This window comes from Pinus tabuliformis, chromosome J (assembly GCF_031772625.1).
Source record: "Pinus tabuliformis cultivar Carrire ecotype Pingquan chromosome J, CPIR1, whole genome shotgun sequence".
Lineage (NCBI taxonomy): Eukaryota > Viridiplantae > Streptophyta > Pinopsida > Pinales > Pinaceae > Pinus > Pinus tabuliformis.
Genome location: NC_142295.1, coordinates 1341760603 through 1341832691, shown reverse-complemented (window position 1 = coordinate 1341832691; position 72089 = coordinate 1341760603). Strand labels below are relative to the sequence as shown.

The window sequence follows — 72089 nt, the reverse complement described above, 5'->3', positions numbered from 1 at the left end:
TTATATGCCCTGGCTAATAATCATCGTCGAGTCTAGGTGATAGTGGTGTGCCTTATATATAGGCCTCGGACCCTCCTAATAGTGATAAGCAATGGGGCTTCAAACCCGAAACATATATATCGTGGTTAATAAAACCATCGAGTCTGGTAAATATTGGCACGCTATATATATATATATATATATATATATATATATATATATATATAGCCCTCGACCTCCTGATAGCGATGAGCGATTTAGCTCCGGACCCGACGTATATATGTAATATGGTTGATAATTCTATCAGGTCCGGAAGACAGTGGAGCGCCTTATATAAAAGCCCGGGACCCCACCAATAGCGATATGTGATGGGGTTTCGGAACCAAAATATATGAATTTTGGTTAATAAAACCGTTGGGTCCGGAAGCCATGTATGTGTTTCGTTTTAATGTCGATTGTAGTAAACGAAAAGGGGTGATTTATCCATATTGATGAAGGATTTTCATTATAAAGAGTTATAATGGGAATGAGGTGTGACATAAGTTTTTTGGAGGGTTAGGAAGGGTTACGGTGGAGGAAATGAATGGAGGGTTCAACCATTAGGAATTGAATGTTTGACTTGGTAACGTGTTAAAGTCCCTAGACTAAAATAGGTCATTCGGAGAGGTGAGAGATCAACTTTTAGGGGACCCATTCAAAATTGTTGCCAAGGCAAGTTTTGATAGGGTGGTGGTTGTGGCCACAACAAATGGTGAACTGTTGGGCGAACCAGTGATCTCTATTTCCAAATAAACCTTGGATCAATAAAACATCAGGGTGTTGAGATAAACTTGAAATGCGAACTGTATAGATGGACAGGCATGGTTTCCACTTCAACATTGATTGCTTCAAGTGGGATAGAGACAAATAGCTTCTACTTACTGATAGGGTTTTGACAGGAATTCTCCAATGGTAGTGTTATGGAATTTATTGACCTTCCTTTACCTGTTTCCCACTTTCAAAAATCCTTTTGGGGCCATCACTGGTCTGTCAATACCTATTTAGGTGTGTACCTCAATGCTTTATTGCTCATCAAACTTGATGTAGATATGTTTATCTTCACTTTATATAAGAATTTCAGTGCTATATTTTCACATGATTGAATGGGGCGCAGTCATGGATCTTGCCATATTTTTAAACCGCTTAAGCAAGGTTGGGCTTGCTGTGTCAACTAGTACTCTGAGCCCAGCAATAGTCCCTACTCTAACCGACTTCCCAAACAACCTGTCCTTCCAGATTGGCACAAGGACTTGACATTTCATTTTCTTTTAAATAAGTCCTTCCAGTTTTAGGCACAAGGACTAGAGCACAATTTGATTTTCCACAGGGTATATGACAGTGAACTTAGCCCATGAAAGGAGGTTTACTTGTAGACAACAAGTATTGGACAATTTAGTGTGGTGGATGGGACCAATGGAGAATGACCTTAAACCTTATAGGCAAGTATAGGCTAGGTCTAAGTGGGATTTATTTAAAATGTAGCATTCCTCCATGCCAATCCAGTTGTAGTTACCCAATTTTTTGTTTTATAAAGATGCCCCCACATGCTCAGATATCCAATTTATCAACAAATCTCACCTAGTTCCCCAGCTTCAGTTTGAATTCCACCACTGATTTACAAGTTCTCATGCACTCATTGAAAATTTGTTTGATTTACAAGGTAGTGATGGATTTAGAATCAACAAACCCACTAGCAGGTTAATGAGGAAAGTAAAGGCTAATGGTGGTGAATGAGTGCAGACTGAAAAGGTAAAAGCGAGACTGGAGGACCAAAATTAGTTGGATGAAAAGGACTACAATTCAAAATAGAAGGAAAATGAACTTTGCAGAAAAACGAGAAAGGAAAAGGTGGAAATGTGACTAAACTAACAACAAAATAAAATAAATCCTAACCTACTGAGGAGGTAACCACCATGTGGTGGCTACTAGAAGTATCTTTTGAGATGTTGGCCATTAACAGGGAGTTTTTTAGTTTCTCCCTGTAAAGTTTTCAATTTGTAAGTTCCTTGACCAATTTTTTCCACAACTTGGAATGGGCCCAGCCATAAGTGTTGGAATTTCGTGTGTTTACCTTTTGGCTCACTCAACTTGTCCCATTTTAGGACTAGCTCCCCTACTTGGAAATATTTATCTCCTGCCAGATGATGATCAAACCATCATTTCACAATCATTTGGTGATTTCTAAATTTATTTCTGGATTTATCTCTCAATTCCTCCAACCTCATCAGTTGGTTGATCCTCTCTTGAAGCAAGGCTAAAGGGGTTCCTCTTGAAGCTTGGGAGAGCTGTAGAGAGGGGAGGGTAACATTGGGAGGTAGGATGGCTTCCTATCCATAGACAAGGAAGTATGGGGAGTTTCCTAAGGCCACTTTTTGGGTGACCCTATCGACTCGAAGGGAATTTTTTAGAGCGTTGTGCCAGTTCCTCTGGTTGTCAGTGACGGACTTACGGATTATGCGTATGAGGTTCTTATTTGAGGACTCTGCAACTCCATTTCCTTGGAAGTAATAGTTTGATGCATATCGTATGTAAATTGATCTATCAATAGTAAATTCGATCAGTTTCAGTGATGAAAAGTAAGAAGCATTATTAAATATGAGAGTGTTAGGGATGCCATACCTGTGGATAATGAATTTCTCATTAAATGATATTACCTTGTCTTCATTTACCTTCTGAAGTGGGGTGGCTTTGGTCCATCTGGTGAAGCAATCGGTCGTTGTGAGTATATACTTATGCTGCTACGAAGAATTTGGCGTGACCTCACCTATGACATCTAGGCCCCATTGCTGGAATGGGAGACAAATCATAACTGGCCTGAGGGGAACAACAGGCTTTCTTTCTCGTCCTGTGGCAGTTTGACACACCTTGCATTTGCGAGCATAGGCATGTGAGTCTCTAAACAATGTGGGCCAATAATATCTGGCTCTTAATATTTTGTGAGGAGTGGTCTCTCTGCCATAGTGACCACCTACTGGGCTATTGTGCAGTTCTTTCAAGACATGATCATCATCACCCTTCTCCAAACACCTTAGCTAGATTCTATCATAGTTTTTTCCATATAATGTGTTATTAGCCAAATGATACTGATTAGATTTCAATCTGAGCGCTCTCTGTTGTGATGCATCCATGTGTTCGGGATATGACCCCCGTGTAAGATAGAAGTGCATGTCATAATACCACGACTTAGGATCCAAAAGGGCCTTCGACGTTTCGCGCTCACACATATCAGCACTTCATTAATCCATAGGGGCTCCTCCCTGAATTCCACTTGTGCATTTTGTAAGTTCCATGCTTCTGGTTCTTCAGACACCCCTACTTTCTCCGCCAAGGCTTCTGCAGCTAGCCTACACAATCCCTGCCCTCGAACTATCTTTGTCGGCTTAATCTCGAGGTTGAATTCTTGATGTTGCACAAAATATTGTCACCATGACTTTCTACAATCAGTGTGAGTCTATCACCACTCATACTATCCTCCTTTGCAAGTCTTAAACCTCAGCTCTTCATGTTAAGCCTTAAAAATGAGAGAAAGTCCTTGAAAACCTCTAAAACTCTGGTTCTGCACTTTCTCTTAGCATTACCTGCGGTCCCGCACCCCCTGGTCATGTCCCCTGTGGACCTGCCTGCTCTGTCTCTAAAGGAAAGGGTACGAAGCCCTGTAAAAGTAAAAAAGGCACAAGTTTATTATTAAAAACTCACTTTGGGTTAATTCTGGATGCTTCTAGAAGGAATCTTGAGGTGGCAAGTTCTCTCCTAGGTGGTTCATGCATCCCATAACTAAAGGAGCTAACCCCTTGATGAGAGGAGCTTATCCGTTTGAAGAGGACTCTATCCCTTTGAAGGTGGACCTGGTAACTTCCTTCCTTTGCACTATAAAATGAGGCATTGGGTTGATTGCTAGGGAGGTTGAAAGCTGAATATTTTTTAGGGTAAATGCTGTTGGAATTTAGACTTCCTAATTGAGATTGAGAGGAGAGATTACATACCTTTTGATCTCATTGGGAAGAGTGTGAATCTTGTCAAAGTAGAGGAGATTCTTGCTGGACCCTGGGACGAGCTTGTACAATATCAAGGCACCAAGGTTGTAAAGTTCTTCTTTGTTTAAAGTTAATACAATCAAGTTCATTTTTCTTAATAAGCTATCTTCTATGGTTTATTTCATGAATTCCTTGATCATCATGATAAATATGGTTTATTATATTGGCTATGCAGGTGTTATTTGATGTGTGCTTGTTTGTGTTTGCAGGTTCTTTAAAAGGAAACTTATTTGGACGGTCAGAGCGTGGCTGCCACAAACTAGCATTGGACTTGAGGTAGGGTCTAAAACATCTCGTGGCTTTTATTTATAAATCGCAATATTTAGAGAAAGATAGAATTTTCTTGTCGTGTTTGTCGCTAGATATCTGTAGATACTATGGAGATCGATCTTGTCCGCAAGAACGATTTATCTGGCTGACACTTTAAGTGCGGTTATCCATTTTCCTCTTCATTCACCCATTTCTTTCTACATGAACGGGGCTCTTACAGCAGGATGGGGGACAATCACTTTAGTCCTGGCCTTCAATAAATAAGAGCGGAAATGTTTTATGGCCTTAAAAACCGCAAAGCCTTGTTTCTCCACGTCTGGGTAGTTCAGTTATGTTCCTTGGTTATTATAACTCATATAAGAAATAGGGACTTCATTGCCATCATCATTTTTTTGAGTGAGAATTGCAGCATATGAAAGATCAAAAGGAAAAGTGTGCACGAAGAATTCCTTGCCGAAATTGGAGCTGACCAATGCAGGAGCTTCTACGATGGCTTCCTTGATTCACTGAAATGATTTCTTAGCTTCATCGTTCCACTTATACACAATGTCCTTTTTCGTCATTCGCTGCATAGGATGCACTATTTCTGTGAATCCTGAAACAAATTTCTTGACGAAATTAATTTTCCCAAAGAAGGATTGCATTGCCTTTTTATTTGCAGGGGGTTGTATTCTCATGATAGTCTCTATTCTTTTAGGATCAATAACAATCCCTTCTTTAGAGAGGATATGACCCAGTAGTTTCCCTTTTATGACTACAAAGACGCTCTTCTTGGGATTCAACGATATTCCATACCTTTAGCATCTTTCAAAAATCCATTTCAAGTGATAAATATGATCCCTTTTGTGATATGAATACATAGTGATGTCATCCATGTAAACCACCACTGATCTGTTAATCAACCCTCGAAAAGCTATGTCCATGGCTCTCTGGAATGTGGCACCCGCATTAATAAGTCCAAAAGGCATTTTTCGATATGCGTAAGTGCCCTATTTAGTGTTGAAGATTGTCTTTAGCTAATCCCCATTAGATACCAACACTTGATTATAACATGAAAACCAATCTAACAAGGACAACATTTTAGACCCAGAAACACACTGAAGAATGTGTTCCATAGAAGGGACAGGGTAGTTATCCTTTTGCGATGCTTTGTTCAGGTTTCTGAAATTAATACACAGCCTGATGTCTCCATTTTTCTTTCTCACTGGTACGAGATTGGCTACCCAGCAGGTGCCTAACAAGGAAAATGATTTTGGCATCCAGCATTTTGTTCAACTCTTTCTTCACCAATGGTTCCAGGCTTGGATTCATCTTGCGAAGCATTTGTTGGTAGGGCTTAACCTCCTTTTCCAAAGGAATCACATGCTACATAACGCTGGTATCAAAGGTTTTTAGGTCTCCATATGTCCATGCAAAGACATCCTTGTATTCTTTAAATAGCTTGACAAATGCAGCCTTTTCTTGTGGAGAGCACCCCAAGCCCAAATTAACAGTTTTTGGGTCTTCTTGGGTTCCAAGGTTGACTGATTCATACTTCATGGATGAGCTATACGTTTTGCAGTTCGTTGGCTTTTTGAATTTATCATACAGGTCATACAAGTGCTCCATCTTGACAACTGACTTGGGAATTGTATTGAATTGATCCTTATCCTCATCTTCCTTCTCGTTCATAAGCCTATCATGCTCTTTTTCATCGATGACTGGATTCTTGAACGTCTTCTCGCAGTGCAAGAACTCCAGGATTTTCTCGTCATCTTCGAACACCTGCCAGTTTGAGATTTTATCAGGCATGGATGGTCTGAAAATGAATTCAACATAACATTTATTCTTCTTTAATCTAAAATCAGGCAGAAGTTTTGCAGCCATACCAGCCATCAAAGCAGCATCTTGGTTCTGTTCTCGAGATATGTATGTGATATTAAAAGAATCAAAACTATCAATTAAGTTCCATACCTCATGTTGGTATCTTTCCAGGTGTGACGAATTGTAGTGTATCCTCTTCCTTACTTGGTCCACAATTATTTGTGAGTCACCAAAATCTTTAAGATTTTTTACCTTCATATCAATGGCTTTCTTCAGGCCCTATAGCAAGCCTTCATATTCTACCATGTTGTTGGTGCATGTGAATTCCAACCGGCTGACCATCAGATGTTGGTTCCCTTGTGGATCAACGAGAATGCTTCTAGCACCTGCACCTTCAAGGCAGTTAGAGCCATCAAAATAGAGTGTCCAAAATATAGAGTCTAGTGTTACATCAATTGAGTTGCTTCCTACGAAACTAGTTCTATCATCTACTATATTACAAGGTGGTTCATTAGTTAGATTATAGGGAAGAGCTTCCAAATGTGTGTTTATTGCAGTTCCTTCACTTGTTTCTGCATGTAATTCTCCAAAACAGGTTTCCGTGGCACAAACATTGAAACTAATTCCCAAGGATAGAGTGGGTAAAAATTATAGGTTCAGTGGGACTGTTTAGCTCTGTCACCACATACTTCATGTATCTTTCACGATCAACTCTCAGTATATCACCTTTCCCCTTCTGAGGCAGCAAGAGATGGGACCAATCAGTTGAGAAGTATCCATTCAATTTTGCTGACCAGTCCCTACTAAGCAGCATTCCATAAGCCTCAGGTATGTCGACTACAACTATATCAATGACTTGTGTGTACTGTGGTTTAGTAGTCATCCAAATCAATACATCTTCCAATTCCCCAATTACTTTCACATTTGTCCTGTTTAATTGCACGATTCGAGTTCCAGTTTTCTTAAGTATCGCATAAAGTCTTTTAGCAACAGCGTAAGGCATCATAGTGGATGAGGCACCTGAGTCTGCCAAGAAATTGTGTACATTCATGTTGAAGATTTCAAATGTGATTAGGAAAGGGGGAATCATGGATTTTGATTTCCTTCCTATCATGGTTGCACTAACATCTTGGGGGTTTCAATTCATTTTTGATAGGGTGGCTTCCATGGTTGCTAGCTTTTGGGCTATGCTGGGAGTACTAATAGTTCTGGAGACCGACTTCTGGGTTTGGATGCTCGGGATGGTGGGAGTTTTGCAATTCCTCTCATTCATAGATTTCAAGAGCAAATCTCTTTGTTGTGTTAATTTCAGCAAATCAAAGTATGTGATATTAGCCCTAGATTTCTTAAGATCATCCACAATATTGTAATCAGTTTTATAAATAGGCAGGATAGGGCAGATTAAACATACCTGTTTTGCCATTCTTAGGTGGGACTTTACCATTGTGAGTCACCTTCATTTCATTTGGAGATGCATTTTCTTTCTCTGGATGGTTTGCAACTGGGGTATTCTTGGACTCACCACTAGATCTACCCTTCTCAACAGGAACTTTGGGAGTGGGTGCCTTCACAGGGTGAACATCCTTCTTTGTCTGGTCTACAGGCTTCATCACACCCGCAAGTGGCCCTTTACTTCATGTATGTATTTCATTAGTGTGGATTTCTACCACACTGTCTCCTTGGTCATCATTGTTCTCGTTTGTATAGAAATCCCACAGTACATTGATTTGAGATTCTTCTTCTAAGGGCTCTTCTACTGGGTATTCTTCCTCATCTTCTTGTTCTGGCTCTAGCTCCACTATAGGTTCTTCTTGGTTAAGGAGTGATCCGATAAAATAAAACTCTTCTTTATTTAAATTCCCTTCATTGGGTGGAGCAGGCAGTGTAAGTGTACCATGACCACCTTCTGTCTTCTTATGATAGAAAGGTTTGAAAGGTAATCTGTTGTTATACTCTCCTCCACTCCCACTTGTACTCTCTCTAGAGTTCCTTTTCATATTGATGATTGTGTTTGTCAATTTCTTAATGATCCTATGCGAACCTTCCACATCTATGGTATCCTTTTCTTTGGTTTCAACCCCTTTGTTATCACTCCCATTATTCTTCTTGGATGCTTGAGAGACTTTCCTTTCTGCAGTTGTATGATGGCATGCTGTGAGACTGAGCATTTCATTCTCAACTTCTACTACTCCATTGATAGCACCCTGTAAGGTTTGTACGTTACTCCTTTTGACCCACATCGCAGTAGAGACAGGGAGAGCAGTGATGTAGAATTCAATAAGCACCTCCTCAGTAGGTCTAGTGTTATCTGGGATTCTGTTAAACAGGGTGTTGAACCGGATGTTAAAATCCTCGACCTTTTCTTTGGTTTCCATTTTCAAACATGATAGTTTTAGAACTAAGGCTGTAGTGGCTTTGTCATCGCCATATTTGTCTAAAAAGGCTTGTTGAAAGGCAGCCCATGAGGTGATTGATCCTGTTCTCAAGCTAAAGTACCATGTGGAAGCTGCACCAATCAGGTAAAAGGGAATAGGCGACATACTATATCTTCATCAACTACCCCCACCATGCACATGGCTAGGAAGAAAGAGTGAATATGGTTCTCAGTGGTGTCTCCCCACTCAGGGTCAAATTTAGGTAGTACTCTTTCTACATTATAGAGTAAGGGATTTTGTTGCCCAGGTACCGCTATGGCATCCTGAGCAAGCTACGGAGGAAGTTCTCCCGGAGGAGGTGGGAGTTGGCTCCCACTGGGTTGAGGAATATTATCCATATCGCAGATAGGGATGTTCTGGTTGAAGGTTTCTTCAAGGATTTCTTTATTAAGACTTCCCAAATCAGGCCAGGGATTACCTTCAGAGAGTGGATCTTCAGGAATTTCTTCCCAGGGGGTGTCAATACTTTGCAAGGATTCAAGCACAATAACTTCAAGAGATGGGGCTGCAAACATCTCTTCATTTATGGCACAAATTTTTGGCTTTCTTTTAGTTGTCAGAGGTAAAGACTGAAATATGGGGAGTTGAGAGAGGGAACGAGTGTAAGCCCAAGTAAGTATTCTGACTGGTTGTTCCTGAGTGACAAGATCCTCCCACAGTGTCTCTTCTTCGAAATGAGGCTTTTCGGAATGAGAGGAAGGGTCGTTTCGACCTTCACGATCCATGCATTAATCTTTTCGAGTCCATGCCCGACATTTATAGATGAAATCATAAAAATTTGTGGATGGCGGTTTAGGCCCTCCTTCTAGTGCCAATTTGTTTATTGGCGAATTTTCGCTATACCAACAAGGGGAACTAACCCGATCAGAGACCCCAATTAAGCCTACTTTCGTTTGCAATGGTTAGTTCCAATGGGTATTAAGGGACCCTGTAAACTATTAAATGCGTTGAAATATTGCTTCTGGGAAGAAGACTTCAATTAAATCAACAAAATAAAACAACTAACCTCTATGTATTGAATCCTTTCTTTACTTCTTCTAACTACTCTAGTCTATGTCCTAACTATCCCAATCTATCCTACAAGAGCATGACAAAAGAGAGGTTAAAAATCATATATGAATTCCAATTCTAAATGAATCAATTACTGGTTCACATAAGAACAAGGCTACATCAATTCTTAATCGCAATCCAATCGTTCATACAGGAATATACATTCCTTTTATAGAAGTAAAGCTTGCAACTGATGTCTAACATGTTTTCAAATTAGGGACTACTTATGAATTAACTATGATGAAGAATTACATTCAAACAACCAAGGCTAATTATAAGTTGTATCGTTATCAATATGCACAAAAACAAAACACATTTGTATTTATGCTAGCAACAACACCCTATCTCAAAACACATAAAAGCAAAGGATCTTAAATCTGAAACAAAAGGCTCCTCATTGAACCAAATAGTCTCCTTTATTCATAATAAATCAAAGTTGTTTTTCTCCAAACAAAAAGCCCTCATCCCCTATCCAGAGGTAATATTTATACACATGGAAATAACTCTTTGTCTTCCCTTCATCCTTTCACCTTCCCCTTATTCTCTGGAATATACAGATTAGAACACACAAATGCAGAACAATTGATGTCATTGCTGACATGTAGAGGGAATTTCCTATCACACTAGCGCTTTGTTTCCTAAGGGATGAATAGATGTTGATTGAAAGAGAATGACTCCGTGTCATATCTTCACACCTATATATAGCGGGCGTTATCCCTTATTATTTCCTGAAGGAAATTGAAAACACTTCACTCATCATCCCACATCTGGCATGATTGAATGTGTGTTTGGAAGTAATGGCATCTTGATTGAATGTGTGTTACACTAAGATTTGTCTCCATGACTATTTACAGTTAGTATGGCTCCATCAACTGTCATACTATCCTCCTTGGCAAGTCTTATACCTCTGCTCCTCATGTCAAACTCCAAGAAAGAGAGAAAGTCTTTAAAAATCTATATAACTCTGGGTACGCAGTTTCTCTTAGCTTTACCTGCGTGTACGCACCTCAAGTTCACATTCCCTGCGTACTGGTACGCTCTGTGTGTAAAGGGGTGGGTGCGTACCCCTGTAAAGGTCAAAAGGCACGAGTTTTACTTCAAAAAAGTTACTTGTGGTCGATTCTAGAGCATTCTAGAGGTTTGTTTGACGTGTATTGAGCGCCTCCAGATGGTTCATGTATCCCTATGAAAGAGGAACTTATCCCATCAAGAGGGGAGCTATCCCATTCAAAGAGGGGCTTATCCCATTGATGGTGGACCTGATTAACTTCCTCTAAAGCACTATAAATACAGGCATTGGGCCAGAGGGAGGGGAGGTTGAAAGCTGAACATTCCTAAGGGTAGATGCTGCTAGAATTAGGACTCCCTTATAGAGCTTGAGAGGAGAGATTCCCATCCTTTCTTAGCTTCATTTGGAAGTGGGTGAGCTGATCAAAGTAAAGGAGAACTCTTGCTGGACCCTGGGAGGGACCTGCACAACACCAAGGCAATGGTTGTAATGGTTTCTTTTGTTTCCACTTAATACAATTAAGCTCATTTTTCTCAACAAGTTGTTATACATAATTTGTTTCATATACTCCTTGGTCTTTATGATGAATATGTTTTATTTTATGAGTTATTCAGGTGCTATGTAATCATTTTCTTGTTAGTGAATGTAGGTTTCGAAGAGAAGGAGGAGCTCATCTGGATCGACGAGGCTGGACTGCTACAAAGCGTTGAACTAAAGGTATGTTATAAACACCTGATTGCTTGTATTCTAAATGCATATTTAGGGAAGATAGTGTTTAATTGTCTTGTTTGTCACTAGAAAGCCTTAGCTTCTAGGGAGGTCAGTTTTGTCCGCAAAATTGACTCTTTCCGCATGACAAAATGGCGACTCCACTGGGGAATCCATGGATTTGATTGATTTCTCTTTTGATTGATACTTTGATTTGAGAAAAGTCGTTTTCTTTCTGGTTTTTGACTGATTGACTGTGAATTTGGGTGGAATAGCTTAGGGTTAAGTTAGATTTTACTTTTCTTGGTTTTGCTAGAAGTACGCAGCCTCTGCGTTAAGCACAGTGCGTACTTGTACGCACTGCAGCTTTGTACACAGAGCGTACACGCACCTGTGCAAACAGGCTGCCTGCGTACCCTGTCAAAAGTTGAGAAAATTTCAATTTTTTCCTTTTTGCCTCTTAGATTTTGTTTATAAGTTGTTTTTGCTGCCCAGATCCACTGGTTACCTGTCAAAAGTCTTCATCTAAGCCTCTTTCATTAGTATCAAGGGTTTTAGTGAAATTCATAGAAGTTCTAGCCCTAGGGTTTGATTTTTGCATTGGTCATGTAGTGACTTTGGCTTTAGAAGTTGTAAAACCTTGGATCTCCCTGGTCTTTTTAGTCTTCTTAGAAGTCGGACCTTTCATAAAATCCACCTATGTGAGAAATCTACCTTTGTGTTGTCTCTTTGCGAAATTTCGACAAAGCTTGTTTGTTAAAGCTATGAATTTCATTCTTAAGAAAAAGAACAAAAGATTTTGATTTTTGTTTTTGATTGGTTTATGATTCTGCATGAACGAGTCCTTGGTTGAATTGTAACTGAGTAAAACATCCTGGAATTATACTTGGTAGGCTTTTGCCTCATTAGATTTGCTTTTAGGTGAATTTCTCTTAGATTTCCTTTTAGGAAAAATTGATTTGATTGTCATAGATTTTTTAAATTTGATTTTTGTTAAAGTAGTTTTACATGCTTTGTTAATGTAGGAAAAAATACAAAAATCTCTTTTGAAGAAAAGTTTGTTTTAGTAGCATTTGAAGTCTTTGAAAAGAGAAAGGAATTTTCGTGAAATAATTAGTTGTCATGTGTTGTATGCTTTGGAAAAGATAAAGAGGTTGTTTCTTTGATTTTCATTGTCAAGAAAGTTGTCTTTATATCAATTTTGCATTCTCCAACTCTCTTAGCTAGGGAATTCATTGAAAAAGGAAACTAGTTTAAATCATCCTAGGTGCATCTTTTTAGTGGATTTGAGTCGAGTCTACACACCATCAGTGTCATCTCCACTACCTTCTGTCCTAAAGAAAAGCCATAAAAGTTAACGCTTAAAGTAAAATTTACTTAGTAACTTTTTATTTACTAGGGCTCTAAAACACCAATATAGATCAGGCTAGTGTCTTGGAGTAGGAGAGTAATTAACTCTCCAAGACAGTGAAACCAAACAAGTAGCTCATCTTGTGGTAGGATAAATCCAACTGTTACATTTATGCTCTGGGAAAGCTCCTCTTAAAGGAGAAGCACGAGATCGTGTCCGAACCGGTGAGGGGAACAATCCTCCTTCATTGGGAACGACACTAGATACGCACATACTACAAACGGTAAACCTCGGATTATTGTCGAGGAGCCTGGGGTCACTTGTCGGTAAACCTTGGATTATTGTCAAGGAGCCGCCAAGGGGATTGAGCTTGATACTCTGCCCTTGCGTGCTATCGGATCGTAGACTGTTCCCCTAGGTGTATTTGTTGCTGTTGGTGACCTTAGTGACCATTATCTTTAGGGTTCTACCCAAGGTGACGGTGGAGGGAAGATCCCACTGTACCTGGAGCAGACGTCGGCTAGACTCACTTGGATTTTCCGGGGGGTTCACTTCACTCGAGACGGTTAAAGTGGAGGAACTTGTGTCGGTCTATTCATTAAGCAGGTTGCCGGGGTAACTGTTCCACCTGCCACTTCTGTACTGAATTCGACGATGTTGGGTTTCATCACCAACTAGTGTTTTTGGTCCGAAAGGCTACTGTTTGTGTATGGTTTGACGCCCTAGATTCTTTAGGCGTGTGATTCGAATTTGTTTGGTTCTTTAGAGACTTTAGGCGGTTTGCTTTGAGATTTTACTTTGTTTATGTGTGCAGTAGTTAAAAGTTTTTAACTGTGGCTGAATTACCGAGACAGTCCCGTAGACTTCGGGGCCAGTCACCTGAGATTGTAACCGTGGCCGATTTGTTGAGGAAGTCCCGTAGACTTCGGGGCCAACCTCCTGAAGACGTCCCGAGTCATTACGAAGGTTTGAAAGTCCTTGTAACTCCTAGTGGCAGTAAAGTAGGTTCACCTGAAGAAGGAGAGTCGTCGTTGGTAGTTCATCCAGATTACCAAAGTCTAGAAACAGGTTATAATCCCGAAGCTATTGCAGTTTCCAAGCTTGCTGGTAGTTTTTCATCTACTAGTGATATAGGTGAAGAACCTGAGATATCTGAACCTGTTACTCCGACTTCTAGTGCTCCTGATTCACCTAGGGTAGAAAGATTCATCACCGAAAATCTTCCTTCTGGTTTGATAGCTATTGAAGAACTTGCTCCAGAAGAAGAAATAGGCGTCCCTATCCCTAAAGATCAACCTACTATTGATCTAAGGGAGCGCGAATCCATTTTTTACAGTCCACCTAGAAGTACTACTTGGTATCTTTCGTTAAATAATTATTTGGACAACTCAGGGTCAAGTTTTTCTCCACCTCGTACTCCTTATCCACCTGGAGGTATTTATACTCCTGTAAATATGTCTGGTCAGTCGTCTATGTTTACTCAATCGCCTAAATCTTTTTTGTACGGCGGTCCTTCTGTTCCCTCTGGGTATCAGTCATTTTTGGTACTTTTGCGGAAGCATCTCCTCAACCCATTGAACATCGGTTATTAACTGGAAACAATGGTAATAAACCGTTGGGTGTAGGAGACATTTACATGATGCCAAGTTCAGTTCCCAGTTCTCAACCTCAAGGTAGCGAGTTACCGCCTGGGGGGCAACCTCAATTAACGCTTGGGGGGCAACCTCAAGGTACACAAATTGCATCTGGGGGGCAACCTCAAGGACAGTGTGTACCCGTGGTGCAATACATTCCTCAAGGTCAACCTCAGCCTCAATATGTACCCCAAGATCAACCTCAGTATCAATTTATACCTCAAGGTCAACCCCAGTATCAGTACTTACCTCAAGGGTATCTACCCCAAGGTCAGTACTCGAGTCAAGGTTATCAACCACCCCAAGGTCAATCTTATGTTCAAGGTACGGGAAATGTACCTTTCAATTATCAATCCTACCCTCAATCCGGTTATGGATCTCAATATCCTCAACCTGTCATGGGTCAATACCCCGGAATGAACATAGTGTGGGATCCATCGCAAGTTCAACAGGTATTGCAGCCAAGTGTACAGTTGTCATCTCAAATTGGACAACCCTTAGTTTCTGGTTCACCCCAGCAACCAGTCCAGTCTAATGTTCAAACTTCTTTACCTTCGGTAGTTTCTCAGTCTGGGCCTATTTCCCCTATTACTCCATCTCAAACGACTGCTGCAACTACCGCAAAATCTGTTCAGTCTACCACACTTACTTCTGGAGTATCGACAGCTCCGGTTTCTACTGTCTCTATAACTACTCCTCAGACATCTTTACCTTTGTCTGGATCCACGATTCAAACTACGGTTCAGATGCCTGTAGGCCAACCTGGTTTAAGTACAGTTGTCACTAGTCAACCTCAATTCACTTATCAACCGTACCAGGGACAGTACCAATACGGGCTTGCTGTCAGTTTACCAGTATCAACCGTATCCTGGGTACACTTATCAACAACCCCAGTACGGTCCGATTAATCCTGGTTTTCCGGGAGGATACAATATCCCGAATGCGATTCCTATTCCAAGTTATCCCGGATATCCTCCTCCTGGGACTGGTCTTGTGACCCAGAGTTTTAGGGATCCTAATCGGCAATTACCGTTTATCGCAAATTTGGATTTACCAGACTTGTCGCGCCTAACAAACGATCCAATAAATTATCTTCCGTTTTGGCCGCCAATGCCAAATAAGTTGCCCAGTGACATACCCAAGTTCGAAGGTAAGTCTGGAGAGGACCCGTCGAATCATGTGATGACTTACCACCTCTGGTGTGCCTCTAATTCCATCTCGGATGATTCGATCTGCTTACGTCTTTTCCAGCGTACTCTCATTGGTCTCGCGGCCAAGTGGTACATTGAGTTACCACGGGCCTCTTTTTATAATTTTAGCCAGTTAGCTACCTCGTTCTTAACTCATTTTCAGTTGTCGGTCAGATATGATAATAGCAGGGAGTTACTAACTTCATTAAAACAATCGACGTCCACTTATATTTCCGATCATATTCATGAATGGAGACGTCGAAGGCGATTAGTGAAAGTTTTTATCCCGGACCAAATCTTAGCTGAATGGTTTGTTAAATCATTATTACCGAAGATTACTGAAGACGTAGCTAAGGCCGGAGTAGTTACTGAGGAGCAAGTGATTGCTCAAGCGCAGTACCTTGACTTAGTTTATACTCAGTCAGGTACGTTACATGAAAAGATCCCAGATCTTCCTAAGTCAAATCAAATCGCTGCTACTCCTTCGGGGTCTCATGCCGCCGATGGCATGATTGGTACAGTGAATACTAAAAGCAAGAAGAAATCCTCAAAGAATTCTTTGCCTATTATAACCTTACCAGACTCCCCGACAGGAGAATCTTCTGCTGAAGTTTCCGCTGATATTCACGTTGTAGAGTCATCTACGGTTAAATCAAAATCCGGTGGGAAGAAGAAAGGTAAGAAGAAGAATAAAGCAAACAAAACTCCAAAGGAGAAAACAGAAAATTCGGAAACCAATGACGAAAAGCGCAAACCTCGATATCCTTGTCTTATTTGTGAAGAAGATCATTTTACAAGAGATTGCCCTCATCGGGCTGAGGTTGTGAAAATCGTCAAAGGTTCCCCAACTCTTGTAGTTTTGAAAGATCCATTTCCAAAGCAGGAAAGTAAGATGATAGGTTCTTCCTCGAGTGCCAGTGAAGAACCCATATTAATGATGTCTCATGTAAGTATTGCGACTCGATCGCAAGATTATGGTAGTAAAAGTCCTGTTGATGGCAAAGAAGCAGAATCTTCTCATTCTAATCCATCAACCTCAGCTCCCGGTTCCGATCCACTACAGATCGAGAAGCCTAACCTGGACTTAGTAATTAAACCGCCCTCCAAGGGTGTACTTCGAAGGTTTGCTTTCAATCCACATGCGAGAGCGGCCCAGAATTACAACATTGTTGAGGATTTAGCTGTTTCACCCTCAGCAATGTCGGCTTTGGAAGTGCTGCAATCATGCCCAGCACAACATAAATTACTTTTGTCGGCTATAGGATTTGTTGATGTTCAGGACCCGAACCTAATAATCTTTGATCTAGAAAATAGTACACCGTGTTTACCTCATCAAATGGCTTTCCAGATCCCAGTGATAGTCAAAAACAGGCCTATTCATCGGACTGTAATTGATGAGGGAGCTTCCACGTGTATTATGTCGATACAGTGCTGGAGATCGCTTGGTTCTCCTTCACTAAATCAATCCCCGACCATTCTTAAGGCCTTTGATGGCCGTGGGTTCCATCCATTTGGCATTCTACAGGATTTTCCTATAGGGGTTGAAGGAAAAACCGTTAGTCTGGATGTGGAGGTGGTTGATGCCCCTCTAGACTACAACCTTCTCTTGGGTCGAAGTTGGTCTTACGCTATGACAGCGGTCATTTCATCGATCTTCTGAGTAATAAAGTTTCCATATAATGGAAAGATCGTAACCATAGACCAGCTGGCTTACTTTTCATCCGACCCAGCCTCTTCGGAGAGTATCCAGCATGTCGGTAAAACGACTATCCCTTATAAGGATGTTGGAGTAGGATTAGTTAAAGATGTCGGTTTACTGGGAACTTTTCCTTTTCCTCCAATCAACGCCTTGTCTTCATTTGCATCTATTCATATGATTACTTCAGACCCCATTGTTTATGACGATCCTTGGATCGTTCCTTCTGAATCTGAGATAGACTCATTTGGTGATGCAATGCCTTTGAGTCCATATGAAATTGCCTATGAAGTCGTGCAGTCTTTTACCGACCCGATTTCAACCAAAATCGACCAAATGAATGTGGTTCGTGAGGAATCACTTTTCACCTCAACCTCGGATTTACTAACGTTTCCCGAAGTTGTGTCATCTGATGAACAACTTTGTGAAGTCCTGTGTGTAGACGATTTACCATGGGAAGATCTCCATCATAGATCTTCGTTTTTACCTGAGGATGATCGTTTTGAAAACGATTTCTCATCAATCTTTACAGCTGAATATGTCAAAGAAGCTCAGAGTCCAATGAAACATCCTGATTCAGAGCTGAATTTGGGAAACATTTCTCGCACTATTCCCATTGACATTTCAGTCAAGCCCGGAATTCTTGAGCACATTCATATAGGTGCCTCGTGTTCAGATGACGAAATTCAGACATACAAGGCCCTATTTCAAGAATTTCGTGACGTGTTTGCCTGGTCCTATGAGGAAATGCCAGGAATTGATCCCGCGATTGTTGTCCATGAGATCAAGACTTACCCGGACGCTAAACCCGTCCGGCAACGTTTGCATCAGATTCACCCACGAAAAGCGGCTGCAATTAAAGCAGAAGTTGAGAAGCTGTTGAAAGCATGTTTCATTTATCCGATCCCATTAACGGATTGGGTATCGAATATTGTTTCGGTTAACAAAAAACAGGGAAAAATAAGGATATGTATTGACTATAGGGATATTAATCGTGCTTGTCCCAAGGACAACTACCCAACACCCTATATCGATCAAATAATTGATGATTGTGCCGGAAGTGAAATATTTTCCTTTATGGACGGTTTTTCCGGTTACAACAAAATCAATATTCTACCTGCCGATCAACCAAAAACGGCTTTCATTTGTCCATGGGGGACATTTGCTTATTGCAAGTTACCTTTTGGACTTAAGAATGCCGGAGCCACTTTTCAAAGGGCGATGTCTTATGCGTTTCATGACATCAAACACATTGTGCAACCGTATCTCGATGATTTGCCCGCTCACTCCTTACATCGAGCTGATCACCTTGTCCATTTACGAGCAATCTTCATGAGGTGTAGGCATTATCGGATTCGGTTGAACCCACACAAATGTGTCTTCTGTATAGAAGTGGGACGATTGCTGGGATTTGTAGTTTCAAAAGCCAGCATCCGCGTCGATCCCTCGAAGGTAGAAGCTATCATCAAATTGCCTCCTCCTTCGAGTCTTCGCCAACTCCAAAGTTTGCAGGGGAAAGCAAACTTTTTACGCCGATTCATTCCTAACTACGCCGAGATTACAAAGGGTTTTACCTGGTTGTTGAAATAGAACGCTCAATTCTCTTGGGATGAGATAGCTCAGAAATCTTTTGATGCACTCAAGCACGCGTTGACCCATGCACCGTTGCTGCATCCGCCCAACTACAACCAGGATTACTTTTTGTACCTCACCGCCGCTCATTCCACCATTGGAATGGTCTTAGTTCAGGAAGACGAATTCGGAATGGAACACGTGATATATTACCTTAGTCGGACCTTAAATCCAACTGAGCTCAAATATTCACATGTGGAGAAATTGACATTGGCAGCCGTTCAAGCTATCCAACGTTTTCGTCACTACATTCTACTCCGTAAAACTACAGTTATTTCGGATTGCAACCCTATGATCTACATTTTGACTAAACAATTGCTAGGGGGCAAGTACTCTAAATGGATCGTTATCCTGCAAGAGTTCGACTTGGAGTTTGAAAAGTCTAAGTCTAAGAAATCTTTAGTTTTTGCCGAGTTAATGTGTGACTTCCCGCATGCTGACACAGAAACTGTGGCAGAGGAACCCATTGCGGACGAATCTTTGTTTCTCATCAGCACTTTAGATCCGTGGTATGGGGATATAATCGTCTATCTCCAGACCCAATCCTTTCGGCCCGAAGTTTCAAAGTCGGAACGTCGGAAAATTCGATTCCAGTCCCAAAAGTACAAAATTATTGGAGATACTCTTTATCGCCGTGGGGCAGACTTGGTTTTTCGCCGTTGCTTAACTCATGAGGAAGCTGAAAGGGTTCTGAATGACTGTCACTCTGGAGCGTGTGGCGGTCATATGTCTGGGTATGCCACAGCCCAAAAGATATTGCGCGCTAGCTACTTCTGGCCGTCCTTGTTTAAAGACTATATTATTGCGGTCCGGAAATGCCACAACTGTCAAGTGTTTGATCGCAAGATGCGCACTCCACCTGCTCCTCTCCACCCTATAATTACCGTTGGTACTTTTGCCAAATGGGGTATCGATTTTATTACATGTAACCCTCACTCGGCCGGGGGGCATGCGTATATCATCCTCGCGGTTGATTATTTTACTAAGTGGGCCGAGGCGATGCCTACATTCGAGGCAGACGGCAAGACAGCTGCAATTTTCGTATTCAATCACATTATTGCTAGGTTTGGTGTCCCACAAGCGATAATCACTAACCATGGGCGCCATTTTCGAAACGTTATGATGACAGAACTTACAGGCCATCTTGGTTTGCGTCACGATAGCTCAACTCCTTATTATCCACAAGCAAATGGTCTGGTTGAGTCCATCAACAAAGTTTTAGTTATCATGATCCGACGAATCATTGGTATTCATCGGTCGAATTGGCACAACATGTTATTTTCCGCGCTTTGGGCATACCGAACCTCAGTGAAAACATCAACAGGGTTCACTCCTTTCCAACTAGTTTATGGTTTGGAAGCTGTGCTGCCCATTGAATGCGAAATCCCGTCACTTCAAATGGTTGTCGAATTACTTCCAGCTACTTCCGAAGAGGAGAAGTGTTTATTATACTTAGCTCAATTAGATGAGACTCGACGTGATGTTGCATTAGCAATCGAGACTCATGCAAAACGTATGAAATCTCAGTATGATCGAAATGTGACCCCTCGAAATTTTTCGGAAGGAGACCTAGTTCTATTATATGATCAAGCTAACGATAAATTAGGTGCTGGAAAATTCGTTCCTATGTGGCATGGGCCCTACATTGTCAAGCGAAAGCTAGCGAAAGGGGCCTATGAGCTGGTAGATTTTGACGGGGACTCTTTGGGTAAACCCAGAAATGGACTTTACCTAAAGAGGTATTATGCTTAAATGATGGGTATGGAGATTTTAGTTAGGTTAGGTTTTTCTTTCTAGCTGGTGTGTTTGTTAGTTTAGACAGTGTGCTTAGCTTAGAAAGTGTGTTTTTCGTCGTTATTCTGCTTATCTTGGTTTTACGCTTGATGTTTGCAGATGTCGATGCCTCTCCAAACATACATTGGATTTGCTGATGGTGCTTGTCGTAGTACACGGAATATCTCTTCCGCAGCTTGGGTTATTTATTCGCCCTCTGACGAGTTAGTTTCTATGCATGGGGTGAGCCTCAGTCAAACAACAAACAACATTGCAGAATACAGTGCAGTGATTGAATTATTGTCTGAATCTATTTCATTTGGGATTCGGAGTTTGATAGTGAGGTTAGATTCTGAACTCGTTGTATTACAGCTTAATAGAGTGTATGCCATTAGAAATCCAGTGTTATTAAGGTTATTTTTGAGAGTGCGTCTCTTGGAACGTGAATTTGATTACATTGAATATCAGCATATTCCAAGGTCTTTAAATACATTAGCAGATGCAATTGCTTCTCGAATGTTAGACAGACATTTGCGATAATCATACATGTAAATTTAAAAACATTTAATCATACATGTAAATTTAAAAACATTTAATCACACATGTTTAACAAGATAAGCCGGTAATAATGATATATATAGATAGGAGTGTGTTAAAAAATACATCGTCTTCGATCATAGGTTGAAAAACACCTTATGATCGGCAAAAATGATAAGTACAAAAACCAAAATGTCACATGTGTCTACAAAAACGACCATCCAATCACTGGTGATGCTCTCTATACGACACCACTGTACGTGCCACCCTACACAAGAACCTCCTAAAAGGTCCTGGGACTGCGACTACATAGCGCTGAAGTCTGATAGGAATATCGTCTATAGTAGTCTCTGGTATATCTGCCGTAAGACGCTCTAGGTCTTGTTCCAACTCAACTAGGGTCTCTGTGGCCTCGTCCCGTGGGGCCGGTGCCGCTGCAACTGGTAGTCTCCTCTCGAAAGGCCGGAGATTGGCTGGACGGCGTGGACCTACATCTGCATTTTGAAAATTGTTACTGTCAGTTTTGAGACGATATAAAAAACAAAAAAATAGATAATTTAAAAACCTGTGAAAAATGGAGTACCTGTGTCATCCCATTGTTCTCCCGGTGGAAGAACCATGTCCGGATCTCCACGAAAATCAACTCCAGCATAAGGAAAATCCTATATAGAGAAGATCTGGTCCTCCAACCAGTGAAAATACTCCGGTCTAAATCGGACAACCTCCGTGCCCTCGTCAGGATGACGGGCCATAACCGCAACCCATCGCGTCAATTTGGGCTCTCGGGGAATCCCAGCCTCAACAGTGAGATGCTGTGGGATCAGCATTGGAACCCTTTCTAAAGCAAAACTCACAACTAAAGCCCCATAACCAAAGGTCTTCAGCTGTCCGTTTTTGGTTTTAGTCAGTTGGCTTTTTACGTTAGCCAACACAGCATCACACCAGTTGAAAATGGTGCCCCGATAGCAATCAATCGCCATCCGCATCTGGGATCCAGTGGCAATATGTAAAGCAGCAGCCCCGCAAAGTCTGGTAACCGTGAAAGCAATAACCATAAGTTCAGGGCGGGATATAGTTTTGATCTCTATCCCCTCCTCCTGGTTCTGCGTGTTGCACCACTCTAGTCGGAGACTAGCAATGGACTGGCCACCCGGCCTAGTCCCCGACAGAGTCAAGTGTTCGCCCCTCTTGGGCAAACCAGTGAGAAAGTAAATATCTGAGAGCTCTATCTCGAGCTGGTGCCCTCCAATGTAAAAGCACTGGTCCTGGACTTTCCATCTCTCTACCAGCCACTCTAGAAAGCGCACCTGGGCCCTCATGCCAGGTATGGCCCAGTATTTGTAAAGGCCACATGCCTTCAAAGCATCAACGAAAGGTTGATGATTAATGGCGGCCAAATCGACATCTTCGTGCTCTCTCTCGCGCCAATCAAGCATGGTGGGCAATCTACACACCAAAAAACATCTGTTAGAGTCAGTGAAATCAAAAATTTTTGGTCCATTTTGAAGAAATTGGGGTTTAAAAATTCGTTTTGCGGGGTACGCACCCCGCCTTTAGGAACAGGGCGTCCGTACGTAGGTTCCCTTAAGGCAAGGTGCGTACGCCCGGCATTTTCCCAACTGAGAAAATGTCGGGGTACGCGGGTCACCAGTGGAGCACCTGCGTACCCCGAAAAGCGGACCTTGAAACCCCAAACCTCCAAAAAATAAAACTAGGACCTAAAAACAAATTCTAAATGGATGGAAATGAAGAGGAGGATGTTGTAGAATACCTGATGAGACGGCGTTCGATTTCGACGGTCGGATTCTCCGCAATGTCCACGGGAAGTTTCTTGCCAAAAGCCCTTTTTCTCTCCTCAACAGTAAAATGGTAAAAATGAAATGGTAAAAGCCCTTTTTATAGGTTTTTTGGGTAAATAAATGCTAAATTTGTTTATTTTTCACCATGAAAAGATATTTTTCAAAGAATTTTTATCTATCTTTAAACAGGTATGAGTAATGTGTTGGTTTTTGTGCAGGATAAAAGGATTTTCAGGGAAAATTGTCATTTTTTACAAACAAAAACATCAGAGTCATCTTTTAAGCCCTTTTCTGACTCCTAAAAAATGAAAAGATTGTCGAGCGTTTCTTTTACACTCGTTAAAACGAAATTAAAAGACGGTCCCCTTATAGCCCTTTTCTGACCATAAAAACAGGAAAAGATTGCCGGATTTTTGTCGTTTCAAATTCGATACTGGAAATAAAACGACGTGTCCTTGATCGCTTTTTACTTTTCAGGTCAAAGACACTAACTATGAAAGTACTCCTTGGTCGTAAAAGATCAAGCGGTTCTCTCAAGTATTATTTTATACTTTTTCGGGCTTGGGAGACACAAATTTACGAAAAAGTTCAACCCTGGAGTCTTCTTAAGTTTTTCAGACTCTCTAAAATTGAAAAACGCCGAGTTTCTCCTATACTGGACTCGTTAAAATTTCACAGTAAAGGACCTGTTCGATTACAAACAGGAACAGACCACTCCTTCTTAGGGTTCGAATCTAAAACTAAGTTGGACTCATCCGAAGGATGAGCTTATAATCAAGCATATGTTATCCTCCTCAAGCTTGTAAAAATAAAGAGGTACTTGCCAGAAATGGTGGGGGAAAAGAGAGAAAAATGAGCCTATTTGTTATCCTTTGTCTCAGAAGAAACCTTATCACCACTCTTGAACACGACACTTTTCATTCACCTGGGTTGGGAAATCCTTTGCCTAACGGTTGATCAAACCACTTTGAAAATCTTCAGCCGGTTCCGGGTATTAACTTTGGGTCAATTGTCACCAAGCCATCTGTCGTGTCGTTATGTGTTCAAGAGGTCACTGCAAATAAACCATTCATCTGCAAAATACCTGTCATCCATCTCGACCATCCCTGAGTCAGTCCTTACAGCTACATTTCTTCAACTTGATTTATGATTTCGTGTTGTGGGCTTGCCTGCAACGGGTCGCTTTCTATCGACATCAGCACATTATCTAGAAAGATGACCTAGAAATCGTCAGTACCTTGAAATCTGCATGCATCAATGGCAGGTTTCTCGCCTTTGACGACGGTTTACATCATTGACTTTCGATCGAAGGATTCCGTGAAATGTTCGACATCAACTCATTCATTCACATCTCATGGATCGTACTGGGTACTTTGAGAACCATTGACATCACTGGTGGTCTCTCTCACACTTGTTAACAGTTTACATCATTGACTGGTAATCAAGTGGTTTCTACCATGTTCGACATCAACTCATTTATTCGCATGGATAGAATCGTACCTTTTCGGGAAGTAGAAATGAAAACCCTGGATCTAGTTTCCACCATCCAGGCTGTGAGGAGTTTTGTATTCATTGTACAGTAGACTAATCATAAACAGATGGCTGCGTCCATACTGTGTCTACAAGAGTCTATGATTATGATGTACTGCGAAATCATTCCTATATCAGAGCAGTAGTTAGTTTGTTAGTTAAAGTTTTCAATCTGAGTATGGGAATGCCTACCTCAGCGATGATATGATCTTATATATGTATTTTGTGTTGAATATTTGCAGGTTCCGACTGGGCTCTCCACAAGATAATCCTTGATATGATAAAGTACTTCACCCTTCCTAGATGATATGAAACCCTAATCTACTACAGGCTTCGCACTTTATGGGGCAATCTGTTACACTAAAATTTGTCACCATGACTATTTGCAGTTAGTATGGCTCCATCAACTGTCATACTATCCTCCTTGGCAAGTCTTATACCTCTGCTCCTCATGTCAAACTCCAAGAAAGAGAGAAAGTCTTTAAAAATCTATATAACTCTGGGTACGCAGTTTCTCTTAGCTTTACCTGCGTGTATGCACCTCAAGTTCACATTCCCTGCGTACTTGTACGCTCTGTGTGTAAAGGGGTGGGTGCGTACCCCTGTAAAGGTCAAAAGGCACGAGTTTTACTTCAAAAAAGTTACTTGTGGTCGATTCTAGAGCATTCTAGAAGTTTGTTTGACGTGTCTTGAGCACCTCCAGATGGTTCATGTATCCCTATGAAAGAGGAACTTATCCCATCAAGAGGGGAGCTATCCCATTCAAAGAGGGGCTTATCCCATTGATGGTGGACCTGATTAACTTCCTCTAAAGCACTATAAATATAGGCATTGGGCCAGAGGGAGGGGAGGTTGAAAGCTAAACATTCCTAAGGGTAGATGCTGCTGGAATTAGGACTCCCTTATAGATCTTGAGAGGAGAGATTCCCATCCTTTCTTAGCTTCATTTGGAAGTGGGTGAGCTGATCAAAGTAAAGGAGAACTCTTGCTGGACCCTGGGAGGGACCTGCACAACACCAAGGCAATGGTTGTAGTGGTTTCTTTTGTTTCCACTTAATACAATTAAGCTCATTTTTCTCAACAAGTTGTTATACATAATTTGTTTCATATACTCCTTGGTCTTTATGATGAATATGTTTTATTTTATGAGTTATTCAGGTGATATGTAATCGTTTGCTTGTTAGTGAATGCAGGTTTCGAAGAGAAGGAGGAGCTCATCTGGATCGGGGAGGCTGGACTGCTACAAAGCGTTGGACTAAAGGTATGTTATAAACACCTGATTGCTTGTATTCTAAATGCATATTTAGGGAAAGATAGTGTTTAATTGTCTTGTTTGTCACTAGAAAGCCTTAGCTTCTAGGGAGGTCGGTTTTGTCCGCAAAATTGACTCTTTCCGCATGACACCCTTATTCTCTGGAATATACAGATCAGAACACACAAATGCAGAACAATTGGTGTCATTGCTGACATGTAGAGGGAATTTCCTATCACACTAGCGCTTTGTTTCCTACGGGATGAATAGATGTTGATTGAAAGAGAATGACTCCGTGTCATATCTTCACACCTGTATATAGCGGACGTTATCCCTTATTATTTCCTGAAGGAAATTGAAAACACTGCACTCATCATCCCACATCTGGCATGATTGAATGTGTGTTTGGAAGTAATGGCATCTTGATGGATCAGCATTGTCATGAGTGCTTCTGATAAACACAAAGAGTGCCTTCATTATCCACTATGGTGGTTCGTATTCCCTTTTGCAGAGTGTGTTCTTTCAATATTGACACTGGTGGTGTAGAGGTGTCATCTTGATATAGCTTCCATTTATCCGTCCCCAGGTCTACTCATATTCGCCTGCAGAAATAATTCATATCAGCGATGATTTGAGAAATATGGCAAACATGCTTACAAAGCATGAATCTTGCCTTCATTAAATTCTTATAACATGAAATGTGAAAGAATCGGCCCCTGCTTTTTTAATTTATGCATTGATTAAGTCCTACGAGTGCGAATCCGATTTATATTGAAAATCATGGCATAAAACATAACCGAATGGTATTTCGGAAGGGGTCTAAGTGGTAACTGGTATTGCGAGGGTGGCCCCAAATTCCACTCTTCAAACGAAACATAGCAACTAGGAGGAAAGAGTATACCGCTTTTCAGGTAGGTATTCCTTGAGCTACTGGTTCACCCAAAATCTGCATGGACTGTTGGATCCATGAAAGGTAGATCAACGGTGGAGGATTGGGGAGGCGGACCTGAAATGCATATGAGTTGCGTTTAATGATCCCTTCGGATCTGCAACATAAGATCCTCTTTGAAAATTCCCGACCTTAACACATTTCATAAAATGCAAGATTATACGGAAAAACCCCCGTCCGACTGTGAGGCCGAACTTGAAATAATATATGCCCGAATTCATGATCATCAGTGGGTCTGGTATATCATAGTGCAACATATATATAACCCCTGGGTTCCGCCGATTGTGATAAGCGATCGGGGTAGGTGGACCCGAAATATATGTATATGGCACTTAATAGTCCTGGCAGGTCTGCAATGTATGGTTTCCCTTTCAAAAGCCCCGACTTCAATGTTTTTCGAAAACACGAGAATATATGGGAAAACCCCATGTCCGGCCATCAGGCCGGACCTGAAATAGTATATGCCCTGGTCAATAATCATCGTCGGGTCTGGGTGATAGTGGTGAGCCTTATATATAGGCCCCGGACCCTCCCAATAGTGATAAGCGATGGGGCTCCATACCCGAAACATATATATCGTGCTTAATAAAACCATCGGGTTCAGTAGATAGTTGTGTGCTATATATATAAAATCCCTAGACCTCCCAATAACGATAAGCGATTTAGCTCCAGACCTGACGTATATATGTAATATGGTTGATAATGTCATCGGGTCTGGAAGACAGTGGATCGCCTTATATAAAAGCCTGGGACCCTGCCGATAGCGATATGCAATGGGGTTCCGGACCCAAAATATATGCATTTTGGTTAATAAAACCATCGAGTCTGGAAGCCATGTATATTTTGCATTTTAATGTCAATTGCGGAAGGCGAAAAGGGGTGACTTATGAATATTGATGAAGTATTTTCATTATAAAGAGTTATAATGGGAATGAGGTGCGATAGAAGGTTTTTGGAAGGTTAGGAAGGGTTACGTCGGAGGAAATAAATGAAGGGTTCAACCATTAGGAATTGAAGGTTTGAATCGCTAACGAGTTAAAGTCTCTAGGCTAAAACAAATCATTCAGAGAGGTGAGAGATCAACTTTTAGGGGACCCATTCAAAATTGCTACCAAGGCAAGTTTTTATAGGGTGGTGGTTGTGGCCACAACAAATTAAAAAGACCATATTCTCTGAGCAACGAAACTAGCACTCCGCTTTGGTAAATGCTTTATGGGTTGACTAAGCCATGCCAAATCCCTTTTTGAACAACTCCCCTTACTTCCTGGTGTACAGAAAAGAAACCATCCTCCCGCCCAACATCTACTTTCCTGCACTCCAACTTTCACATGAATCCCAAGGCAAGCCATGCTTATTAGTATAGCATAGGATGGATACCCTTCACAGATTACAGGAAGAAAGGTTGAAAGAAAAAGAAATATTTGTACTTCATCAAAATCATATCAAGAGGTGGTTTGACAAGAATTATTCATGGAAGAACAACTTCAGTTTGGTTAAATTGGTCTTGAAGTGGAGAAAGCCCATGTGGAGAAAGGCAAACACACTAAGTTTCAATCCCTATGGATTGGGCCATTCACTATCCATGAAAATATTGGCCAGCGCACTTATCATCTTGAATAACTTGGAGAGAATATTGGATCTCTCCTTGTCAACTCCCAAGACTTAAAACACTACTTCAGTGATGATCTGGGGTTGTTCCCTACACTGTGTGCATAGTATTTTCTTTTTTTGTTTGCTTTAGTTTTGTTTTTTTCATGTGAATAAGTGCTATGCATGAACATGTTGTGTCTTCTTAGTATGTGTGTGGCCGAACTCTAAAGAGTCTTGTGACACTTCAACATTTGGCTAACCTCATGTCCATCTTACTTGTGTTGGTTATATATTTTGGCCAATGAAGTTTCGACAAAAAATATGATCCATTTGTAAGGAGAGTTTTGGTCCAAACATGAACCAATATCTATTCTATAAACCTCATTCCTACACTCGGTCTTTATGCTTCATAGTCTTCGTTCTTATCCAATCAATAGAAGTGGAGAAGGGGAATATCTAAATAAGGAAACCTAAATTATAGGTGTTTATATTATTCTCTGAAGGAACAACCTCTTTTGCTCTCAATCAACCAATATCCCTCTTTCGCCCAAAAATGAATAAGAGCATATGCATAATCTTCTTTAAAACAAATAAATAAAGGCAAAAGAAGAGAAAGGATTCCTACGTGGAGAGGTGAATAAATCAAATCTGTCGGGGAATTTTCCATGCTCACTAGTAGTGGAGCAATGTTTGTGTTCCTATGTGACCTCGCTGGGGTATTGTCTAGGCCTACTGCCAGCGGAGAAACACTAGAGATGAAAAATTATACTCTGGAAATATTAAGCTCGCGAGATACACTACCCTTCCCAATTCAAAACATTGTGATATCGTTGAATCTTATGTTGTGTTCAACCAAGAAGACATAAAGGAGATTGTTTCTATTCATGGGGTAAGTAGGAAGACCAAAGTAATTTGCACGATGAATCAATACTCCCTGAAGAACCAAGGCCCTGCACAAAAGAAGTTAACCAAGACAAAGAAGATGAAATTCTACCAGTGTGTCGCTAAGTGTTGTAGATGCTACAACACCCTCCAAAATTTTGGATTACACTCAATTTCGGAGCCTTCCTTGGTCTTGTCAATTGTTGTCGCAAACACCGAAGCTTATTTCATGAGAATTCTAGAAATATTTTGCTCCCTTTTGCATGTTGGGTAAACTGTCGTCTTTTGGCATGATTGGCTATTGCACAATGTGTGAAAGCATATTCTGATGGTTTCAAGGGTCTACCTTTTTGTATATGATTTGTTCTAACTGTGTAAACATTTTTCACACTCATTCAAAAATTTCTGAGCACTGTCACACAAGTGTCATCACGGTCGTGCCAAAGTGTATCTTAAGTGTCGCACTTGTTGTAAATGGTCATAAAGTGGTCACACAGAGGGAAATGCATTTTTTATGTGTCTTGGGTGATGAATTTTGTTGTTTCATTAAGTATTCTAAGTGTGAGATCACATTCAAAGCCTTATCATTGTTCACATCAGTCTAATCGGTCTTACACTTAGCCATCTCTGAGAAGGCTTCCTGTCTAAGAAACTTAGCTTCACTTGGCCTCCCTGAGCTACACACTGTGAAGTTCCAGTCCTCTAGCTAAGACCTTGCCCCTTGACACTGCATAATGTGTGGTTCCTACCTCCCAGGACTATTGCACTGCATAATTTCTGTGCTCAAGCTCTGGACTTTACCTCCATAATTATGCAATCATTCCTCCAAATTCGACCTTCAATGCACACTTCTCAATCACAAGCCTCAATCTCATCCCCTTAGCCTCTGAACTGTGAAATTGTGTAGTATCCCCACCTCCCTTGTCTCCCGAAATTACACAGTGTGTCCTCTTAGTGCTCATCCCCTTAGCCTGTCCCACTGGGTCCCAAAACCGTGTAGTCTTGTCCCTCAATCCTTCCTGAACTGCACACTATGTAGTCTCAAAGCTTGAGATTTTCCCTTGGCTATTAGAATTGTGCACTGCATAGTCACTGAGCCCTCTCTCCCAACCTGTCACCTAGTTCCAACTTAGTTAATGGATCAAAATGCACTATATTAGAATAGGGGTTTTCAGACTGATGTTGTGTCCTCATGAGTGAATTGCAGATGCAGGTACTCTATCACACCATGGAAAGATGATGAAAAAGGAGACGAAGGAGGGAATATTTTTGGAAGATACACTTGTAGATGAATACACAAGCTAATCAATCAAGAGACGCAAAAGGGACATCAGTTTGTGATTACAACTCAAGACTTAAGATCATTGAAGATTCCTTATCACCAAGTCATACGAAGGTAAAAAGAAGAAGCAAACACTCAACACTTAGCAGCAGCAGTGGCTTGAAATTGGTATATCATCATGTAGTCCATGTCAACAATGTCATGTCATGTCATGTCATGAGTATTCATATGCCACACCTTGTGGCCAATGATGTAACATATGTTTCAGAAATGTATTATAAAGTGAAATTCCAAGGACATGTGTGGAATACGAAGAGTAATGTAAAGTTGAAAAGTCGTAGAAGGTCAAACATTCATGAGGGTAGTTAAAGAGTCACAAGGAAGGGGAAGCATCACCTCTTGATTATATATACTCCCTCATTGTATAAGCAAAGGATTTTTCACCTTGGCTCCTCCTACAAAGAATTAGAGAGATAATCTAGTTCTTTTAGGGAGCACAAAGTGGCTCCAATGCTCCACTACTAGAGCTAGGGATGTACATTGTATACATTTGTCTTGTAAATTTTACTTCATAACATAATCCTTCAAGGCCAACATGTTCTTCATGCATGGATTATGAATGTTTGTCAGACTATTCTGTGGATTTTTGTATTTCATGTTTTTCTTTCACATGTGCTAATATAGTTGAACTATTTCAGTTGTTTTAGTACTTATCTTATTGAGAATGTGTTGTAATGGTTGCTATTATCGACCCATCCTTGTGGACAATTCCACAGGATATTAGACAAATCTTTCTTCATTTGTTGGTTGTAACGATCGTTGCATCCTCTGTGGACTATCCCACTAGATGTTAGATGGATCCTTCTCATTCATGTGTGTCTCTTCTTGGGTGGTACTATTGCCCCTCTCTTAGAGGTTTACTTTTCTCCCCTCTCCATAGTAGAATAACCTTGACACGTTTACAACTCAACACTCACCAGGAACACCTCCTTGCTTTTCGAAGGCACCATTGCATCTCTGTCTCTCTCTTGGTGACAGTTAGAGCAAAGAGAAATCTTTAAGGATTCAACAACCTATACTTTATACTAGATAAGACTCCTACACCAAATGGTGTGAGGTATAATTGGGACTTCATATCGAGGAGATCCCCTATATGCTGGTGGGTCCAAAACCATAAACATGATGTTAGATGAAAAATTGTTGGGATTGGTAGTATCGAGATTAAAATGTATGATGGTACTATTATAATGTTAATAGAGTTGAGGCATGTGTATGAGCTTAAAAGGAACTTAATATATTTGGGATTGTTAGATTATGTTAGTTATAAATGTATAGTTCAAGGTGTATTTATGAAGGTTTCAAAAGGAATATTGGAAGTCATGAAGGATAAAAGATTTGGGAACACTTATAAGCTTGAAGGAAGGACAGAAATAGATCATGCAATAGTAGCACCTGAAGGTGCAAGTGACTCTACTCGTTTATGGCATCAATTCTTGGGTCATATGAGTGAGAAAGGGATGAAGGTATTGGTTGATCGTAAGTTACTTCCAAACTCGAAATCTCTTAATTTAACTTTTTGTGGCATTGTATTTATGGAAAGAAATCGATAGATAAATTTAAAATAGGAAAACATGTTAGTAAAGGTATCCTTGATTTCATCCATTCATATCTTTGGGGACCATCTCCTAAAGTATCTTTTGGAGGATCTTCATATTTTTAACATTTATAGATGATTACTCTAGAAAGGTGTGGATCTATGTACTGAAAATAAAAGTTGACGTATTTGATTCTTTTAAGAAGTATAGAGATTTGGTTGAAAAGAGCAGTGGAAGGTCAATTAAATGTTTGAAAATTGACAATGGAACTGAGTTTACTTCAAAGGAATTCAAAAATTGTTACAAGGAAGATGTGATCGAAAGACATAAAACCATGGTTTATACTCAGCAAAATGGTGTTTTTGAATGCATCAATAGGAATTTTCTAGACATAGCAAGGAGTATGCTCAGTAATGCCAAGTTACAATAGGAATTGTGGGCAGAAGCAGTTCTTACAACATGCTATCTGGTAAATTTAACACCATCAACTGCAATTAACTATAAGATTCTAGAAGAGGTAGGGACAGGTCAATGTTGTGATTATTTAAATCTTAAATTTTTGTAGTTGTGATGCGTATTCTCTTATTCCAAAGAATCAATGTTCTAAGTTAGATCCAAAATAAAAAAAACTAATCTTTGTTGGATATGGTGATGGAGTTAAGGGATATAGATTATGCAGTCCTACTATCCACAAAATCATCATTAACGAAGATTTCATATTCGATGAATTGTCACTCATAAAATTAGATACAAATGGTGAAATGAAACAGGAAAAGGTACCAAAGATTCAACAAGTTCAATTAGAAACTTATTCATCTTCAAGGGAGGAGGTGTTAAGAAGTGTAGCAATAAAGGCTCAATTTGACTTAGCCTTGGTCATATTGAGTAAATTCAAAATTTCCACATCAACAGACAACTTGGAGGCAGTTAACTGAGGTGACATGGCTCTTTTCACTCAATTAGTTTAGTAAATTCGAGTTATAGGGCTTGGAGTTTAGTTATGCATGTGTGATTACTAATTTGTACCAATCCAGTTTAGTTATTTCAAGTTGTATTCAATTAAACTAGTTCTAAATGTTGATAAAACTGGTTGGAGGTTACTTGCGCAGTGGGATAGTAGTTTAACTCAGAGATAATCCAATTAACTGATCAATCAACCAAAAATATATCATGCATGCAATTGTGGTGGAGATTCCAAGGTAGTGTAACATCAGTTGTAGACTACTCTTGAGTGTATAGGTGTTGAATGCAATCAGTGATCATTCCTTTGGAATTGTGCAATTAATTTGGAGGAAATTACAAAAACATAGGGGCCAATTTCCTCAAAATTTGCGCAAGTAAATAGGAGCTTAGGTCGAGGTAGAAATTGACTAAGTCTAGGTCAAATATTTTCATTGAAAAAAGAGAAAAAATAGTCACTTGGAGGTTCAGCTCAGAGTGAGCAAGAAATTATAGTACATTATCTATTCATCTACTTAATGGAAGCAGGCTTAAGGGGTTTTAACTAGTTGGTTTCCCCTAGATAAATCTGTGTACTTGTGTATGTGATTGATGCATACTTGTGAATGTAGTTCTAAATTGTGATTTAATATTCACAGAGCATTAGAACATAGTTGTGTCTCTTGATTTAGATTAAATTTATTGAGAAGTTGTAATTATATCACCATATTTCTACATGGTATCAGAGAAGGATTCACATTAGAACAAAAATTTTTATTTTGTTCCTTAGGAGGTTCGAATTTGCAGTATTAGTATAATAATATTTTCAGAGTTGGAAGAATGGCCTTCAATGGACTGATATTAGAGTATGCCTTGCAAGAAGCTCGAATTTCATTGCATGGAAGGATTTTATGGAGGCAGTGCTTGACGACAATGGATTGTAGGAATATGTCAAGACATACATTCCAAAACCATGATTAACTGATGCCCAGAACCTAACCCAATGTAAGAAAGATGTAGCCAAGGCAAGGAAAATAATCTTGGAGGGAGTGAGAGACAATATTGTCTCAAATATTTATGGCAAAGAAACCCCTTTCGCAATGTGGAAACAACTGACTAAGCTATTTAAGAATAACATTGACCACAGAAAACTGGTCTTCAAAGACAAACTTTGAAGCATGAAGATTTAAAAGAATGATACTAATTTGTAGTATCTCATGAGATTTACACAAGTTTAGGACGATCCTGGATGGGTTGGTGTGAACATTGAAGAAGGTCACTTGGTGAACCTAGTGCTTCTAAGCCTTCCCGCAAGTCGGCATAGCTACTAGGACTCGGTGAACGGGAGGGAGAAATTACCAAATTGGGAATGCTTATGGTCGAATTTGGTAGAAGATGAAATCAGCCAAAATACTAGAGATGGAAGTTCATCCAAGGGAGAGGATGAAGAAAAATTTTCATTGTTTGGAAAGGGAAAGAAGGGCAAAGGGAATAAATCACAAACCAAACCAAAATCCATCCAAGGGGAAAAGAAGAAAGACTTGTCCAAAATAAAATGCCTCAATTGTCATGAATTCAGGAATTATGCTACAAAGTGTCCACACAAGAAGTCTAGCAAGAAGAACTTAGGAGGTGAAGCAAGTGAAGCATTGGCTTCACATTTCTAGCTAGAATTCACCCTGATCACATGCATGTCTAGAACTATGATGGGGAGTGTGTGGTACTTGGACTTAGGTGCCTCGTTCCACATGACAGGGTGTAGAGAGTTTTTCAGTTACCAGGAGGAGAAATATCTCTAGATACATATTGAGATTAGGGATGACAAAAGGTACATTGCTCCCAGAATTGGTATAGTAACCTTTAAGAGGGAGTCAAGATCCCCTCTTCACCTCAAAGATGTCATGTCTATACCAGGCCTGAAGAATAATCGCATATTTGTAGTAGTTTTGGAAGACCATGGCTATGATGTGATATTTAGTAAAGAAAAAGCCTTTTTGAGACACATAGCTACTAGGCACATGAAGCAAATCAAGGTTTGTGTGAAGAGCCTATATAAATTTGATGTGGAATATTGTGTTTCATTAAGCAGTAAAGCAGAGAAAGTTAAAAGTCACGATGTTGGTGAAGTCTGGAACAGGAGATTGGACCATTTACACCATGGTGCACTTAAAATTATGCATAAAATAAACATTGGACTTCCTAAAGGCATCCTTAAAGGATCAGTTAAGCAGCATGATGTTTACAACGGTTGTACCTTGGGGAAGTATGTAAAATCCACATTCCATGATCTAGACAACAAAGAAAATGCAGTCTTAGAGAGAGTCCACTCTGATGTTTTTGGACCCTTCTCGATAGCCTCCACTACCAAACATAACTACTATGTTATTTCTATTGATGATTTCTCAAAAAAGTGTTGGATCTTCTTCATCCAGAAGAAGGATGAGACATTCTCAAAATCTGTAGAATTCAAGGCACTATTTGAGAAAGAGATTGACAAGAAAGTGAAGGCTCTCAAGAGCGATAATGGAAGTGAATATGTTTCAAATGACCTCAAGGATTTTTGTGCCAAAGAAGGTATTCGAAGAGAGCTAACAGTGCCCCATAACCCACAACATAATGGGGTGGTTGAGAGAAAGAACTGAAGAAATGTGGGAGTTGTGAGAGATATTCTACATGACCAAGGCCTACCACTTCTTTTGTGGGCAAAGGCATGTAACACAACAATATACTTGCAAAACCTGAGTCATCATTAGATTCTTGGCATGATTACACTAGAGGAGGCCTTCTCATGGAGAAAGATGAATGTATCTCATTTCAGAACTTTTGGAGCCTCTATTTACTGCCATGTCTCCAAAGATTCGAGGAAGAAACTTGAGTTGATAACAGAGTTGCAAATTTTTGTGGGTTACACCAAAACTCCACAGAACTACCAGGTGTGCTTACCTTCCCTCATAATGATAGTTGTGTGAAGGGATGTAAATTTTGATGAGGAGAAATCAATGAGTTTCTCTCTTGAGAGGGCGCTGCAAATCCCACTAGGAGAGGAGATTTTAGCTCCAAAGGAGGAGCCTCAGGAAGTTGTGGAGCAACCAGAAATGGAGGTGCAGAGAGGAGCAAGAGTGGACACATCCACTCGAATAGAACCATCTAGAGAAGGTAGAAAAATAACCATGGAAGCTTATATATTGGTGCAGGATGCGAGGGAGAATGTGGGAGATCCTTCAAATTTACATGGGAAAAGGAGGTCATTTAGAGTTGGTACACTAGCTACACAACTGTAATAACTAAGATTGTAGAGACTGAGCCATCTGCTTCTGAGGAAGCAGTTGAGAGACCATTTTGGGTTGATGCAATGGTGGAAGAATACAAATCCATCATGAAGAATAGTGTTTGGGAAGTGGTCTGAAGACTGACAGATAAATTAGTTGTGTGTTCAAGATGGATCTTCAAGATTAAGCATGCAGTAGAGAGAGGCATAGAGAAGTATAAGGCTAGATTTGTGGTCAAAGGATTCTCTCAAATTGAGGGAATTGACTATGAGTAAACCTTTGCTCCCATAGCAAGGTATTCGTCCATTAGATCAATTCTTGCACTGGATCTGCAGATGGGTTGGAAGATCCACCAGATGGATGTAAAAACAACTTTTTTCAATGGTGTTATTGAGGAGGAAGTGTATGTAGAGCAACCAAAATGTTTTAAGAAATTTGATCGGGAGTCTCATGTGTGTAGACTCAGGCAAGAATTGTATGGTCTTAAAGAGGAACCCCGAGCTTCGTACACTCAGATTGGTAGTTATCTCACTCGATTGGACTTCAACAAAAGTGAAGTGAATGTGAACCTCTATAATATTTTGGTAGAAGGTAAATTTCTTATCATTGTTTTATATGTTGATGATATAATATTGACAGGTGATAAGATCTTGCAAGGAAGACCTTGCAAGGGAATTTGAGATTAAATACATGGGTCATATGCACTACTTCCTCAGGATGGAAGTATGGAAAGGCGATGGGGAGTTGTTTGTGTCTCAAGAAAAGTATGCTACCGAGATACTACAAAGATTTCACATCGAGAGTTGTAAACCCACTCAGACACCTCTAGTGACCAACTAGAGGAAGGACAATGCCACTTCAAGTGAAGATATTTATGCTACCATTTACCAACATCTAGTGGGTTCACTGATGTATCTTGTGAACAAATGACTAGATATGTGTTATGTCATCAACCAACTGAGCCAAGTTATGGTTAGGTCGACCAAATTGTATTGGAAGGAAGCTAATGTTTTACAGTACCTCATAGGCACTAGCCAATATGGATTATGGTACAGACAGACAAAGTGAATGAAGTTGTGGTGCTTCACAAATGCATATTAGTCAAGGATTCCATCTAACCGAAAGAGTACATCAGGTGGAATTTTCAGTGTTGGGTCTGTAACAATTTCCTTGTACATCAAGAAGCATAGGTTTGTGGCACTCATCTCAACATAAGTTGAAAGCATGGTTGTACGTCAAGAAACATGTGAGGTGATCTGGATGAGAAATATATTTGTGGGACTGTTTGGTCAGGAGATGGATCCAACTGTGATCTATTGTGATAATCATAGTTTCATTAATCTCTCTGAGAATCTGGTATTTCATAATTGATCCAAGCATATAGATATTGGGTATCATCATTTACGAGACTATGTGCAAAGGAGGGTAATGATATTACGATACATTTTGGTAGAGGAACAAGAGGTTGACATCTTGACAAAGGCTTTGTCAAGAGGAAATTTTGAATTCGACATGTGTAGGATAGAGGTGGTTGAAAGTCCCTTTCTTACTAAGATGGACTATCGAGAAGTGTAGCAAGAAAGGCCCAATTTGACTTAGCCTTGGTAAAATTAAGTAAATTCAAAATTTCCACATCAACAGACAACTTGGAGGCAGTTAACTGAGGTGACATGGATCTTGTCACTTAGTTAGCTTAGTAAATTCAAGTTAGAGGGCTTGGAGTTCAATTATGTATGTGTGATTGCTAATTTGTAGCAATCTAGTTCAATTATTTCAAGTTGTATTCAATTAAACTAGTTCTAATTGTTGATAGAACTAGTTGGAGGTCAGTTGTGTAGTGGGACAATAGTCTAACTCAAAGATCATCAAGTTAACTGATCAATTAACCAAAAATACCTCATGCATGCAAGGAATTCTAATGCTCAACTATGGTGGAGATTCCAAGGCAGTGTAACATCAGTTGTAGTCTAGTCTTGAGTGTGCAAGTGTTGCATGCAATCAGTGATCAATCCTTCGGAATTGCACAATCAATTTGGAGAAAGTTCCTAAAAAATAGGGGCCAATTTCCTCAATATTTGCGCAATGAAATAGGAGCTTAGGTGGAGGCATAAATTGGTAATTCTGGGTCAAAGCTTTTCATTGAGCAAATATAATAGTTATTCACTTCCAGGTTGAGCTTAGAGTGAGCAAGAAATTATAATATATTCTCTATTTATCTTATTAATGCAATTAGACTTAAGTAGTTTTTACTAGTTGGTTTCCCCTAGATAAATCTATGTACTTGTGTATGTGATTGATGCATGTTTACAAATGTTGTTCTAAATTGTGAATTAATTTCCGCGAAGCAGTAGAATAGAATTGTGTCTCTTGATTTAGATTAAATTTCTTGAGCAGTTGCAATTCTATCACCATCTTTCTATAGGACGATCATGAAGATGTTCATGAATAAACTTGTGCTAAAGAAGTTGAGGATGAAAAAATTTCTTAGGAAATTGAGGAAATACCACAACTTCTACACAAGTCTAGACGGATCAAATATTTTCTTAAAAGGTAGGATGATTTTACTACATTTGTTTCTTTTATTACTAGTGGTGGAGAACCTAGTTGTTATCAGGAAGAAATGGATGTATATGATAGTGATAAATGGAAAGTAGTAATAAAAGAGGAAATGGATGCCTTACAAAGAAATAAGACATGGGATTTGGTGGAACTTCCTAAGGACATGAAGTTTGTCTGTTGCAAGTGGGTTTTCAAATTGAAGAAAGGTGTTGATGATATCCTTCAGAAGTACAAAGCAATATTGGTTGCAAAAGGATATTCTCATAAGGTATTGGTTGCCATGATATTTTTCACTAGTTGTATGGTGTCAATCATTCTCCCAGACAATGGTACAAGAAGTTTGATTCCTTCATGATGAGCTACAATTTTACCAGAAGTGAGTAATGATCATTGTTTTTGCTTTCAAAAGTTGGAAAATGGCATATTCATTATTTTAGTGTTATATGTTGACGATATTCTTCTAGAAAGGAAAAGCATGGTTAAGATCAACATACTCATATGGCTAGGACTTTTGAAATGAAGGATCTTGGAGTAGCAAAACAAATCTTGGGCGTGGTGATACACAAAGAAAGGAAAAATGGTAAGATTTGGTTTTCATAATAGAAGTATGTGGAGAAAATACTTTTGAGATTTGATAAGAATAATGTGAAACCTATTCAAATCCATTTAGCTTTCCATTTCAAAATTTCTTCAAGTCTGTGTCCTAGTAATGATCAAGAAAAGAAGTATATGTCTCATGTACCATATACTAAAGTAGTAGGGTTGTAGTAGTGTGCTTAATATATGCGATGGTTAGTAGAAAGCTAGATATTTCACATGTAATTGATGTTGTTAGTAGATAGATGGAAAATCCAAGTAAAGAGCATTGGGAAGTAGTGAAATGGGTGCTTTAGTATCCTAGGGGCACAAGTAATTATTGTATCACCTATAATGGCAGTAGTGATTCACTTTGTGGTTATGTTGATTCATATTTAGCAAGTACTTGGACAAGAGGAGATCCACTTATAGATATATTTTTACTCTTGCAAGTGGAGCTGATAGTTGGATGTCAAAGCTTCAGAACATAGTTTATTTATCCACTACTAAGGTAGAATCAACAGTTGTCTCACATGCTTACAAAGAGGAAATTTGGTTAAAGGTTTGTTGGGCAAGTATGGAAGGATGCAAGATAAGGTGAAAGTATTTTGTGATAGTCAAAGTGTCATTTATTTGGATAAGGATCTAGCTTATCATAGTAAGACAAAACATATACCTATAAAATACCATTGGATGTCAAAGCTTCAGAACATAGTTTATTTATCCACTACTAAGGTAGAATCAACAGTTGTCTCACATGCTTACAAAGAGGAAATTTGGTTAAAAGGTTTGTTGGGCGAGTATGGAAGGATGCAAGATACAGTGAAAGTATTTTGTGATAGTCAAAGTTTCATTTATTTGGATAAGGATCTAGCTTATCATAGTAAGACAAAATATATACCTATAAAATACCATTGTGTAAGACAGGTAGTGGTGGCTCTGGAAAAAAGATCCATACAACTTAAAATTGTGCAGAGATGTTCACAAGACCAGTTTTGTTAGAAAGACTGAAATGGTTCCTGGCTTCTCTTGTCTTATAAGGAAGGTGGGGAATATTTTGGGCATGATATATCAAGTAAATTGTTTTCAAAGTGGAGATTGTTAGAAGTTTCCAAGTTGTCAACAATTTCCCTATATTCTTGGGATAGCAGCTAAAATTGGTTCCTATGGTTTGGGTTGTTTTTTCTAATTTGAGTTTACACAAAAACCTATAAAATGAACAATTTTCTTTTTATGTAAAAAGTTTCTTTTGTAACTACTTTAAAAGTTGTGGACATATTTAGAAAAAATCTAATAAGTTTCTACTTATCCATGTAAGTCTATAGAGACAAAAAGGACACTAGTAAAATGAATGGAGAATGTGTTGAATGGTTGCATACTGTATGCCTATGAGTTGGTTGTCGTAAATCTCCCTTGAATAATAAGAATATTGATCATCATTGCCTCATTGATGTTTCCCTCATAAAGAGGGTTTTCCAACGTAAAAATTATGTGAAATTTCAGTGTTTGATTATTTGGTTATCATATTTATTTGCCTTTATTTCTGCAATTAAATCTATTTTCAAATTATGATTTCACTGCTAAAGTCAATAGTTATACATCTTGTTGTATATGACAGACGAACCTTAGTTGTATGTGACAGACGAGAGAACAGTCAAACATCTCCCCATCATTGAATGAACCATGATATGATTATGGTCATGTCCTCATCTTCTCGGAAATATCCATCCCTACATCGCTCGAAGAAAAAGAAAGACAAACATTAGCGCAGTTGTTGCATCTAATATGCATTACGATGTGCGTTACAGGAGGAGGAGGATACATAAGATCATGCCTCATAAAGACTATTGGAAAATGGTTACTCAGTCCCTACAACTCTCGGAAATCTAGGGAACCCATCGAAGAAATCATGCCTTCTCTCACTCCTAGGAGTCTAAGAGAGGCTTCATCTTTTCAAAGTATATGTGTGTAAGAAAGGCAGCTTCGATTTTGCCATCCATCGTTTCCAAGGCACCTTTCATGTTGTCACTCCCACAAATTTCGTTTCGCAAGGTCTAGAGGTAAGAATGAAAAATTAATCGACATATTTCAATAAAAGGACTAGCAAACTCATTGAAATGTTGGTTGTGGGTAGAATGAGAATTATGGAGGTTGTGATCAGAGGAACACTAAATGTTCTAGAGATCAAAGCATGGTAGAGCAAAAAAAACATAAAGTGCACATAAAAATAAGTAAATTGTTGTTCAATTACTCGATTAAATACATAGAAACTTGATTCACCCATATAAACTCGTCTCTCTTATTACTTCTTACCCATTACAATGACTTAATTTTAAATATATAAACACCAAACTTACAAAATATATAAACACCAAATTTACGAAATATAGTACTCTAACTAAACTTTATTTTTCTCCAGCTAACTACTTCATGCAAACTGATTATACTCGCTTAAATCACACTTCATACTGGATCTTTGGAGTAATTACTATTTTAATCGCGGTTGAGCCCACCATCAATGGCCGACGAATCTGCCCATGTCAATGAATTGTGTTGGTCTAGTCCATCAGGAAAAACAAACGTCATGATTGGTTAAGCCACTTGGATCAGATAAAGTCTAATACTAAGATCCATCATATGAATCCATTTTAATCTGTGTGGCTCACTGAAAGCTATTGATTAGGCCAACCCTAATTGAATGATACAGTTACTATAAAAACACCTGTTGTTAGAGTGAGATTTGATTGTGAGGTTGTGAGATTTTGAGATATTTTAACAATTTGATTTTTAAGAGTGAAGATAATGGTTTATAGTTCGTTATAAATTTACAAAATATTCCAAAATCTATTTTATTATAAATTCCCAAAATATTCTAAAATCTATAATCTAATTATATTAATAATTCATATTTCATTCTAATTTAACACATGGAAAATAATTATTAATTAATTTTAATACAATGAAATTGTTGGCTAGTCACTGCTTGTTATTAGATGTGCATTTCTTATAAAAGATTAAAAAGAATTAACTTACATTTTTTGTAACAAAAAGTGGTAGACACAGAATAACATTTTATCAAAAAAGTATGCAACCTATAAAATTATCAGTTGTAAATTTGATAACCACCTAAAAATGAACGATCACAGTGAATTTTATAAATACTAAACTAACTAAACAGGGTAACAGGCTAACTAATTATGCAAATTCACTAACCTAAACCGAACTCAGACTTCAGGTATCACTCGATTTGGATCTTTGGAGTAATTACTATTTCCAACCCGCGATGAATCTGCCCATATTGATGAATCATGCTGGTCATGGTTGGTTAAGCACTTGGATCACATACATTCTAATAAAAAGATCCATCATACGAATCCATTTGAATTTTTTGAAAAAATTCTAACCTATTAAAACATTATAAGAAGGAAATTAAAATAATAAACCGTGATGACTTAGGAAATTAAAATAATAGATAGTGATGAATTTGTATGTGTGAATTTATTGCTGGAAAATTAATCTCAACGAGCGCTTTAAATAAACAGTAGCCATTTTTGTGGTATATAAGTAGATCAGTGGAGTTCTATCATAAATTGCTGATTTTGTTTTAATAGATAAATTGCTGAATTTTTGCTTTGTTTAAATAAACAGTAGCTGTGGTAATAAGTAGATCAGTGGAGTTCTAAAAATTGCTGATTTTGTTTTGAGTAAGAGTAGTAAGATTAAATTCCATTCTGCAACACATCATATACTTATGAATGAATGTGCATTTAATACAGAATTGTTATCTGTATTCGGCAACATGTGTAGGTTGTGAACATGTGCAGGTTCAGAAAAATATATTTTCTACAGTCGTCCATATTGTGTTTTAATACTTTGACTTTGTCATGAATTAATGTGTTTCTAAATGTATATTTGAATATATAAGTGGAAAACCTTTTGTTGGGTGGTGGAGGAAATATGAGAGGAAAAGATGGGAAAATTGTAAATCAAATTTTGGTGCGCCAGTGAAAACAAACTCTTGTTTTTTTACTTAGTGAAAAAGCCACAACTTCCATATGAATGTATTTCATGTATTCAAGATTATAATCCAAAATTTTATTGTGTTGCTCCTATTTACTTTGTTTAACTATGGGTAAAATTTCTATTTAGTTGGACAAGTAAATTGTGTGAATTATCCTCAGCCATTGTGCTTTTGACCAGACATTTATACCTAAATCTTTCTCTTATATACAAAATTATATACACTTACAGAGATAAATTATAATTTAAAACTATATATTTATATTATTAAAACATTATTTTATTTCTGCCTAATATAAAAGATTAAAATAAATAAATTGATTGAAAATTTTGATTTTTCAAAACTTAATAGATTTGGACTCAAAAATAAATTTAAAATATTAATTAAAACTATATAACTAATTAAATAAAATATTCTTAGGGAAAGGGATGTTTACTTGTTTTAAAAAGGAGAAGAACGTACAAAATCTCTTCCCTTTGCTTACATAGCAAATTTATAAAATTCAATTAAAAGTAATATTCATAATACTTTTGTTATACTTCTGTTACACGGCTTGATATTCTTTCAACAACATTAAAGTCTTTAAGAGCATTTCTCTTGAGAATTGTGTAATGCCAGTAGCATTAAAGTTTTTCATGAGTATTTCTTTTGATAATTATGTACTACACTGTTACATGACTTGATATTCTTTCAACAACATTAAAGTCTTCAATAGCATTTCTCTTGAGAATTATGTAATGCCAGTAGCATGAGAGTTTTTCTTTGAGTATTACTTTTCAGAATTATGTACTGTGTTAAATGTTGTTCTTCATCCTATTTTCTTTCTATCTCTGAGTGAAGGGTTTTATGGTTTGAATTTATATTTTATGTTATTTTTTCTGGGAGAAGTTGTGGCAAGTGTAAAATGTATAATATTTTGGGTGGATTTTTTACTTATGATAAAAAAACAAAAAAAATATTAGAAACATCAGATTTTTCGGGTAGTTTTTCTAAAAACAATGAGATATCTTATTTTTCATACATATATCTTATTTTTTCTAAAACAACTAGATATCTTATCGTTGAATAATCTAAATATTTAAAAAATAAAATAAAAACAATAAATTCATTTATACATTTTAAAGAAAAAACCATAATCTCACCACCATTTTTATCACCTAATTCAGTAATGGGACTGGTCCTGTATGTGCTGCCAGATAGAAAGAATCAAATGATGACCGATAAAAACCTGAAAAACTTGGGCAAACCTCCCAAGGGGGAAAATGTATAATCCGATTAGCTGCTGAGCCTCCTGAGGTCAGGAATAAAGCAAAGCATCACTTCAAAATTCAAAATTCTAAACAGTATTGTAATAAGCGCTAATCAACACAACTCTCAAAATTTAAATTACTGTGAATATGAATGGGTACATTGTTAAAGCACTCCTCATAATAGATCATTACTTCAAATTTCAGTGAATGCTTACTTAACAACAAAAACAAAAATAACATCTCACTGGTAATGGCTAGCCAATAACGTCTCACTGGTAATGGCTAGCCAGCCCATTAACGTCTCACTGGTAATGGCTAGCCAGCTCGACGTGAAGGAAGTGGAGGCCTTGAAGTTACCTTTTGGCTTTCAAAATTGGTTACACTACCATAACATAAATATTGATTTCTCAGTGACATCACTGGTTTGGAGTCATCCACAGCCTGTGCACCAGTACGGCAATTGCCTTTTACATGAAGCCATCCTTTTACTTTTGAGATTCTCAGAACTGAGGGGCTAGGCGTTGGTGACGGAGTTGGAAAAGTTGTCGAATTCGATGGGGACGGAGAAAACACAGAGTAGTCATCACCTGTAACGGAATTAGCTGAGAAATATTTCTCCATTATTGGAGACGAATACTTAGTATACGCACTTCTCTGGCTGAATCCCGCAACTTCTTCCACATATGTTTTTACACTATTTTCTTTACTAGTTGCGTCTTCACTGCGCGATGTATGAACCTTGGTTCTCAGCCCATAAAACAGTTCTGAGAGTGTTCCACGGCGGTGCTTTGCTGGATAATTATTCATTTGCTTTCCTGGCATGTTTTTTGAGTTTGCGAATTCGGAAGTTTTATCTGAAAATTCTTCTATGATTTCACACTGTTCAGTGCAGATTTCATTATCTTCTTTGTGCACCCATAATCTTATGATCTCCGTTTGTTCTGCAGCTTTTTTGAATAATTGAGAAGCAGCAGGAGACTGAGGGATCATTAGTCTTCCACCTGCTTCAGCCAGGCATTTAAGCAACGACTCCGGTGTCAGACCAGAGGCCACGGTTGCTTTGACCATGTCATAAGCGGTCATACCATTTTTGTCACAAATATTGATATCCAGCCCTGGTACCGACACCAATAGGTTCAAAAGCTTTTCATCACTTCTCTTTCCTAAAATTACAGCGATATGCAGTGGAGTCCTTCCATCCCTGTTCTTGCAATTCACAATGGTTTGCAAATTTAGGGTTTCATCTGAAACCAAGTTCTTAATGACTTCCATATGTCTGTCAGGACTCCTGAAACCAGACGCTTTGAATCCCCCAACTGCCAAGTGCAGGACGGTGTTCCCATCGTTATTGATCGTGAGAAACAGAGGTGGGACACGACGTAGAATCTCCTTTACAACACCCCAGTGCCCATTATAGGCTGCTACATGTAGCGCCGCATTTCCATTGTCATCTTGAAAAGTTATAGCACTTGGAGCTGCGGATAGAACCTCCTTCACGGCCTGCAACACCACAGAAATAACCGTGTCCGTTATTTTTAATATTTTTGGTTTTAGTTTGAGTGAGTTTAATGGTTAAGGGTATATGTCCAAAATTAGAAAGTAGAATACCTATCAACAATTAAATAATTATTGATTTCAGGCTTCTGTGATCTATATTTTTTGTAGTACTGTTTTTCGGAGTTATTGCATTCATGTTTGATTGGAATGGACATTTCTTCTTTGGTTCATCGATCCTGATGATGAACCACAGAAGTTGGTTCGAAACGTCCATTCCAATCAAACATGAATGCTATGATTCTGGAAGACAGTACTACAAAAAAATTAAATAACTGTAGATCTTTAGTCTCACAAACAAAAGATCTTATACACTAATTTGATCTCTAGTTTAATTATAACTTTAAAATTAGATAATAATAATAATAACACACAAATCCTAATTTTTATTTCAAACTTAATTAAAACTCAATAAATTTAAGTTTTGGTAATCTGATTTTTTCAACAATGACATTACTTTGAATCTATTTATTTTTATGTAAAGGATATAGTTAATTTAATATTTTTAATTAAAAATTTATTGAATTAATTGGTTCAGATGAGATTGAATCTATTTATTTTTATTTTTACAAAAGAGATAGAGTGGATTTCATATTTTTAATTGAGCAAAAATATTAAATTAATTGATTCCTATAGAATTTTATTTCCTCCAATTTTAAAATTCAAATTTTAAATATTATCTATGTATAATATATACAATGATTTTTATTTAAAAAAAACAAACTAGTATTTATAATTTTAATATTTTTTAATCTAAATTAAGTTTGATAGAAAAACATATAATAAATAAAAAATAAAAAATTAAATGTTTAAATACACACTGTTTAAAAAAAACCATGCAAGTATAAAGTAGAATCTAATTACATCTTCAACTTCCACCTCTAAAAGCATCGTAATGAAATGTAAATCATTTTACAAAAACTAGCCACTACTACCCCTCTGACATTTTATGGAATAAATGAATTTTAATACCGAACCGAGAATTTATTCTGAATTCGGTGGAGGATTTATGGAACCAAACAGATACTGATAGCTTCACCTCTATCCAAGCGCTGTAATCAAATGCATTAATGATTACATTTCATTAATACTTATAAAAGGTATGCGATTTTATGGCACAACCCTTCTTTAATTACAACCAAATAGTTACAGCACTGATTGCAATCAGTACCATAAGCATAGCACACATTTAAAAGAAAATTAAAGTTGAATAGTTAAGAATGTACTAACTCTGAACATTTTATCGAAACATTTTTCTTTCCATGTCACATTTCAGGAATAGAAATTTAATGAAATGTACCATTAGCATATAGTTCATGTTTTATTTTTCTATTTATGTAACATAATTAGGGGGTGGCAAGAGTTAGTTCAATTGGTTAAGTTGGGCCTCTCTAAATTGGAGGTCACAGGGTCAATTCCCATGAACTTTTGTGGTCAGGTATGGCTATCCCGCCAATAAAAAAAAGAGTCAACCAGATATCCTGATAAACATAAACCCATGTGACAACCATCCCGGGATTGAGAAAACTTAAGACATATTTTTCAAATCCCTTACAGACAAAAGTGTGAATCAGCGCTGTGATCATCCCTGCAAAACTATCGAAGACTATGGCTTTACTGATAGTCATTCTGCCTTGATAGCCATATACAAAATTTGACAAAAACAATAGCTTTCTGAGCCATGACCTGATACAATTCATAATACTAAGAGCTGAAGCCATCCCTCAACCAGATATCCTGATAAACATAAACCCATGTGACAACCATCCCGGGATTGAGAAAACTTAAGACATATTTTTCAAATCCCTTACAGACAAAAGTGTGAACCAGAGCTGTGATCATCACTGCAAAACTATCGAAGACTATGGCTTTACTGATAATCATTCTGCCTTGATAGCCATATACAAAATTTGACAAAAACAATAGCTTTCTGAGCCATGACCTGATACAATTCATAATACTATAATGGCGAGTATCGTTACCAAACCAGGAGTTGAAACAAAACAGAATTACCATTATCCGGAGAAGCATAACAGAAAGATAAAAAGACCAAAAGAGAGACTGCCAACAGTGTGCATTGTACCGAATACATCAAGCATGTTTCTGAGAGTCCAGAGCGTCCCTTTCCACCTGGCTAGGAGAGCCCATCCACGTGACGACAACGTTGTCTTCATCTCCCATGTCGCCGCCACCTGGAGGAGTTTCCAAATTCAGAATGCCACCGGGAGGGTGCTCCGGCTCGACCATAGGCAAATTGCGCTGTGTATAGTCCACTGGAGGATGAGGAGCTTCAGGCGCATTCCCCTCTTCCTGCATATTGTCACCATTGAACACCACACCAACCACATCTCCATGAAGAACGCTATCATCCTGAGACTGAGACGTAGTGGTATGAACAGAGGTGCTAGGCTTATCCTCCTCCTTAGCTAGGATCACTGTAACGCTGGCTAACAGAACGGGTTTATTGAGCCTACTATGAAATTTGAAGCGGGTGGTTTGGAAGGAATTGTGGGGGAAGGCCCTGCCATGATCAGAAGGCAGAGAGGACGGGGAGGCTGAGGCCAGAGGAACTATATTCTGGGGGGTAGACTGAGAAGCGCGACCACGATTGCCACTGGTGCCTCCACGGCGAGAAACACCACGACGTCGCACCATTTTCAAACTAACAGAGAGACCTGGGAAGGGTATTAAGCAGGACCAGATAGAATAGGGCCGAGAGTGGGCGAACCAGGCCGAAACCAGATTCCGGATGAACCCCCAAGCGGCCAGAACGAAACAGGGGTGCGGGGGACATAGAAGGAGCCGAAGAGAGCGATAGCAGAAACCAGAAGCTGAGCCATGGATAAAACAACCTGCGCGGGCTAAAAGGTAGTGGGCTTGGCCCGGTTTAGACTAATTACTCGCACGACGAGCTACGACCTTACTCGGGATCGAACACAAGACTGGTCCGTCATGACGAGGCCGACTTTACCACTACGCCGCCTCCACGACCTTCCTAATAAAAACTAATACTATATATATTAATTATTTTTTTTTGATAATTTTCATGTCTATCTGATTGTTAAGTATTCTAGAATTAGCAATGTGATTACGGAATATGAGAGAATTAACAATCGGCATAAGCTCAGAGATCACAACCTGTTATTATTATTAGATGCATTCCTTTGACACTTCAGATTTGTAGACACATGCCTGCTTAAACCAACGTATTTCTACGGTAAATGTTTTGATCTTTGCCACAGATTATAAATCATGAAATCCTATCTAAATGGCAATACGGTATCTAAATGGCAATACGGTATCATTGTGATAGATTTGAAATAAATAAAATGCCAGAGCAGAGGAAAAGATATGGCGGTGCACCTCAACATGGCCTCTACTAGCAGCAGAATGTAAAGCAGTTCCACCTCGGCTATCTTTGCACCAAATCACCACATTCAGGCGGTGATGAGTAGACTGCCTTATCAGCTCTCTCAAAATCTCCGTGCTTCCTCCTGTGGCTGCAGCATGAAGAGCTTTGTTCATAACTTGAAACGGAACATCTATACCCATTCCCCTGCAATACTCATTATTATTATTACTATTATTATTCGATCCGAAAGGCTGCTCATGATCATAATCACAGCTAGCGAAACCCAGGATTCCTCTGAAAATTTCCAAGCTATTAGCTCTGGCAGCCGCATACAGCATGTCCCTTAGGCCAAACTCCCCGTCACCAAAAACCAGGTGGGGCTTTACCTTCAACAGTCTCTGGACGATCTCCATATCGCCTGCTGCAGCGGCAGTATAAAGAGCCCAAGGGCCATACCCGGAATCGATGACAGAGTTAGAGCTTACATTCCATTCGTGAAGAATTAGCGCCCTGACGATCAGTCCACGACCCTTGGCTGCATCCGTGAAACGGCACTCGTCATCCCACAAATCTTCGAGGCGGCGGATTCGCGCGAGAGATGCCAGATCTTTAATGAGAGAGGCGTTCAGTTTCAGCAATTCAATGGCAGATTCGACGAATCCATTGGACGCGGCCCAATCCAACGGTGTTGCGAACCACCATTGGTATCCATTGCATTCTTCCCAGCTTAGAGGAATTCTCGTTGCAGCTCTGGTTTCCATGGAGTATTGTCGGTGCAACCAAAAGGGCAAACAAGTCTAATTAATATGTCAATTTGTTCCATTGAATCCTTGGCCAGAATAGCAGTCGACGTGCCATTCACGTCCTCGCCATTACTGAGTTCGACCCCACCAGAAACCTCACCCAGCGACCCTGAGTAATTGGGCCTGCGACTAAAATGCATTAATCCACCTATCCCCGGCCATTGAGTTTTTATCAGTTACGATGAGATCAAAGTCAACAAGAAGCTTAAATAACTTTGATGTGTGAACCTTTGGATGCAGTAAATTGTTTAGAAATTTCTCAGCCCGACTTCTCAGGCGACGACGCCACGTGTTAAAGCTAATTAGTCCTGATTACTGCCAGTCTGCCATATTATTTGAAACCTATTTACTGCATTAAGTGAATAAATCATATGGGGATTCGGTCAAAGTTGATAACCACTATCTAAGACTTTATTGTTATTGTTAATTTCATTAATAAAAAACTGGGGACAGTTATAGTTATTATTAATTTCATAATAAAAATGTGAGGACAATTAGCTCTGGTCCACGTATGTGGATAAGTTTGAATTTGAGAGGGAAGTTGTCCATATTTACAGTTGTGAAATTTTATTATGATATGTTCTAGGATTGATAATTTATTAATTTTAAAGTTAAAGTTCGATTTTGGAAAGATATAATCGAATAATCAGATTTGGAAATTAAGTTTTTCAGTATGAAAAAAAGCTAAATTGTATTAAAAATAGATAAGGCCCATTACATAGGAATACACTGAAATATGAGTTAATTCTTTGGCTTTGTAGACTAATAGAAGTATCAATTCTATGCTTTTGCTTCAGAAAGCCTACATGAAGAAAAGGGGTAACAGCGGAAAATGATATGTATATGCGGTACACATAAAGGAACAAAAGTTTACCAGATAGATCACCTAGATAGATATAGTCTCCTTATAAAGAGCATCTTCTGTCAGCTAAGAGAAAACATGCACTATGGAAAAGAAAAACAGTTCCAGGATACATACCAGGGGTATAGATATATGGCAAGGTAGATTATGTACCAGGAAGAGAAAAGTCCTGAATCTGGTACGTTTTGGCTTCCATTTTCCACTTGCCCATTTGAGTTAGGAGCCCTTTCTTCGACAAATCGTCTGCTTGAGTATTTTGAGATCTGTCCACGTGATATATAGTGTAATCCTTCCTCCTCCTCCAGAAAGAATCAATTCTGTTCATCCATCCTGTTAACTTGTGGTTTTTTATAGAATGTTTGGCAGTGACATGATCAATTATAATTTTGGAATCACCATAGATCTGCAGAGACTGAATATCTAGGAAAATGTTGAAGTGAAGGAGCCCTGATAGAGCCATTGCTTCAGCTTTGTTGTTTGTTCCTTTTCCACCATTCCAGTAAATGGCAAACTGTTGATCTTCCTTCATGACTATGTAGATCCCACAGGCACACATACCATTTTGTGCAGCCCCATCAAAGAAAGCTCTTGGAAAGCTCATCTGACTTCTTTTTTGTTCCTTTGTTTTTTCCTTTTTCTGCTGAAAAATCTTGGGAGGAAGAGAGTTATAAAGAGAGATAATGTTCTCAAAAACAGTCTTATAATCTTCCTTCCTATTTTGGAACAAATACTTATTCCTCCACTTCTAGATTGACCAAAAAACCAGTTGTGGAATGGGTCTCCATATTGCTTTCTGATTACTCCACCATTCAAGTGCTTCTTTTAGTGAAGAATGCAACACAAAACTAAAACCAAAAAAGGACGCAAGGTTCCTCCATAGCTGAAGGGTGTGACTGCATTGCAGGAACATGTGGAAGTTGTTTTCTTCCTCTGCTTTACATATTAGGCATATTCCGGGTTCCGGGTCTGGACCAGTTCCTCTTTTGCAAGTTTTCCCATGTGATATTTTTGTTGTGGAAAACTAGCCAGGAGAATATGATAATTTTATAGGGGCTCCCAGTTTTCCATAATGACAAAGGGAAAATGTTAACAGATTGAGAAAAGTGGATCCTGGTTAGGGATGAGTAGATATCTTTTACACTTACATTCTCCTTCCCACTATTTCCCTTCCAGATGAGGGCATCCTCAGCTTCAGTACGACATATGCCCATGTTCCTCATTGTCAACAGAATTTGTGACCACTGAAGAGCCAAAATTCCTTTTAAGCCCAAAGTCGAAGCATTTTTCCAGATGGGAAAGGGACCCTTCCATTCTGCGATGACTTGATTCCATGTAAAAATCCCCTTCCTATGGAGAAACTCTATTATTTGCCTTGATATATTGATATCATCTCCTCCACCCATTATAAGGGATATTTATATTCATATATAATATAGAAGTGACGCAAACATGGTGTATACGAAGGTAGAGAAATTTTCTGGATGTTTAAAATTGGTTGGAATTTGGTCAAGAAATCTTGCAGTATCAATGTTTAAATCATATTTTTGATAATAGGAATAGATTAAGCGCTATTAAAAACTTTTCGAGCATACAAAATCTTGAAATTTGATAGTTGTGACTAGGATTTACAAAACTCTTTATTAGATTTGTTAAAATTGGCAACCAGGGCAAAACTTCATGTGGGTCATCTTATTCATGGCTGATAATATTTTTATTAGATTCCTCTCGGCAAGAGGTGTAGGATTGACATAAAGATCATCCGATTTCGATAAGTATTCATGGAGATATGAATTTATTTTGATTATGGAATTATTATCAAGCCGACCTACAACTCATGTAGGCTCAGAAGCCCAACAGGCGCATCTATTCAAACACCAACGTTGTGTATAAATATAAAAGGACTTTTCCTCATTTTCACTCACTCTTCTCATCACATCTCTCTCTCTCTCTACTGTGCAGAAATGAGTCTCTTCTCTACTACGCAGAAATGGGTCTCTCTCTCTCACATGTGAAGCCGGAAGCTGTTGAACCTGAAGCTGCAACTGCAGATCCAAATATTGATCTACGTGGCCTAGAAGATCTCCTCTTTGGAAATACGCTATAGGTCCATCTGGATCTCCTCTGAAAGCCGCAACTTTTGGTGGTGGAATGAATTCAATCCGACGAACGGTTTGCAAGATATCGATTGCTCTAGTTTGAAGTCGGAAACTGCTGAAACTAAAGCTGCGACTGCAGAAGTAAAGATTGACCTGCGTGGCCTAGAATATCTCCTCATCTGAACTGCGTTGTAGGTTCAACTGAACCTCCTCTGGAAGCCGCAACTTTTGGTGGTGGAATTAAGTCAATCCGACGATCAATTTGTGAGATATCGTCTGCCCTAGTTTGATAATGAAGCCGCTAATGCTGATGCTGCTGATCTAGGGTTTGCTACTGCTAATATGAATCAGATTTATTGTACTATTTCTCTCTACTGAATTATTGAAGATAAAAGAAGATTTGATCAAAGTGTTTCCCCACACATTTTGGGGTTTGTCCCTGGCTAGCCGCCACATCTTGTGTCTCTTGTCTTGGCTTGTTTTCTGTTGATCGTTTAATGTTCTATCTACACTTTACTTTATGTACATGTGATTGCTAATCTGTGGAATATAATAAGAAAAAGAAGTAAACTGTTATAAGCATAGAACATACCATAACTTAACATGGAATCAGAGCTGAGGTGAAGACAAAGCCCGAGCAAGAGCAAGACCAATCACCGAAGAGAACTATGGGGTCCTCAACACTCTTTCCTGCCGAAGACAAGCTCTGTGAGAAAGATGACTATCATGAATGGAAGATGTCTATCGATCTAACCCTAGAATATCTAGGAGTGCTGGACCATGTAAGAGGCAATATTGTTGAGCTCCATCAAATGCATCCGCTGTTGCATGGAACAAATGGAAAACCGAAGAAGTCAAAATAGAAGATCATCCAGGACTCTATCGACAAGCACTTGGTGGCCTACAACTCTGAACTGGACACCTCGAAGGAAATCTACGATAGACTGGGAAATGGCACTCACGACTCTTGGAGGATTACCATCCGAATGGTATGTGCTCAGGACTACTCTTCTGAACTATAATGTAATTCCTGGCTTCAAGGAATTAATGGCTAGATGCATTCAAGAAGAAACAAGGGAAAAAGAGTAAGAAATGCCCATGCATAAAGGTCCTCCTGCTTCCTTTTCTTCTCATGCTAAGAAAAGAAATAATTCCGGGACTAAATCAAAAGGAAAGGCTGGACCTAAGGGTGGAAGAAAAGTACGATGTTACATCTGCGATAAAGCAGGTCACTATGCAAGGGAGTGCCCTGATAGAAAGGACTCACACCGGGACGATGATCAAAATCCCTCTGATGGCAAATCAAAGGAATAACAAATTCAATAGCAAAGGTAAGAGGAGAGCTGGGGATCGAGGAAGAGGACAACCATTCAAGAAGGCTAGAAAGTCCAGGATGTATTAAATGCACCTAACCTAAAAAAGAACCTAGTTTCCATCTCGGCAATGGACGAAAAAGGCTACAAGGTAACCTTCAGCAATGGCAAGGTATGTATATGGAAAAATAATGTTAAAGTTGCCTTACTCTTGGGTTTAGTGTTGATTCATTATATTAGGTCGATGGAAGTCCGCTAGGTGTCATGTCTTGTGACACAACTCTTCAATCCAAACTTTGGCATCGAAGGTTTGCCCACCTTCATTACAAAGCTCTACCCGATGTAAGACAGATGGTAACAGGGATGCCTGAATTCCAAGTAGAGAAAGAAGGTGTATGTTCGGGATGTGACGAAGGAAATATCAAAAGGGGATCATTCCCCTCAAGCCAAAGCAAGACCTCCGATATATTATAGTTGATTCACTCAGGCATATCTGAGGCTAGCATTAAGAGGGAGACTACTACACCACGTACTCCTGAGCAGAATCATGTGGCGGGAAGGAAGAACTGCACGATTATGGAAGCTGTCTGGGCCATGCTACATGATCAAAGACTTCCAAAGTTTCTATGGGCTGAAACTACAAACATTTCTGTATATGTACAAAATCGATGCCCTCATCAAGCATTGGGTTCCAAGACTCTTGAAGAAAATTTCACCAGTAAGAAACCTGATGTTTCTCACTTTAGAATTTTTGGAAGCCCTGTATATTTTCATGTGCTGAAAGAGAAAAGAAATAAATTGGGTGCATCTAGAAAGAAGGGAATTTTCGTGGGCTATGGTGAAAATACTAAAGGCTATAGAATCTATGTAGCCAGTCAAAGGGAAGTCGTAGTTAGTCATGATGTCACCTTTGACGAAGATATGGCTCTTAGCAAGGTGAAAAATCTTCTAAATTTGAGGAGCTCTCCAGAAGCCGACACCAGGGAACCGAAAGAAAAGGATGATGAATCAATGCCTGATGTAGTAGAACCCATGGATCCAATTGATCCTCCTCCACATGAGCCTTCTTCTTCTAGGAAGAGGCCTTCATGGCTTAGGGGGCTACTTGATGATGCTAAAGGACATGCTGCACCCCAAGGAACCTTTCGTGAAAGTAAGAAACCTAATAGGTATGAGGGATACCTGACCATCATGAGCACAATCATACAAAATAAGCCTTCATCATTCTCAGACGCCGTCAAGCATCAAGTATGGAAGGATGCTATGACCGAAGAATATGAGTTTATCATGAAGAATGATGTCTGGGAAGTAGTTCCCAGACCCCAGGACAAGACAGTTGTTACTTCCAAATGGCTTTACAAGATAAAGCATGCAACAGATGGAAGTACGGAAAAGTATAAGGCTTGTTTTGTTGCTCGTGGTTTCTCCCAGAAGGAAGGTATAGATTATGATGTGATATTTGCAGTTGTTTCCAGATATAAGACCATCCGCTCTGTCACACGGAATGAGTCGATCTTGCAGACAAAATAGACCTTCCTATAATCTAACGATATCTAGTAACAAGCAAGCCAATAAAAAACTATCTTTCTCTAAATATGCATTTATAAACAAAGGCAAACAAGTGTTTAGGCCTACCTTAGGTCCAATGCAAGTTAGGATGAGGCCTCACTCCTGTTATCACAAAATCAAGCACTGAAGGGCTGCTGATCAGGTAGACTCTGTGTAACTATTTCAGACCAAGCTTTTGACTAAGGATTAGCCTCCCTAGCCTGAGAGGGCTCTCTCAAGAAAAGGTTATTGATTTTGAATGTTGATAAGAGGGCTAACTCTTGTACAATAGATTTAATGAAAGCATAACTGGTTGGAAACACACCAAAAGATATCTCATTGGGCTATGGAGTCTATAATATCAAGTAGACAAGAAAAACACAGTGAACTCATAGAAATCAGGGCTCTTAGCATTACAAGTCAAACATATTCCACCACACATAGCTTGCTGTATACACAGGAAGTCAGAGCATATAAGTATGAATTCTGAGTGATTGCATACAACAAAACCATAAAATAACATAAGGTATAACACATCATCACTTCATTTGACCATGACAATCCTTCGAGAATCTTGAGAAGAGAATAACTCTGTTTAACTATTACTGTCAAAAAAGATCTTACAGTGGCCCAAAACAACACACTTTTTCTATTAAGTATCCAACCTTTTTTACATCTAAGTTATTCCTATATATAGCCTATCAAAACACTGCTGTACGAGACTCCTCATCAAGCATGAAGGGAGCTCGGGCTTTTGACATAAATGACCTTAACAATAACATAAACAAACTAATTTATTACAAGAGATATGATGCTACGAAAACAGAGGATTCCATCATATTGGCACTTTAAGTCTTCTTCCTTGTATACCCTGCTGTGTCCTTAGAGCTTGCCACCTGTAGTACTGCAATAATAACCATATCCAAGCTTAAAACAGATTCAATGTACATACAGCTCCGGATACTTGATGCATAGATGACTCAACAACCGAAAAGAAAATGAAGCCTATATTCTTGGTTGCTGCCTCCCCTCGGTGTTCATATATTAATGATCCATCTTTAAGCCATTTAAACCTTGGATAGTCCCGTGTGACTGAAGAGAACTCATAACCCAGCCATCCCACAACTGGACAAGTGTATCATTTAACACCTCAGCAGCTCTATCCAAACCCTAAAATTTCGGAGATAAAGTGACTTTTAGGCAAAAGACAAAACTTCGGCTTTTTCTTTGAATATTTACACCTGGCCTCCTTTTCAAAATATCTGACTGATCTTCTATAGTCTACATGCTGATATTAAACCATCTCTTTAAATATATGCTGATCTCAGCATTCCAACTCAAGCTTTAAACCTAACCAGTCATCTACAGCAGTTTCGTAGCGCGCTACGAAACTGCTGTAGGTCATCAAAATTAAATATATGAACCTCAAAACAGCAATATTTCAAATCTATGATTCCTTTAGTCTTTCCATACAGGTGTGAAGACACAAAAAAGTCTCAAAAACTTTTAAAAAGACAATGGCCCAAAATATATCAAAATTTGAGAAAACACATTCCTCCTTGAATCATTTAGCTAGCTTGTCTAGCTTTTCTTTCAGGCTGATGACTTCCTCCTTCAACTTCTTGTTCTGTGCTCTTAGACTTGCATTCATTTGTTTCATAGTTTTTGCCTGTTTTAGAGCTGGTACGGTCCATACATAGGCGTCAGATACCGAACTAGCTTGACTGATCAAACTTGTTTTACCTTTCATCACAGCTTTCTTATAACTAGTATATCTCACTGCCTTCTCTTTAAAAATATTATGAACCTGAGGTATCTCCTTACTTGCTCCAGCTTGTTTTTTAATGGCAACCACATTTCCACTTTGACTAATAACCACCTTATTGTCCTTATTCTTGTTTTTAACTGCTTGGACTATTCCAGAGAAGATTTCAAGTGCCTCTGTCCTAGGCATGTCTGAAGGGACTTTCTCTTTTTGAGCCTTTTCTGCTTCCTTCATTTGCCTCCTAGTCATTGGTCTGCGAGGTTTAAAGGCATACTCTTCACCTGGTTCTTCAAACTTTAACCTTTTGGAAGCCTTTGACTTCTTAGAACTCTCAGGTGAAGATTGTGTTAGATCAATATGCATAGGTGACACCAATTGATCTGGTTCTATTTCAAGTGGTTCAACTTGGATTGGATGTTCTTGTTCTAATTCAATGGCTTCCAGCAAATCATTTAGACTACCCTTAGAAACAGGACTCTCTTCCACATGAGCTGATTTTCCTTTTTCTTTGTTCAGCTGGCCTCTAGTTCTTGCTCTTGGAACTCTTTCAACTTCACTAGACTTAATTTCATCTTTTCTTTTGTGAGTCTTCTGTTTAGATGATTCTGGTGTTTCTTTAAGCGGCAACTTAGAAGCTTCTTTTTCAGATACTTTGGATGATTTTGAAGTTTTGACTACTGATGCCTCAGGAGTTTCTTTAACTGCTAACTTAGGAGTCTTCTTTGTTGATGCTTCAGGTGTTTCTTTGACTGTTACAGACCTCTCTGGCTTCTTTGTTTTAGCTTTGGGCTTCTTATGGTCTGTTATTTCTTTCCTAATCTCAGCCAAAGTAGTATCCTCACTCCTATCTTCTCTTTCTCTTACAGGTAATGGAGTGAGGCCCGTTTTACTAGGGAAACCGGCCATGAATACAAACGAATCCCAGTCTTTACCAATTTTATGTAGGCTATCCAACACCAATAATTTAACCAGACCATGATGAAAAAGAGATGTTTCATAAGCTTCCTTTTTCAACTGAATCTTGTCACACATCTTAGAAATACTCCTGAATAAGTAAAAAGGGATGTCTATTGAGCTCTTACCAGTGAAGTGTAGTAGCAGCTTGAAATGATATGAGTAGACTTTGTTGTACCGACCTTCACATGTTAAGTACCTCTGGATGCATGTCAATAATGTAGCATAATTCTCCTTAAGATAGCTCCTTGGGACAGCTTTAGCAAGATCTTCGTCTACATATGGTGCCTTTAAGAACTCCTTACACGGACCCATATCAAACTTGAAATTCTTGAACCATTCTTGGCCACTTCTTGGGATTTCTGTGACTGTAGAAATGACTTCAGGGGAAACCGGAAATTCCAGCATGGCCACCTTTGAATTTAATCCCGTGAAGTTCACTGCAAATGCCTTGGTCACTTCTGCATGTCCACCTTTGAGTTTTTCACAGAACCGCCAACAACCAGCACCTCTGAACGCCTTTGCTACTTCCTCATCCCTGAGGGTTACATCTAATCCCTCCGGCTCTGTTCTCACACATCTACCCGAACGGTGCTCCTTTCTTTCCATGTTTCTTTGCACAATTCTACACAAGGAAATGACGGTGGTTTGCAGCACGATAACACTCTTTGGCTGTAGAAATCAGGCTCGCTTGCAGTAGTCTGTTTTAGAATAAAGCTCACGCTTTTCATAGAGCAGAAGACATTCATATGTTATGAAAAACACATTATGGAATGACCACTTCCTATAACGTCCTCCAAACTGACACCTAACTCAATGAAATCAGACCTGATGGCAAAGTAATGGCTAATCATGACACGTAAATGGTGTGAGGAAACAATCATAACCGGACTCATGACTCACCACTTCTCGGATTAGACATTCCAGGAAAAAAAAACTAGACAACAGCCCGAAACCCCGATTTCGTAGCGCGGGCAGTTCAAATTTAAAGGAATGCGCTACGAAATCGCTGGCAAACGGGCCGCTACGAAAACACGCAAACATTATTTAGCAACAGAACTGACCAATCACACTCGCGCTACGAAACTGCGCAAGTACCTAAGAGATCATACCCGCGCTGCGAAACTGCGCAAGTACCAATGACATGACATGACATAACTAACCATGATGGAAGATGACTAATGCCCTTGCCTTTACACGAATTTCATTCATAACTCTTGAATTTCAAAATTTGAAATTGACATAAGTTAACAAACTTATTTACAAGACCTCAAGACTTTATAAAAACTTATGGATAATTAACATATACATGAACTATAGATTCTAGTGATAACAACTCCTTTGATCCAAATGAGCTCCCTTGTTGCGAATCTACAAACACAAACAAGCAAACAAATTAAATAGCACCTGAAAAGCCAATATCATAAAACATACTTAACATGATGATCAAGGAATTCATGAAACAAATGACATAGGACAATTTGTTGAGAAAAATGAATCTGATTGTATTAATTCAAATCAAAGAAGAACTTTACAACCTGTGCCTTGATGCTGTACAAGCTCCTCCCAGGGTCCAACAAGAAGTCTCCTCTACTTTGACAAGTTTCACTCTCTTCCCAATGAAGCCAAAAAGGTATGTGATCTCTCCTCTCAAGCTTAACTAGGAAGTCTCAATTCCACCAGCATTTACCCTAAAAAATGTTCAGCTTCTAACCTCCCTAGCAACCAGCCCAATGCCTTAATTTATAGTGCAATGGAGGGAAGTTACTAGGTCCTCCTTCAAAGGGATAAAGCCCTCCTTCAAGGGGATAGCTCCTCTCATCAAGGTATTAGCTCCTTCTCTTTTGGGATGCATGAACCACCTAAGAGCGACCAAATCCACGTCAAAATTCCTTCTAGAATCATCTAGAATTAACCCAAAGTGAGTTTTTTAGAATAAACTTGCGCCTTTTTGACTTTCACAGGGGTCCGCACCCACTCCTTTAGGGACAGATTGGGCAGGTCCGCAGTTTTTGTGAACAGGAGGTGCGGGACCGCAGGCAACAGTGAGAGAAATTGCGGAACCAGAGCTTTATTGATTTTCAATGTCTTTCTCTCATTTTCACATCTTGACTTGAAGAGCTGAGGTTTGAGACTTGCTTAGGAGGACAGTACAAGTGATGATAGACCCATACTGACTGAAAATAATCATGGTGACGATATTTTTGTGTAACACGCTCGATCATAGCCCTTGCCGCTTCACAAGGATGGAACCTACAGGAGATGGATGCCAAGACTGTGTTCTTACACGGCTCGATCAAAGAAGAGGTCTACGTGGAGCAACCCGAAGGATTTGAAAATTATGATCGAAAATCTCATGTATGCAGGTTGAAGAAGGCTCTCCATGGGCTGAAGCAAGCACCCCGAGCATGGTATGAGAGGATCGACAACTACTTGATGAAGCTGGGATTCACTAGGAGTGAAGCCGATCCTAACCTTTACTTTAAGGTTGAAGATGAAAAGCCTCTCATACTGGTGTTGTATGTGGATGACCTCCTTCTAACAGGTGCAAACCCTCTCATTCACAAATGTAAGAGGGAGTTGGCTTCTGAATTTGAAATGAAGGACCAAGGTCTTGAAGTATGGCAGAAGCCAAGGGAAATTTTCCTATCTCAAGGAAAATATGTGGTAAAGATATTGGAAAATTTTGGTATGATGGACTGCAAGCCTGTGACTACCTCGAGGATCTTAACTTTTAGAAGTTATATGGTAGTGATGTCGGACCAGATTTAGGAAATGCCTCTGAGTTTCAAAAACTCATTCGCATTGATGTTCTTGGTGAACCTCCGTCCAAACATATGTTTTGCAGTTAGCACTGTGAGCTCATATTTGGTTGAGCCTCACTGCATTGATGCCAAGAATCTTCTAAGATACCTTCATGGCACAATTACTAATGGATTGAGATACACTACCGGAAATATGAAACTGCATGATTATTCAAATGCTAATTAGGTAGGTAGTGTGGAGGATCACTGGAGCACTTTTTAATGTTGTTTCTCTTTTGATTCTGCTTCGATATAATGGATGATCAGGAAGCAAAAGTCAGTTGCCATAAGCACCGATGACACCGGATACATATCTACGAGTATGATCTCATATGAAGTTGCTTGGTTGGGGAAGCTCTTCAGTGAGCTGTTTGAACACATACCATTGTGATTCTCTGTAACAACTAGAGGTGGGATTTGATTATTGAGGAATCTCGTATTCGTCGATTGCTCTAGCAGATAGACATCATCTGGGATATGGTAAGTCGATGAGCAAGGAGGCTCCATCACATTAAGATGATGTACAGGTTGATACACCTTGTCAAAGCCCCGAGGAAAGATCTAATCTGTGATTTTCCCAAACGACTTGGAGTCATCAAGAAACCCTTGTACAAGGCTCCTGCATGTTACATACATTGAGCTCTAGGAGCTCTGAGGGCTTGCGGTTCTTACTGGAGAAACATACAACCACAAGGTGACTCACCCTCCCTTGGTGGTGCGCACTAGAACAAGATGACTTGCTCTCTTGTGGGACAAGATGATTCGCTCTCTTGTGGAACAGGATGATTCGATCTCCTGTGTAGCAGGATTGATGTGTTCTCCTATGAGGCCTGGATTGATGTGTTCTCCATGGCGATTGTAGCAGGATTGATGTGTTCTCCATGGCGGCCTGGATTAATGTGTTCTCCATGGCGATTGTAGCAGGATTGATGCGTTCTCCAAGGAGGACAGGATTGATTAGTTCTCCTATCGAGGCATCCTACCCATGCAGTCTGGGACTCATGGGAAGTACCTCTCATCTGATCAATGAGCAAGGAAATGAAGTTAGGGACCATAGTAGTATCGATGGACACATCGTTGTATCTACCGTACTCCCTACGCTAGGATGACCTCCATTGATATGGGTTCAATGATACTGGTCTGGGACCAGTGGTAGGAGTTGTACCATACTATGACGCTGACTTTGGGTTGGTTGAGACTGGTCTGGGACCAGTGGTACATACTCCGAGACTGACTTTGTTTTAGTGCAGTACTGGTCTGGGACCAGTGAGAGTGGTACATACTATGACGCTGACTTTGGGTTGGTTGAGTCTGGTCTGGGACCAGTGGTACACTCTCTGAGACTACGATACTAGTCTGGGACCAGTGGTAGGAGTTGTACCATACTATGACATTGACTTCGGGTCAGTTGAGACTGGTCTGGGATGAGTGGTACATACTCCGAGATTGACTTCATGTCAATGCAGTACTAGTCTGGGACCAGTGAGAGTGGGACATACTATGACGCTGACTTCGGGTTGATTGAGACCAGTCTGGGACCAGTGGTACACTCTCTGAGACTGTGATACTAGTCTGGGACCAGTGGTAGGAGTGGCACTTACTATGAAGCTGACTTCGGGTCGGCTGAGACTGGTCTGGGACCAGTGGTATGCACTCTGAGACTGAATTTGAGTCAGTGGAGGATGATACTAGTCTAGGACCAGTGGAGTTGTACTCACTATGACGCTGACTTCGGGTTGGTTGAGACTGGTCTGGGACTAGTGCTACATACTCTGAGACTGACTTTGAGTTAGTATGATACATCCCCGATCATTTCTTCTTCTTCATAATTTGGACAAAAGCAGAGAAGAACAGAACAATGCAAGAGCAGAGAAGAACAGAGCAAAACAGTACCGATCAGTACAGGGCAGAACAAGACAAAGCAGAACACGTAGAATAGAGCAAATTAGGGCAAGGGTTAGGCTATACAGGGCAGTGCATTTGATGGATGAATAGTAACGACCGATAGACAGATTGCAGATGAAGTTCTCCTTGGTTGAGAGGGAGTGTTAAAAATGGCAACCAGGGCAAAGCTTCATGTGGGTCATCTTATTCATGGCTGATAATATTTTTATTAGATTCCTCTCGTCGAGAGGTGTAGAATTGATATAAAGATCATCCGATTCCGATAAGTATTCATGGAGATATGAATTTATTTTGATTATGGAATTATCATCAAGCCGACCTACAACTCATGTAGGCTTAGAAGCCCAACAGTCACATCTATTCAAACATCAAAGTTGTGTATAAATATAAGGGGACTTTTCCTCATTTTCACTCACTCTTCTCATCACATCTCTCTCTCTCTACTGTGCAGAAATGAGTCTCTTCTCTACTGCGCAGAAATGGGTCTCTCTCTCACACATGTGAAGCCGGAAGTTGTTGAACCTGAAGCTGCAACTAAAGATCCAAAGATTGATTTGCATGGCCTAGAACATCTCCTATTTTGAACTACACTATAGGTCCATCTGGATCTCCTCTGAAAGCTGCAACTTTTGGCGGTGGAATGAAGTCGATTCGACGAATGGTTTGCAAGATATCGACTGCCCTAGTTTGAAGCCAGAAACTGCTGAAAATGAATCTGCAATTGTAGAAGTAAAGATTGACCTACGTGGCCTAGAAGATCTCCTCATCTGAATTGTACCATAGGTTCATCTGAACCTCCTCTGGAAGCCACAACTTTTGGTGGTGGAATGAAGTCAATCCGACAATCGGTTTGTGAGATATCATCTGCCCTAGTTTGATAATGAAGCTGCTAATGCTGATGCTGCTGATATAGGGCTTGCTACTGCTAATATGAATTAGATTTATTGTACTATTTCTCTCTGCTGAATTATTGAAGATAAAAGAAGATTTGATCAAAGTTTTTCCCCACACATTGTGGGGTTTGTCCCTGGCTAGCTGCCACATCTTGTGTCTCTTGTCTTGGCTTGTTTTCTGTCGATCATTTAATGTTCTATCTGCACTTTACTTTATGTACAAGTGATTGCTAATCTGTGGAATATAATAAGAGAAAGAAGTAAACTGTTATAAGCATAGAACATACCATAACTTAACAATATTTTATCAAAATCTTGAGAGAATTTCCATAATTTTCAAGGCAGAAAAAGCAAGCTAGTTAGACTAACTAGACTTATAATACAAGAAAAATGGGTATTTCTATCACACTCATATATATAATATAAAAGTGATGCAAATATTGACTATAATTTTTGTTTGTATATTTGATGGTTATATTTTAACAATTTTTTTTAAACAATTACATTAAATGATATTATATTCATTTTTTGGTTAGTATTTTTTTAATTGTTTAATTATCAATTAATTTATGCAATCATTTAAGTTTTTCTTTTGGTGGATCCAGTGTTACAACATCATATTGGTCTTAATACTCAAATTTACATCATTTGAGGCTTTCTCCTTTGTAGATCTTTGTGGTGCTTTGTAGAGAGTGCCATGGGTTTTCATATTGGTCCTCATACTCAAATTTACATCATTTGAGGCTTTGTTCTTGGTAGATCTTCGTGGTGGCTTGTAAAGAGTGCCGCAAGTTCTCTTAAAGATAATGGGTCCCTCATCTACAATGCCACTAATGTTTATCCTTATCCATGATGTGATTACCCAAGTTTGTAAGGCAAATGGATGGTGGATGAATTGAATCTCAGATACATACCTTGTCCATGTATCTCAATTTGCAAAAAAACATGTCAAATAAAAAGTTGCAACACGTAATTATGCATCTAAAAGCCATAGTGTTGGATGATGGCAAGACACATTGGAATGCTCAATGGGATACATCGAATTGGGTGAAGATTCTCTTGGATGATGGCAAGACACATTGGAATGCTCAATGGTATACATTGAATTGGGTGAAGGTTCCCTTGCTAGTTAAATTCAAGACCCTACTATGAATTGGATAGAATTTGCATAGTTGGGTGGGGCAAATTTTATTCGTCTAGGAATAACTAGTCGTTGTAAGCTCATTGGATTTACTTTCTCTTATTTTCAATCATTGTAAGCTCATTGGATTCACCTTCTCTTATTTCCAAGGTAGTCTAAATAGTGTTGCATTGAAAAATTCCCAAAGCATTAGGTATAACTTTTTATTACTGGTTTAGATCAGTGCTCATTATCATGGTTAATAGTTGAAAATCCCTTTTCTTGGAACATAAGTGGAGATGTTTGATCATGACATTTTGAGCTAAAAATTCTCCCAATCTCTTATAACATAATTAAAGATTAGGAGTTCCCTATATTTACTTCACAATCTCCTTAAGCACCTAATCCACTATGGTTTCCCCCTCCTAGCCCTAAACTCTCTATGACTTTAGCCTTACCTTTCATCTGTAGGAATTTACAGGGTAAGTTCCTCAGAAAGAATACCAAAAGGACACCGCTCACAACCAGATCTCAAATCAATACACCAGTATTTTTGACGTGGTTAAAACCCTCAGAGTGCAAGGAGGGAAACAGTCCACGGCCTGTCCCAACGTGGGTACAGACAATTTATTAATCAAAGAATGAAAATTTACATAAGCTTCTCTCATGCACGGATTACCCGAACAATGACCCTCCATGCGCTTTAAATAGAACTCATGGACCAATCGGGTGTCAAGCCACGGATCAAGTGTCGGTAATACCGAGGTGAGAGTGAACCGTCGGATCACTACATATCGTGACCGTCGGATTGTAAGTTACAAAATGTACAACGGTAAAGAAACACACTTTACCTAACTCTAACCTAACTCTATACTAGACCAAGTTGAACTTAACTATATCCTATGTGTCGGAATATCCTAACATCCCCCCTTAAGAACAACTTGGGATAGGATTGAAGGATTTACAAATATGACACAATAGGAGAAGGAAGGAGGCACTAGAGCCTATCCCCCCTTAGTGACAACTTCCTGAACTCCAAGCATATATCGAAGTTTAGTGAACTTCGCCTCTGTGAGAGCCTTTGTGAAGATGTCTGCAACCTGATCATCCGTTGGACAATATTGCACTTCAAGAACATGGTCATGAATGAGCTTTCTGATGAAGTGCATGTGTAGTTCAATGTGTTTGCTGCGCTGATGCTGGACTGGATCTTTGCATAGCTGAATGGCACTTTGATTATCACACCAAAGTGTGGTTGGATGCTGCTGCTCAAAGCCAAACTCTGATAGGATCTGACGAAGCCACAAGGCTTCCTTACTAGCTTCCACGGCACCACGATACTCTGCTTCTGCTGACGAAAGAGAAATGGCAGCCTGTTTCTTACAAGCCCATGTAATAGGTCCTGAACCAAGAGTGAAGACATAACCGGCAGTAGACTTCCGATCATCAAGGTCACCAGCCCAATCAGAATCAGTGAAACCAACTAACAGAGGAGCTGCTTTGGCACTGTAATGAATCCCAAACTGTACTGTACCTCGAACATAACGAAGTATTCTTTTAGCTGCTTTCCAATGACTTTCACGGGGGTTTTGCATAAAACGAGCAACAAGGCCAACAGCAAAGGAAAGATCAGGACGAGTATGGGTTAAATACAAGAGTTTTCCGACAAGTTGACGGTATAAGGTAGCATCAACTTCAGGAGAAGTACAAGAGACTGAAAGTTTGACTCCAGACTGAAAGGGAGAAGGGGCTGGCTTACAGTCTTCCATGTGAAAATGACGAAGAATATCACAAGCATACTTGGACTGGGAAAGGAAAATACCTTCTTGGGATTGCAAGACTTGAAGACCGAGAAAATAGTGTAAGTGTCCTAAGTCTGTCATTTCAAATTTCTTTTTAAGGCTGGACTTCACATGGTTTATAAGGTTGGGATCACTACCAGTAAGAATAAGATCATCAACATAAAGAACAAGGATGATAAGAGAGTTGCCCACTTTCTTGGTGTAGACAGTATTGTCAGAATGACACCTAGAAAAGCCAGATTCTAAAAGAAAGCTATCCATTTTGGCATACCAAGCCCGAGGAGCTTGCTTGAGGCCATAAAGGGATTTCTTAAGTCGACAAACGAGGCTGGAGTCTGTTTGTATGAAGCCAATGGGTTGTTCCATATAGATTTCTTCCTGCAAGTCCCCATGCAAGAAGGCAGATTTAACATCCATTTGATGGACTTCCCATTTTAAAGAGGCAGCAAGGGAAAGAACAAGGCGGATAGAGTTCATTTTGGCAACTGGAGAGAAGGTTTCAGTGTAGTCAATGCCTTCAACCTGTGAAAAGCCCTTAGCAACTAGACGAGCTTTATGTTTATCAACTTTCCCATCTGGTCCATACTTGGTTCTGTAAACCCATTTGCATCTAACAAGTTTGCGTCCCTTTGGTAGAGGAACAAGATCCCATGTATCATTTGTCATCAATGAATGATATTCTTCATTCATAGCTGCTTCCCAATGTGGATGGCCTGAAGCTTCTGCAAAAGTGTCAGGATCATGATTTACTGGAGCTTGAGCCAGTAAAGAAGAGGCTCTTTCAAACTGAGAACGTGTACGTCGCTGATCTGTAGGATCACCGGCAAGATCACCTGCTGCATCCCGAGTAGCACGGACCCATCTTGGAAGTTGAGGATCCTGAGAAGGTGGGGGAGGATTATCATCCTCGCTTTCATCATCAGAAGAAGAAATGTTTTCAAAGATAGAAGAGATAGGAAGAGGTGGCACATCCGCCGGACTAGGCTCGCAGGCCGATTTATTTTCATCAAATTTTACATCTCTTCTAATGATAACATTTTTGGACTTAAATGGAATAAGTCTATAACCTTTTACATCTTCAGAATATCCAACAAAAGTACATTTCTCACTCTTAGGTTCTAAAGCTTTATGCTTTTCATCTGGAATATGGGCCCATGCTTCACTTCCAAACACACGAAAGTGACTTACATCTGGTTTAATGGAACTCCAAGCTTCTTCTGGAGTGATATTCTCTAGAACCTTAGTAGGAGTGCGATTGATTATATAATTTGCACAATTAATTGCTTCGGCCCAAAAACTAAGACTGAGTCCTTTAGATTGCAGCATACAATTAGCCATTTCCTTTAAGGTGCGATTTTTCCTTTCAGCTACACCATTTTGTTGTGGAGTGTATGGAACAGTATGTTGCATTTGAATTCCATTTTCGGTGCAAAAGTTGATGAATGCGTTTTTAACATATTCTCCACCATTATCAGTTCTTAGCTTAAGAATTTGATGTCCAGATTGTTTTTCAACAAATGCTTTGAAGGCCAAAAAAGTGTTAAATACTTCGCTCTTGAGTTTTAAGAAGTATACCCAAGTGCGTCTAGAGAAATCATCAATGAAAGTTAAGAAGTACTTGCAGCCAGAGAATGAAGCAACAGGAAGAGGACCACATAAATCACTGTGCACAAGCTGTAAAGGGGCTGAGGCGTGCCAAGAGGCACGTTTGTCAAAACTGTCCCGATGATGTTTTCCGAGTACACATCCGGAACAAACACCATCTTTGCAAGATACCATAGGAAGACCTGTCACCATATTTTCTTTACATAGATGCTGAAGGGAGCGATAGTTTAAGTGACCAAACCGCTCATGCCAAAGTTTGCTCACTTCATCATTATGAGCAACAAATACTGAGGGAAGATGGGATGACCCAAAGTTGTGAAACTTATACAACCTTTTGGAATCATCAGCAAGACCAGTAGCTAGAATCTGTTTAGGATCTTTTAGATCCTTGATTACAACATCATGAGGTGAAAATTCAACAATTTTACCTTCACCTGAATGAGTTATCTGATAGACAGATAGAAGGTTGCAGGATAAGTTTGGAACACATAATACATCATTGAACTGACCATTGTCTAGATGAACAGTTCCAGTCCCTACAACATTAAGAGATCTATCATCACCAACATATATATTTTTGGTGTTACAATCATTTAAAGAAGAAAACATGGCTTGGTTTTTGGCCATGTGACAAGAGGCTCCAGAATCAATGAGCCACTCATGAGAATGAGAAGAAGAAGAAGATACATTTAATGCATAACCAGACTGAGATGATTGACGATGACATGCAGAAAATGCCGTTCCGGAAGTTGAAGTTGAAGTAGGCTCCAGATGGATGTTATGTTTCTTCATTGCGGCTTCCAAGGCTTCCATCTTCTTAAAGCATTTAGATTCTAAGTGGCCATCTCGATTACAAAAGTTACAATGTCTGTCAGTCTTCTTCCATTTGTTTTTATTGGTCTTGTCATATTGCTGAAATGATCTTTCATCTTGAGGCTGAGTTGGTTTAGGACCATTCCTTTGAGGATAAGACTTCTTAGGATTCTTTGAATTTGGTTGCTGCTGGGCGGCTAACGCTTTCGAGGAAGAGTTTCCAAGATTAAGAAGACCAAGGTGTAAGAGTTTTTCTTGTTCTCTTATTAAGGAATCACAAAAGGAGTCAAAGGAAGGGGGCTTGTAGTCTTTGCCTTGACAAATGAAAGCTTCCCTGGTAGAATGGAAAGTGGAAACAAATACAGAGTAGGCTGGTCCCAACTTAGTAAGGATGGAATAAATAAGGTTACCATCTTCTTTCTTAACTTTAACACCTTCCAAGAGATATCTAAGGGTCTTGAATTTGGACAAGAAATCTTCAATGCAAGAAAAATTATTAGGATCCAAAGTAAGCAACTCATTCTCAAGTTGATGGGCTCTAATTTCATTTTTAATCCCAAAAACTTTAGCAAGTTTTTCTAATGCTTCATGAGGAGTTTCAATTTCTGCAATGTGGAATCTAAGATCAGGAGAAACAGACATTCCTATCAAACCACGTGCTTGATCTTGTCTATTTTCCCATTTTTCGGCCTTGTCTTCATCTTTGGGTTTCTTCTCTTGGTCTGTGGCTATTCTGAAGAGACCTTTACTTCTAAGTAAATCTCCCATGTAGGCTACCCATTGGAAGTAGTTAGTGCTGTCAAGAATGACTTGGCATGGACTTTCCATTTTTTGAAAAACAACTGAAGCTGAAGATGCTGAAAGTAAGTGGTCCAATGGATAGATCTCGAAAAAATAGGCGGTTTTAAAAAAAAACGGCTCTGAAAAAGGCTTCCGGATGAAGAAGTTATGGCTTTTTGAAAAAAAAATTGTTGACGTTGCCGGCAAAGTGCGCGAATGTGCGGGAATGAAAAAATCCGCCCCCACAAAATGGAGACTTGAACCCAAGACCTCTACTCTCTTAAAAGGTCTTTGAACCAATTGATCTATACAAAATATTTGAGAGAGAGAGAGAGAGAGAGAGAGAGAGAGAGAGAGAGAGAGGGGGGGGGGGGGGGGGGGGCCTCGATTTGCGTGCTTGCCTTGGGAAGACTCTTTTCCCCTACAAAACACAAAACACAAAACCCAACACGAATATCCAAAGAAAAACGAACCTTACGGCTCGAAGTTAGCTTTAGCCAAAAAACTAGAAATTTTAAAAAAAAATCTCAAAGTTAGCTTTTAGCCGAAAAACTAAATATTTTTCTCAATGTTTCTGATTTTCCGAGATCACACTAAGGTGCAGGGAAAAGAGCATACGCATGAGAAAAATCCTTTCTTTCTGTTTCTGATTTGCCCAGATCGCACAGAGTCGCAGGGCAAAGAGCATACGCAGAAATGAAAGGTATAGATCCGGAAAAAAAAGGCTAAATAAACCGAAACCGAAATAAGCAGAGAGAAAATGACAGTAAACTGCAAAAAAAACACTGTATACCTCCCGATCTGAAAAATGACGCAGCTAGGGCTACCGGAAACCTTTTCGCGTGAAACGAAAGGGGTTCCTCACTGAAACAGATGCTCCGAACGCAACAGAGCAGTCCTCTCGGCCCGAAAGCAGTCAGAAACAGCAGATCTAGGAAACGACAGCCGCATGCAGTTCTACCGGCTTCAGATTTGGATCACCAACGGACGCGGCCCTCAAATAGCTCTGATACCATGTAGGAATTTACAGGGTAAGTTCCTCAGAAAGAATACCAAAAGGACACCGCTCACAACCAGATCTCAAATCAATACACCAGTATTTTTGACGTGGTTAAAACCCTCAGAGTGCAAGGAGGGAAACAGTCCACGGCCTGTCCCAACGTGGGTACAGACAATTTATTAATCAAAGAATGAAAATTTACATAAGCTTCTCTCATGCACGGATTACCCGAACAATGACCCTCCATGCGCTTTAAATAGAACTCATGGACCAATCGGGTGTCAAGCCACGGATCAAGTGTCGGTAATACCGAGGTGAGAGTGAACCGTCGGATCACTACATATCGTGACCGTCGGATTGTAAGTTACAAAATGTACAACGGTAAAGAAACACACTTTACCTAACTCTAACCTAACTCTATACTAGACCAAGTTGAACTTAACTATATCCTATGTGTCGGAATATCCTAACATCATCCCCCATCCTC

At 39.4% G+C, this 72089-nt stretch overlaps 1 protein-coding gene across 1 annotated transcript; it reads right to left on the bottom strand.

The window, feature by feature from the left end:
* Positions 1-44911: 44911 nt before the first annotated feature.
* Positions 44912-50485, bottom strand: LOC149232336 (uncharacterized). The gene is made up of 2 exons (XM_089379395.1): positions 49551-50485; positions 44912-46133 (listed from the first exon to the last, which is right to left on the bottom strand). Exons 1-2 carry the CDS (start codon positions 50298-50300, stop codon positions 44949-44951), a joined length of 1935 nt encoding a protein of 644 aa, XP_089235521.1. The 5' UTR covers positions 50301-50485; the 3' UTR covers positions 44912-44948.
* Positions 50486-72089: the final 21604 nt, after the last annotated feature.

Coding starts and splice junctions, on each gene's coding strand:
- LOC149232336 (XM_089379395.1), bottom strand. CDS start 50,300: ATGGAAACCAGAGCTGCAACGAGAATTCCTCTAAGCTGGGAAGAATGC. Junction 46,134..49,550: donor CTAGTAGAGGCCATGTTGAG/GTGCACCGCCAT, acceptor GTGGTGTTGCAG/GCCGTGAAGGAGGTTCTATC.